The sequence below is a fragment of the Barbus barbus genome, assembly GCF_936440315.1.
Source record: "Barbus barbus genome assembly, chromosome: 40".
Lineage (NCBI taxonomy): Eukaryota > Metazoa > Chordata > Actinopteri > Cypriniformes > Cyprinidae > Barbus > Barbus barbus.
In genome coordinates, this window is record NC_136718.1 from 21,508,268 (window position 1) to 21,580,356 (window position 72,089).

Here is a 72,089-nt window from a genome sequence, read left to right on the forward strand (position 1 = left end):
GGGGAGTAACTGGAGCTGGTGCTGAGGAGGGGATGTGGGTGTAAAGGAATGCTGGTTTATTTGTCTAACCTCTGGATCTCGGTGCTTACCACAGTCACAGCTAGAGTCAGTGCGTGGGACATTCGGAATTCTTTAGATCCCATGTTCCACCATAATGCTGGAACAGCGTACCTCCTTCCTCTCGGAATATATTGTCAAAAGAGCCATCGGATAGGAAGGAATTTTCTCAGCTATTTACATTCACACTGTAGCAAGCCGCTCTGCTTTAAATTGTAGCATTTTACCCAGTGTTCTTCATGACAACCAACATGACCTGAGACGTTTCGGCAAAGAAAATGTACTAATTTAAAATTGACTATCTATTCAATTCATCTCGATTTATACACATCACACTATCTGCTTTGTCGAAAAATATTATAAAAAATATTTTCTTTTATTTTTCTTAATTTCATAAAATATTAGATTTGTTTATCTATATATATATTTATATATCTTGTATATTTTTTATTTTATTTTTCTTATTTTTTTTTTCTATTTTTATTTTCATTACAGTTTTTATTCAGCAAGGATGCACTAAATTGTAACCAATAGCTTATATTTTAAATAAATGCTGTTCTTTTGAACCTTATATTCATTACAAAATCTTGAGATAAAAGTTTCCACAAAAATATTAAGTTATTTTAAGTTATGTATTAATATTGTTTCCACAAACAATACTAATATAGTTTTTAACATTGATAATAATAAAACATATTTCTTGAGTATCAAATCATAATATTTAAAGGATCATGACACTGAAGACTGGAGTAATGATGCTGAAAATTCAGCTTTGCACCACAGGAATAAATTACATTTTAAAATATATTAAAACAGAAAACAGTTTTTTTAAATTGAAAAAAAAAAACTACTTTCCTTAGATGCTACTGGCATAGAAATTTTCATTTCATCTTTAGAGCCAAGACAAAGAGGCATTATTTTGAGCATTAACTCAAAGAAACAAAAGGAAACAACTATGAAAAAATGCTTATGCATGATTCAAACTTTTTTTTTCTTCTTCCACCTTATTTCCCGCTCACACTTTTCTCATCCTAATTTTACAAACTGCAAGTTACACACATGCATGCTGACTGACGCTGATCTCTGGCGGGTGCTGTGTTCTAAAGACACGGGACCCGAAGTAATAGATTGGGACCCGACCCGGACCCGGCTGTCCATTGAAAATATAGACGCGTACCCGTACGGGTCCCGGGTCCTTTGTGAAGACCTCTACTCTGAGCCCTAGAGAGGAACATCAGGACATTAGTGCATGGGATATGAGCCATGCTGAGTGAATCATGGAAAATCAATGGCTGCTGGGCATTGGATAGCTGGCCAAACATCTCTCTCACACTCAGCTGACATGGTGGAAACTACAATCAACATCACATCAATAGAAGGTCCTTCGATGAACAGATTTGGTGTTATACAAGCGTAAATCCTGACCATTAAGTCGGTCATTAAGCCAGTAAAGTGTTCAGCACCACTAGAGTAATGCAGCGTCTGATCTGCAGTTCTCACAGGTAATTAGGGTACAATCCATGACTCAAGCAACACATTGCAGACTAACTACTCGTTTAGTAAAGGTTTAATCCCAAATTACTTAAGAGATCCCACTTTAAAAATTTAAAATCTGTCATAATCTACTCACCCTCATGTTGATCAAGTATTATGTAAACAAGATTTGCACACAATAGCAATTAATTAAGTGAACAATCACTTAATTTCACTCACACAAGCATACTTAACAAGTGTACGAGTCAAATGGTCTATTTTGTTGGTGCTTTTTCCATTTTGCAGCTTCAACACTGTGGCACCATTCACTTTCATAGCATGGAAAATTTGTGTTTACAGGGGACAAAAAAACACATCATTCCTCTTTTAAGCACCCAAAATTTTGATAAAGAGCACAATGGTGATCATCAATGGAGAATCACTCCAGACTTTCAGATTTGAGCCTTACAAACAGCTTTTTAAAACGCACTGGTAAATAATATCAAATCAGCAACAATTTGTTCAAATTACATACATTTTTCAGCTTCACTAGGATTGGCACATAATGAATTCATAGTGTTTATTCTATAGCATTGACTCACTGAATCATTCAGGAAAATTAAATGGAGTAAACAAAAGAATAGCAGATAACTGAAGACTTGCGACTGGAAATATATGAAAGCTATGTAATATTTCATTCGCAACAAGACATTATTTAATTTCAGCGCCTATTGTCACCCAACTAACTCAATGTAAACCTCTCATCACAAACGTATCGTGGAAAACAGATATTTCGTCTTACCGAAAGCGGGGTGAATCTTTGATACAGTCTTCAAAATCCACCGTCATCCTGGACGATTTATTTCCAACAATTAAAACTGAAATTTCATCGCCGTCAGTAAAGAAGAGAGTAAATGTAAGAGATCCCGCGTACTGCAGCCTCTTCACTCCACGGGCAGAGAGCGAGTGAATCCACGGAGCTCCAGACTCGCTCCTAACGCTACAGTAAGGGACTGTCAGCAGCTTCTCTACTCGGACTAAAACGAGGAAAAGCGTGAACGGCTACCGTCAGGCTTTAGACCGTGAGTGTTATCTTTTTTATGCTTAGTAATTTTTCAAAATCAAATCACATCAAATGAAATAAACAAACAGATAAAACATACAAACAAATGAAATAAACTAAAACAAAATAAAAGAAAATTATCAAATAAAAGAAAAAATGAGATATAAAAAATAATAAAATAATGAAATGAAAGCTAAATAAAATGAGATAATGATTAGAAAAAAAAAATAAAAAATTAGATATAAAATAAAAAGTCTTTTTTTTTTTTTTTTTAGTTCAAGAAATTTTTGAGTTATCCCATATAAATAGTGTAACATTTCAACATTCATTATTAAATTGAGAATACATCTTTTATCACTTTTTTTGCAGTTTGCATATATTTAGAATGTGTGTTTTTAATAAAAATCTGATCAAAGCCTAATGAAAACTCAAACAAGATGTCAAATATCAACACTGCTTCTGGAAGCAGGATGAGCTGGCTATCCAGGTAAGTTTCAGTTTAGTTTGCACCAATCCTGGGTTTTAGGTACCATGAAAGTGGCTTGGCTTTTAGCTGCGTTCATTGCCATAGTAACTTACACTCCACAGCTAACCTGCTCCGGTGCATATGTTCTCAAAGTTAGAGATCTCAAACTGAAATTGGACCAATCAGATGTGAGCAAAGTGATGTCTGACACAAAAAAGTCACTCCCCCAGTTTCTCTTGTTCCAATTTAAAGGTCACTAGTACAAAAAAAAAATTGTCTGATTTATATAATTATATGATTTATATTATTATTAATCCAAAGTAATTTGAGTTTAACAGTTATTATAAATAATTTATTTTAAATGAATGTTAATATATACAGTTCGACTATAATATAAATAAGCAGTAGAATCAATAGATAAAGTTTTAAAAATGACTATGTGACCTTACATATTCAAGTCTCTATCGCTGTATATTTCCAACTATATAAACTAATTTAACAAGTTTCACTTGTGAATGCACTGATGAAGCAAGATAATTTCTTTTATTTGTCCTCTTTCATGAACAAGTACTTTTTCCATTGTAAATGCATTTAAATTCATCATATTCTTCAATCTCTTAACCTTTAGCAAAACCTTTAACCAAGGCTCGTGATTGGCTGTTCTCCAGTGATGTCACATTCATGTGCACGTGCCCCACAAACTCAGGATCAAAGCCTGAGTTGACAAAGAAAGTTGATGATCAGCATCATGGTACCAGTAAAGCTGGATTGGAGTGGTTTGGTTTTGTCAACTCGAAACTAATCCTGAAACTCTGAATTTGTTCATCTACCATCATGGTACAGGCCCCTAGTTAATAACACTAAGAAAATTCTAGAATTGCATATGTGCATGTGTGTATTTGTGACAGAAGTAAATGAAAGTAACAGAAAAAAATACATTTATAATACACAAATATACAGTACGGAAAGTGTTTGTGTGATTAGACTTTTGAGATGATCCCTAAATCTATTCAGATTCAACACACCCCCTTGTCAATCTTATATTTGCATGAAATAAAGGCTAGTCATTTATAAAAGGTCATGTGCTATTTTACATGTCATATAATGATTTTATTTTCATATATGTTATTCATGTATTTACTTACTGCAGCATGGAAGATATCTTTCAACATATGTTTTAACTTTGCTGACAGCTTCTCCCTTTCCTGTCTTGTTTAAAATGTTTCTAGTTCATATCCAGCTCTGGAAAACAGCACCAGTTCTCATAAAGTGCCTGGACAACAGCTGGGAATATTAGCATCTTGCCGACCACCAGCAACACACAAACTGAGGACATGAGTTCTGATCAGCTGACCTTGAAAAACTGGCAATGCTCATTGCCATCTTTAGCACAACCCACAGGTTTAATGTAACAGAACTGAGTTGCTAGATTGTTCCTCCTGGGTTAAAATTGCTGAATCAGTCACAAATACATTTCTAGAGGGCTTATAATATTCCCTAAGAGTGAATATAAAGCGAAAAAGAGTCTCAGTGGAAATATAAACATTAGCCAGCCAATCACAGAATGTTCCCTAACGTTCCTCTTTGCTTATATTTTAGGAACCAAATAAGAATGTCCTGGGTATGTTAGAGGAACGTTCAACCAAACCTTGCTTAAGCATTCTTTCCCTTTCAGGGTTGCATCTTGTGACATCACATCCTGTTTTTGATTTGTATTTCATACAGTAATTCAATTTAATTGTGCCGTAGTTTGTTTAGAAGCAGACTGAGACCCTCCTTTTTAGTGGTTCTGATCGCAACATTCACACTTATTTAATTGAATCGCACAAACAGAGCAATTGCGCAAGAGTCACGCCGAACCAAACCTGCCAAGTGTGAACACGTCCTTAATCTATTCTGAAAACAGATTCAGTGTGTTACTGTCAGAAGGTCTGAGTTCTCTACAGCATCAAAGCTCATCTGATTTCTGCTCTGAAGTTGGAAGAATAAACTAACACAACTACAGTTCTTGTACTGATTGAAATCTGGAAGTGTTTGTAGATCTCACAGAGAAACCTGATACTAAGAGGGATTTGCATTCTGGCAGGCTGTGATAAGTGCCACAGCACAGATGCAAACATCTGTGGAGGATTTTGTGCAAAACAATGCTGCTTATCAAGTTACAGTGGACAGAACGGAGTTGTCTAATTCAAAATCTTAACTCACAATAAAACACAACATGTTTATTATGATATTATGCTCTTATGAGGCCATACATATTGAATGTATTTCCTTTTTTTATGTTTTTGAAAGAAGTCTCACATGCTCATTAAGGCTGCTTTTGTTTGATAAAAAATACAACAAAAACTGTTGTGAAATATGATTAAAATAACTGTTTTCTATTTGAATATATATTAAAATATAATTTATTCTTGTGGTGGCAAAGCTGAATTTTCAGCAGCTGTATATATATATATATATATATATATATATATATATATATATATATATATATATATATATATATATATACACTAAATCTGAAATAATCCTCCATACCCATTTGAAAGAAAAAAAATCACAATTGAGCTCCTTAATTAACAGGCATATTTGGCATGGGCTCTTCATAATTATCTCTATTGTTCTTTGTAATCCACAAGGTCATTCATGAATAGATGGCCAGCATTTAGATAAATGGACGTCAATTGTTCTAATGGCATTTTTATGGCAAGAACCAAATTAGAGCATTTCAACAGCCGCATTTTCTATTTGAAGCCAAAAATAGAGGGCATTATTAATTCACAGGAAATGGGGCAGCCTGGGGGAGGGACAGGCACGCGGATTTTACTCCAGGCCTTTATAGAATGCTATTATTCGGTCTTGTCCCACACTGAGAAAGCCATGCCCATAAATCGGAGTCATTCCCTTTTTTCCACTCTTGAGATGTCAGAATAGCCCTGGACTGTCCGTGACAGTTTGTTTGGGGTGGGTTAGGAAGTTAAGTCACACTGTTATTGCTCATACTGAGATTTAGAACAAATACCTAGCTCAAAGTCTTAATCATCAGAGCATCACTGAGCATTTGTGCTACAGACAGAATGTTGCAGAGTGATGCACAGACAAACACCACACTGAAACACTTCACTTCTATTTAAACAAACAAGCAAATAAATCAACAAATATTTATGAATTTAATTAATTGTTTCTCATTTTATTTTTTTGGGCACACTTAAACTGCATGAATGTCCAGATAAGATATCTAAATATCCTTAAAATAAGTTCAAATAAACCTTAAAAGCTAAACTGCAAAAAGTTTATTATTATTTTTAATTTTTTTATTTTACAATTGTGTTTTCTTGTTCCAAGCATAAATTTAAATATTTTTGAGGTACATTTTGAGGTGTATACATACATACATAAATCTGTTAAAGGGTAAATTTGATTGCATAGTCAAATCCATAAGCAATCATCCCGAGATTCACTCAATGCAACAATAAAGAAGATTAGATCATTTACTAATTCTGATTAAAATGTATAGTCCTATATTTTCAAAAACATTTCCCATTATTAAAGCTTACATAAAGTCCCAGGCCTACACTCTTAAAAATAAAGGTGCTTAAAAGGTTCTTCACAGTGATGCCGTAGAAGAACATTTTTGGTTCCACAAAGAACCATTCATTTAAAGAACCACAAAGAACCCTTTGTGAAACAGAAAGGTTCTTCAGATGATAAAGGTTACCTATATTTTGACAGGATAGTTTGAGAAGAGATTAGAGACAGTACAGGAGAGAGGGGAACGGAATCATGAAGCATGCACCTCAGGCCAGGACTTGAACTTGGGTCGCCCGAAACGCTGCTGCTCCAACATAGTGTTGTCATTTGAGTGACTCAGGCCGGCTTCAGTCAAAACCTTCCTGTGACTACACAGCAAATCGTTTCTCTATTTCAACATGACTGAAATGCTGATTTTGGGCCTCGGGACACCAGCAGTGATGGAATCAGCCGTTGTGAGATCATGATGACACCAGAGCACATGTGTCTGTATCTGCTCTCAGCCTCCAGCTGCGTCTCTCATGCGAAACCTCCTCTGCTCTGTTACAGGTGTTAAAATTAGAGCGTTTTCAAATCCAGCGAGACTTCCCATTCTCCTGTCTCTCTTCCACAGAGCTTTCTCCCCGACTTTCACAGATCAAAGCTGGATTTTTTTTTCTTTTGGTGGCTGTTGAGTCAGCAGTCTAAATTAGAAATGAAGAAAGGGAGAGAAGAAAGAGAGAGAGAGACAGAGAGAGATTTACGAGAAGTATTCCATCTTTTCTATTGAAGTTCTTCCATTATTTTTGCTGGCATTCCATAAAGAATTCTATAAAGAACAAGATCTCAAAATCTCATTAATGGAGCAGATCATTCAGAATAAACTGTTTAGAATAAAAGAAATTCTAATTGCTCATGTCTTACACCTGCATGCACTAGATAGATAGATAGATAGATAGATAGATAGATAGATAGATAGATAGATAGATAGATAGATAGATAGATAGATAGATAGATAGATAGATAGATAGATAGATAGATACAACCCGAATTCCGGAAATGTTAGGACGTTTTTTAAATTTGAATAAAATGAAAACTAAAAGACTTTCAAATCACATGAGCCAATATTTTATTCACAATAAAACAGAGAACATAACAAATGTTTAAACTGAGAAATTTTACACTTTCATCCACTAAATGAGCTCATGTCAAATTTGATGCCTGCTACAGGTCTTTAAAAAGTTGGCATGGGGGCAACAAAGGGCTGAAAAAGCAAGAAATTTTGAAAAGATTCAGCTGGGAGAACATCTAGCAACTAATTAAGTTAACTGACATCAGTTCTGCAACATAAAAGGGATGTCTTAGAGAGGCAGAGTCTCTCAGAAGTAAAGATGGGCAGAGGCTTCCAATCTGTGAAAGAGTGTGTAAAAAGATTGTGGAATACTTTAAAAACAATGTTCCTCAACGTCAAATTGCAAAGGCTTTGCAGATCTCATCATCTACAGTGCATAACATCATCAAAAGATTCAGAGAAACTTGAGAAATCTCTGTGCGTAAGGGACAAGGCCGACGACCTTTGTGGGATGCCCGTGGTCTTCAGGTCCTCAGACGACACTGCATCACTCATCAGCATGATTCTGTCATTGACATTACTAAATGGGCCCAGGAATACTTCCAGAAACCACTGTCGGTAAACACAATCCGCTGTGCTAAAGCTCTAAAACTCTATCATGCAAAAAGGCAGCCCTATGTGAACGTGGTCCAGAAGCGTCATCGTGTCCTGTGGGCCAAGGCTCACTTAAAATGGACTGTTTTAAAGTGGAAAAGTGCTCTATGGTCAGACGAGTCCGAATTTGACATTCTTGTTGGAAATCACGGACACCGTGCCCTCCGGGCTAAAGAGGAAGGAGACCTTCAAGCCTGTTATCGGCGTTCAGTTCAAAAGACAGCATCTCTGATGGTATGGGGGTGCGTAAGTGCATATGGTATGGGCAGCTTGCATATTTTGGAAGGCACTATGAATGCTGAAAGGTATATAAAGGTTTTAGAGCAACATATGCTCCCCTCCAGACGACGTGTATTTCAGCAGGACAATGCAAAACCACATACTGCAGCTATTACAACAGCATGGCTTCGTAGTAGAAGAGACCAGGTGCTGAATTGGCCTGCCTGCAGTCCAGATCTTTCACCTATAGAGAACATTTGGCGCATCCTTAAACAAAAAAATAAATCAAAGAAGACCACAAACTCTTCAGCAAATGGAAACATATATCAGGCAAGAATGGGACAAAATGCCAACACCAAAACTCCAGAAACTCATAACCTCGATGCTCAGATGTCTTCAAACGGTTTTGAAAAGAAGAGGAGATGCTACACCATAACATGCCCCCGTCCCAACTATTTTGAGACCTATAGCAGGCATCAAATTTGAAATGAACTCATTTTGTGCATAACATTGTAAAATTTCACAGTTTAAGCATTTGTTATATTATCTATGTTCTATTGTGAATAATGAATGACAATGACAGAGAACAAAATAGCACAAGAGCAGCTGCATAGTCGCTGGGTCCTGTCAGCTCAGATTTTGGCTGTTCTTCTCTCATCTCAGGCACATGTGCTGCAGCAGTGTGGATTGGTGGATTTGCTGCGAGAGATGTGAGTCTCAGGGAGAATGACCTACTTTTGATCCCAGCATTTCCCAGTGCTCTCTCTTTCTCTCTTTCTCCAGATGGAAGACGCAAACCCTCCACTGATTACACACCGTATGTAACAGTATCATTTCTGACTGCAGGTGCTACAACTGAGAGCCACTGGAGTGATTCAGCCACTTTCTTGCCAACAGTATATTATGCATGTTCTCTTTCTCCCTCTCTCTCTCTCATTCGGTCTGTCTCTGATCATTATTCATCCTTACTGTGTTTTTTCAGTACATACTCTGGCCTTTTCTTGTGGGAAGTGTTTTAGTCTCTGCAGTCTGATTCTAGTTTTCTGTTCCATGAGATTCAAATTCTTCCCACCAGAAACACAAACTGCAAACAATTCATCATCTCAGTGAATCAACAGCTACACAGACAAACGTTCAAAACTGATTAGCAAGAAATAACTCAGTCTTGCAACACAGGCTACTAAATTCTACTAAATGTCCTTTAGATCCTTTAAAATAGATTCAGCAGCTCGGTCCAAGTCACCAGAACATATGAAACAATGACAGACCCATATGCCAACATCTTAAAATGAGTCTCAAGTGCACTTTTAAATGCCAAGTAATAAGAGTAAAAAAATAAAAATAAACCCATAAAGCTGGGTTTTAGACCATCTGGGAGCAAATAAACATTTAATGGGTCTGAAAAATGGAACTAGCAATGAGAAACATATTGCAAATATGATGTCAGTTGGATTATTTGACCAGGCTAGAGCTTGTTTTAGGATCAGCATGAAGGATCTGGACAATTGTACTAACAAGATTCAAAATGGAGCAGACATTGTGTTACATTTAGTTATTTTGCAGTAAGTGAATGTGTGCTAGGTGAAAGTAAGCACAATAATCATTCAGATTAATTTGTACATGCTGTAAAATCATTAATACATGCTAATATACACAGAACTGGGTAGTACCCGATTACATGTATGTAATCAGATTCCAAAAATTAAGTACTTGTAATTAGATTAAACTACATTTTAAAACACTCCTAATCAGACTACAGTTACTTTTTATACGTTACATGTTTTTTTACATAGCAATAATTTATTCATGATTTATTGAGTCTGATTATATTAGGGTAGAGTGGGGGAAAACGCCCCATGGGGTAAAATTCCCCCTACGGTTTTTCCCTAAATAACCACAAGATAAAGTCAAGATAAATTTTTACTATAACTATGGACTACGTTGACCAGAGTGATGCAAACGTTTTCACTATGAAGCTTAAACTGGTGATGTACCGGAGAGAAAACTTTTCAGCAGTAAGAAAAAAAGTGTTTAAAAGCTTGTTGTTTTGTAGAACATCACTGTTATATATGATATGAGAACAATAGGGCCTGTAGATCGCGAGTACGTGTTATTTAATAAAAATATAATTATATTTTCAGAATGACATAATTGTTTTCTCAGACATAGTGTGTGGGGTAAAACGCCCCCAGGGGGCAATGAGCAATTACTGTAGTTATTCTGTTCTGAACATCAAATCTTGTTTTTTCATCAAATGTATTCTAACTAGTTGGTTGAATAAAAATATTTGGACTTTATATTTAAAAATGACCTCAAGTTAGCATCAGATAACATATTTTTTCAAATAGGCTATTATAATTTTGTAATTCATAAATACTGATTACATTCTTTTTTAATTTTAAGCTAAAACTGCCTGTACTCTGATTTCGCTGTAAATGTTTAAAGCAAATTGCTTTGTCAGACTGGGGGGCATTGCACCCCACCCATGGGGGCATCTTGCCCCATAGGTGGGATAAAATGCCCCCTTGGCATTTACATTTATTCATTTAGCTGACGCTTTTATCCAAAGCGACTTACAATTGCTATATATGTCAGAGGTCGCACGCCTCTGGAGCAACTAGGGGTTAAGTGTCTTGCTCAGGGACACATTGGTGTCTCACAGTGGATTCGAACCCGGGTCTCTCACACCAAAGGCATGTGTCTTATCCACTGCGCCATCACCACCATAATTATTGTTAAAAATCTAATAACATGAAAACTCTGGACATTTTTCATACTTGGCTTATAATTTATGTCATTGTCACTAAAACTATGATAACTTTGCTAAACACATTTAACTTTTTTTTCCACAGAAAATAAATTACACAGTCCTGGGGGGGGGTGGGGGGTGGGGGGGGGGGGGGGTGGGGGGGGGGGTTGCCCCGGTTCCCCCACTATACCGGTTCCCCCACTATACCCTACCTTAAATATGTAATGTAATGGATTACGTTACTGATTACAATTTTTTTGTCATGTAATTTGGAATCCGTAATGGATTGAAATTTGTAAGTAATCTACTCTAGCACCATGGTACTAGAATGATGTTAGCGGTTGCCAAGGCATTGCTATGCAGTTCCTTGGGTGCTCTATTTTTTTTTGTTTTTTTTCATCTACAATTTAATTGAAAATTTTATGTAGTGGTGAAAACAAAAGCAACGAAAAAGAAGCTGAACCAACGCAAATGCCACCACACAGTCACAGTTTTGGCAACAATTAAACAATTTTAGCACCACCTATTTTATTTCATGAGACCCGCCTGGACAACTCTGTCATTTAAATCATTACTTGATGAAAATCTTAATTTGTTTTAAAGACTTTGGCTTGATGTGCTCATGCATTCAAGATTAAAACTGTTTTCTTTTGAGTCTGAACTTAATAAAAGTTCACAAATGCATTCTGAATGATGCGTCACTGAATTTGACTCATCTGGTTCTCCAGTTCCAGTCAACATATTTTTAAACCGTGGCATGAATCATAATGGCATATTTGGTCTATTTTTTTCTCCCTAAGAAGAATTCAACATACAAAGACTTTCTAATTTAGAGTTAACTAAATTGGTGCACAAGAAGTCAAAGAAAATTCTGAATACATGTGATTTGGTTTGGGATTTACCCTTTATATTTCTGTAAACTCAATAAGTCAAGCAATTTGTTGTTGCTACTAGTGTTTGAATGGATTCTTACAAGCATGTCAACTCTCTACATGCCAAACAAACAGCATCTGACCTCACATGGTTTCCAGAAAATCCTAAGCTTCTCTAGAACAGGTGGTGAGGGCGGGAAACACCATCTGCTCCTATTTATAGGTCAGATTCTTAACCTTAGATTCAATCAACTCTCCTATTAAACATACTACTCACATTCATCAGGCTGTTAGATTAGAGATCACATGCAAGGCAGGATGTTATGGAAGGTTACTGCTCACTTTCAGTTTCATTTGAATTTCCTGTGATTCAACAGTTTTTCCATCCTCACACTTTACATTTGGCCTTGAGATGCTTCAGCTGCTGAAGAAGGCCAGTGGATTTGCCAAAAGGACAAGCAGCAAGGTCAAAGCACACATCCTTACAGCACATTACAGATGAATGCATCAAAGATCATCTGTCATGCAGTTCAGTGCAAACATCCTGTCTCGACATTTTGTGCTTGTAGCATGACATTTTAAAGCAGTTTTTTCCCTAACCAACCTTAAGCAAGACTTAAAAATCTCAAGAATATTATGTTTGTTTTAAGATTTAAGGACTTTTTTTATTATTATTAGAAAACAAGTATATTTATCTATTCATAAATAATTGTAACCAAGTGCAATTGCATTATAATAGATTGCAGATTCCTTGTAATGTCTGAAATTGGTTGTTTGTCTTGTGTTTTATAGTTTCTAAATGTGTAACTATAAATAAATAGTATTATAATGTATAATGCGGTAACTATGGTTACAATTATACACCAGTGCATTATGAGGTGCATTATAAGGCATAATTAATGCATTAAAAATCATGTAAAGTGTAACCAAATTATCATGTACATGAATGCAATGCAACTTTGTGTAAAAGCATCCAAATATGAATTGTTACTGCTTTAAAAGCTATATAGACATGTTAAAAATTCAATATAATATTGTCATTTTAGACAATTCAATCAAACATTTACCAAAAATGAAGGGAAGAAAGACTACTGCAGATCTTTCCAATCCATGTTATCTTAATGGTGAAAGCATATTTTGCTTATCATCTTGATTTACATTCTTGTCTGCTCTTTATCCTATCGATTTTCAGCCACTGATCAAGTGCTGAAACGCAAACGTGTTTATAAATTCCACAATGGCAAAGCTGTGTTTCAGAGCCATTTTCCATCATGAATGAAGAATGCCAAGCTCATTCTCACAGGAAGTGTGGAATGTGATAGGGCTGTATTCACTGAATGCATCTGTCACTACATAAAGGCCATCAGACACAATGTGGCCCTTAAACCAAAACACAAATCTCATTCTTGTCCTCTCTGATTCAAGCGTAGCCATTTCCATTCAGTTAGATGGCATTTACAGAATCCTAAATAAAATTGATTGTCCTCACGGGTTTGTAGCAACTGAATTAATTATTTTATCAATTATTTTATGATAAGAAAATATTGGATTGAAATATGCCAATATGGAGGGCAAAGTATATTTCAAAAATATGCATACATATTTTGAAATATATTTGAAAAAATTAAAATTGAATTTTCAACACATTAAGGATTATTTAGGGGTTGAGCTTTGAAATAGAAATAGTAATAGTGATGACTGCCTTGGAAAGCGCCATTGATCATACAAAATAAAAGCAGAAAAAAATTTGTTATGATAAAATGTGACCCTGGACTACAAAAACAAGTTGCACAGGCATATTTGTAGAAATAGCCAAAAATACATTGTATGGGTCAAAATTATACATTTTTATCGATCTTTTATGCCAAAAATCATTAGGATATGAAGTAAAGATCATGTTCCATGAAGATATTTAGTAAATTTCTTATCGTAAAAATATAAAAACTTAATTTTTGGTTATTAATACGCATTGCTAAGAACTTCACTTGGACAACTTTAAAGGCAGATTTTATCTATATTTTGATTTTTTTGCACCCTCAGATTCCAGATTTTCAAATAGTTGTATCTCGGCCAAATATTGTCCGATCCTAACTAACCATACACCAATGGAAAGCTTATTTATTCAGATGTATAAATCTCAATTAAAAAAAAATTGACACTTATGACTGGTTTTGTGGTCCAGGGTCACAAATATAATTTGGCTGGAGAAATGTTACTTGTATTCCATAATATCTGTTATAACAGGGGTTATGCGCCACCTAGTGTCAAATAGACCATCAATGATGGAAGATGTTGACCACATACAGCCAACCGTTTTGTTTTTTTTGTGGAGGTTTTAGACACAAATTTAGATTCTGATTCTACACAAGAGGAAGAAAAACAGAAAAGCAACAATGCGATCAGCTAAACCGACTGATGTGTATTGATCACACAGTACGCTTTCACTCTCAATCAATGCACTGTACGACCACCCTTCAGCTCGAGGGTGACTCATTTCAACACAACCACCTTGAAAAGTTTCTAGACAATACAGTTCATTGAGTGGAACATGTAATGCATAATTTCCACATGCTAAAATGTCTGCATGTCCCCCTCAAAACACCGGGGGAGGTTGCACTTTCTGGATTTCCTGTTCTGTCTTTTCATACTACTGAGTAAAACCACAGTGCTCAGAATAAGTTTCCACCACTGACAGAACAACAGCTAGCTAGCTTTCATAAGACTTGATACGAAAATAATGTGCATTTTACATTAACTCAAGGTCGACAGGATTCAAGGACGCTTCTTCAAGTACTGTAAGTAACGTTACATCAAACCTATTTAAATTATTTTGTGTGTGTGTGTGTGTATGCTTCTATTTTACAATTCTGCATAAATTAATAAATTTCTGAAATTATAAATCATTCGATTCGATTTTTATTTTATTGTTATTTTATTGGTGGTAACTGAATTTGTATTGAACCTGGCTGCTGGAACAGTCATACACTAAACCTGTTTGCATTATAAACACCTTGTGCAAGATTCTTCACGTTCGCATGATTTACCTGATAAATGTCACTAATATTTTCTTTTCACAGCAGAAACTCGCTGACTTTCACCTCTATCCTGATGGGGAACTGAAAAGCACAGTACTAACCAAAACAATGAACAATGCATTTAGAACAATTCTAGTAAGTCATCTTGGCAGTTGATGTGAGCAAATCTCTAAAATCTTTAAAAACCTATTTTCCCAAGGACCACAACATCATGGAAAACAGATTCCAAATCGATTTCCAGCGCTATCTCTTCACACCCGTCTACAGTCTGGTCTTGTTTTTCGGATTGATTGGAAATCTCGGAGCTTTGTATTACTTCATCTTTAAAATCAAACAGAAATCTCCTTCAAACATATACATCATTAACCTGGCGGTGGCCGACACTCTTTTCTTATTCGCCTTGCCATTTCGTATCCATTACCACATCAATGACAGCAACTGGATATTTGGCGATGCCATGTGTCGCATCACCGGCACGATCTTCTTCGCCAACATCTACATCAGCATCAGCTTCATGACCTGCATCTGCGTGGACCGTTACATCGCCACCCTCCATCCTCACACCTACTTGAAGCTTCGCAACACGAATCTCACTGCGCTGGTGAGCACTGCCGTGTGGCTGGTTTCTGGGTCGGCTATGTTGGCGTTCATGTTAACATGTCCATTATCAAGCAAAGAGAACATGTGTTTTGAGCGCTTCAATAAAAAAGAATGGAGCGACTTGGCGCCCTACAGCATAAGTAGTCTAATTTTTGGATCCCTTCTGCCCTCTGCGGTCATCCTGGTTTGTTACCCCATCGTGGCCCGTCGCATCGCCCGGATCAGAAACTCCACCGCCCGTGGGGCACGGCGGATCATCTACGCCATCCTAACCATCACACTTCTGTGTTTCCTTCCTTATCATATCGTGCATCTTGTGTACCTCTTGACACGCTTGGAAGAGAACGACAACAAAGAGAATACCGGGATTTTCATCGTCCGTAGGCTGACCATGGCTCTGGTCAGTCTAAACAGCATCTTGGACCCTATTTTGTACTACTTTGCCACGGGTCACTACAAGTGGAGGCTCAGAAGGCTGAGGCTGAAGAAGAAAACGGGTGTTTATTCCATTTCGAATGGGTTGAAAGCTTAGCTCCAACTGAAGTATTTCAGTTAAAAAGCAAAAAAGAGAGGCAAGACAGCACATAAAACTAATCTGTAAAGCCAAAAAACTGCAATACAGAAATATGGACTCCAATGTGGCTTGAGGAGTCAGGATTTTTCTCATATAATTGTACTAATACAGTGCAAAATCAAATGAGACTAGACTGATATATTGGCCAATATTTGGCTCTTTTGAAATGATCTTGGCAGTTTGGCTGATTCCCAATTGAGTCGGTTCTGAATTTTATCATTTCAGTGGTTCATGCAATTTTTTTTTTTTTTTTTTATTGTGTCTCATTTCATATTGTTGAATTATTACATGTATTAGTAGATGTAAATGTCAGTATCATCACTGCATTTTGTTTCAAATTCTGAATTTTTGAACTTTGTTTAACTTTTATCTACAGCTAAGAAATAAATATATTTTCACAAATTACTCTCGGTCAATTTCACTAAAAAAGTCTTTATTGTAATTTTATTTTTTAACCAACGACAAACATTAAATGTCATAAAGTGATACCACAATCACGATGGCAGACCTTTCTTCAACAGCGTAGACAAGAAACTGCCCAATTCTTCATCCTGAGGGACACAATGAGAAACAAGTTAAAATAGTACATCTCAAAACCTAAAATGTAATATATACACACTTCAAAAGTCTCTTATGATCATCAAGGTTGCATTTATTTCAGCAAAAATTCAGTAAAACCAGTCATACTGAAAAATATTATTACACCTTAAAATAACAGATTTCTATTTTAATATAATTTATAATATTAATTAATAAAATGTCATTTATTTCTCTGATGCAAAGATGAATTTTCAGCAGCCACCACTATAGTCTTCAGTATCACATGATCGTCAGAAATCATACTAATATGTTGATTTGCTACTCAAGAAAAAGTTTTTATTCTTATTTTTTTCAGGATTCTTTGAAGAATAGAAAGTTTAAAGGAACGGCATTAATTTGAAATAGAAATCTTTTGTAACATTATAAATGTTTTTACTGTCATTTTTGATCAATCCATTGCATCGTTGCTGAATAAAATTAAACAAATTAAAAAAAGGGTCTAAATAAGTACAAGCTCTGAAACCACTGAGCATCTTGCGTTCAGAGGCGTTTCTATAAGATGGAATATTAAACCACACGAGAAGGTGACACCACAAATTCATTTTCTCTCATGTATTTTTTGCCGTTTCAACGGCAATCCATTTGTACCAGCCTGCAATAAACTGAAGAATGTGATTTTATGGTAATATGTTTGTTTTGCCAGGCAGTTGGCAATACCAGGGTTTGTTTGGAAACATAAGTGCAAAAATGTTCCCTTGTGGGCTGTGAGGTGCTGTAAATTCCACTAGACCTGATCATGAGCCAAAAACAAAAAAACAAGTGCAATTTTCCACATACACAAACCCAAAATAGAAATGAAAAGTAAAGTATTTCAGCTTTTTGAAAACAGTTGACACGATATAATCCTAATTAAATTATGAAGGTAGATCAGTGGAGATTTAGTTCATTACATGTTTGTTCACCTGATAGCTCCAGGAGAGCAGAATGACTTTGAGGTTGGGCTCCTCGGCGGAGGACGTCACTTTAAAAACGATGGATTCCACGATGACGGTGCCGTCTGGGACATGCTGGATGCTATAACTTTTCAATACACTGTAAGAGAGAACGAAAAACAGACTTGACCTATCATGAAACCTTTACGAAAGCATGAACCATATATAGAACCTCATACCCCATATCTGCCCATATGGACTGGCATTTACACTGTGGCTGGAGAGGTAAAAGTGTTGTTTACTGAGGGGCGAACATTTGGGTGAAATGACTCACCTGCATGTGAAGTAACAGAAAAAAAAACTGAAAAGCCAAATGCCTTTTTAGTTACTGAACAGTTTATTGAGTGGACAGCTTTTTTAGATTTGAACTAAATAAAATATTAGAATTTATTTCAATTTGTTACATAAAATAAGATTAAGAGATTAACGTCGTAATATTTTGAGAATGAAGTCAAAATGATGAGAATAAAGTCGAAATTACAAGAATAAAGTTGAAATATTTTGAGAATAATGTCGAAATTAAAGTCGAAATGTTTCGAGAATAAATTTATTTAAATTTGTTACATATGACGGCATTTTAGTGCCATGTTAAAAAATAAAAATATAAGATTAAGAGATCAGCGTCGTAATATTTTGAGAATAAAGTCGAAATTATGAGAATTAAACTGTAGCAATTAAGGTTATATTATTTTGAGACTATAGCCTATATTGCGTATGCAAATGGTCTGGATTGGGAGCACCGAGAAAAGTTGTCATTATTTCCAAAATATTTCAACTTTATTCTCGCATTGCTATGACTTTATTCTCGTAATTTCGACTTTATTCTCATAATATTTCAACTTTATCCTCGTAATCTTAGATTTTTTTAACATGGCACTAAAACACTGTCGTAGTTACACCAAAACTTTGTCGTGAATATTTAATTACACTTTGTCATATGAACAACCAGCCTGTAAATAGACTGATGCAAGTCTCCAAAAACCTAAAATGGTTGAAAGTTTGATTTGAATCTAATTTTCCTGAATAAATGACTCATGTTCGGAGGGAATCCAGTCGTTGTGAAACCAGTGATGGCTCTGAACGATTTACTGACCAAGTGATTTGGATTCAATCTACAAGTTTGACACTGCTTTGTGAATCTCTTTGACTTATTAAAAAAGGTTGTTCACATGTTCATAGTTTGCTTCATTCTCTGACAACAAAAAATCTGATGGATGGATGCTTGCAAAGTGGCATTTTTTACTTTTACTTTGATAGGAAGTGAAGTGGGAGAGAGAGAGTGGGGGTGGGATTGGGAAAGGTCTATGAGCCGGGACTCGAACTCGGGACGCCCGTGGCATAGCGGTTTTATATGCTGATAGCCTTGCTGCCCACAAGACTACCAGCAAGGACTCGACTAACTTAAAAAAAAAAAAGTCCACCCCCCCCAATTTAAATAAAGCTGTGCTTTGCTGTGGTATTTTGTGCCCCGTTTCCATTACTCTCTTCTTTCATTTTCACATCACACAAATGACTGATCAACAATATTTTCCAAAGTAAAATCTGCTGAAGATATCTCACCTAACCCCTAAGTGTTAAATCAGGGTGCAACACATCCCACGCCACTGCAGACTTGGAAAAACATGACCTTCAAGCTTGAATTAATCTGAAGATTAGAAAATTTCTCCTTAAGTAATATACATACCAGCGTTGTTTTTTGCATTATTTATATAATCTATTACAGTTTTTATAAATATTTAGAATGAGCTTTTATTTATGCATTTTTAGTTTAATTTTTAGTAACTGTGTTTTGCTTTTGTCATTTTTATTCTTTTAAAAATAATAATTATTACTATTTAGGTTTAATTTATTCTTATTTCATTTGCAGTTTTAGATTAAGTTATCATTTGATTTATTTCTAGTAAGTATTCTGGTGTTACAACCCTAAATATTTTAACATTTTTTCTAATATCATATCTGCTCTAATATTTCATTTTATTTCTGCTTTATTTCAATTAACAAAATGTTTTTAATAGTTTTAGTTAGCCCTGTTACATGCAGGTGAGAAGGGCATGCTTAACTGCATTAATTTAGCAATAGAAAAGTGTGTGTGGTATAGTTTGCTCTTGAGGTGTGTGTAGATGCGGCCGAGTGTGTCAGTGTCGCGGAGCTGCACACGGCATGTGAAGCACAGCTGATGTTCACTGAGACCCAGTTCTTTAAGGGCCTATTCTGGAGAAACCAGCCGCAGACTCTACACAGACACACATATTCATAAAACAACGTCTGAAACCTTATATTAGTCAAATAAATGATGACCCTAAAGAGCAGGGGCGTAGCCATCATTTCACAAGTGGGGGGGACGGAATGTCTAGTGTTATACCTGTTTTTTGTTGTTGTTTTTTTTCAGTTAACCCTTGTCTAATTGACAGGTTTTATTTTTAATCATACCTTTTTGCTTAATATGCTTTATGATTATATATGATTATAAAATAGAAGGAAAGAAAGATAGAAAAAAGAAAAAGAAAGAAAGAAATACAACAGCTTGTCACTGGGACAGTACCCTTAAAAGCACATCTTTGTACCTTATTTACCCCAAAAAGTTTCATAGTTGTACATTACGGTACATATTGGTACTCTAATGTACTAATATGCACCTTTTTGAGTATAAGTTACAAAGATGTCCTCATAAGGGTACTGTTGTTTACATATTTCAGATTGTATTTTGTGAGTGTTGTATGTAGAGTACATGGCACACAGTAATGGATACTTGCACATTCACATACTTCTTTATTCTGTTCTGTTATATTATACATTAGTCTGATTAGTCTATGTTAAAGGAAATATCTTATCATAGACAATGCTGTAAATAATCTTTACCTCTGAAGCCTCACTGAAACTTTCTGCCTCATTCACTCTCATCTCTGAATTCAGTTCTGCCTCTGTCTACAACAAATCATGATCATGGACTTTAGGAAGAGACAGCAGCAGCCCTACACAGCAGCACCCCACACAAGTACCTCGGTGTAAACATCTCTGAGAACCTGACTTGGACTACACACATCCAAACACAGGTTAAGAAAGCCAGGCAAAGACTGTACCATCTGCGACAGCTGAGGAAATTCAGGGTCTCACCAGCAATCCTGAAAACTTTCTATTCAGGGACCATAGAAAGTGTATTGACTCTTTTCTCAGTGCATCTCAGTGTGGTATGGAAACAGCTCCAATCAGGACTCAAAGCACTACAGAGAGTTGTGCGCTTAGCTGAGCGCATCTCAGGGTCTGCTCTCCCCTCTCTGCAGGACATCTACCTCAAACTCTGCAAAAATAGAGCTGTTAAAATTATCAAGGACTCAAATCACCCTGGTAACCGTCTATTCACTTTGCTTCCATCTGGTAAGTGCTTCCGTAGCCTGATGGCAAAAACTGAGAGACTTAGGAGGAGCTTCTTCCCCCAGGCCATCAGGCTCCTAAACTCTCTGTCATAACATCACTTGACTCCATGTAAATATCACTGTATCAATAGCTATTCATAATTTTTTCTACCTCATATGCTGCCATTTAAATACCCTGTACAACTTTTTTTGCACATTCCTGTTATATTACCATTTATGTCAACAACATACTGACCTGCACATTTATATTTATATTTTTTTATCTTTTATTTTTTTCTACTTTTCTCTTTCTTAATATTTGTCTATATAATTGCACTGTCCTTGGAGCGGACCTGACCTACATTTCACTGCTGGTTATACTCTGTATAATTGTGTATGTGACGAATAAAAATCGAAAAAAAATTGATCTTGAATCTTGAGAGGACATGTTGTAGGATGGCTGGAGAGGAGAAGTTTGGATACTTTTGCCTCGGTGAGGGGACAGAAGGAGAAGATGGGAGTTAGAGCAGTGGATGTGGTTGATTGGAGGTCCTGTGTGTGTGGAGTTGAGAACTGGTTACTGATTGTTATAGCTTTGTCTGTGAAGAAAGTGGCAAAGTCGTCAGCTGTTATTGAAGTGGTGGGAGGTGGAGGAGGGGGACAGAGGAGAGAATGAAATGTTCTGAAGAGATTACGCATGTCTGGAGCACTGTTGATCTTGTTGTGGAAATGTGAGGATTTGGCAGTGTGGACTTCAGTAGAGAGAGATGAAAGCAAAAACTGATACCTACTCAGGTCCGACGGATCGTTTGATTTGCGCCATTTTCTCTCTGCCATTCTGAGTTTGGTCCGATGCTCACGAAGAACATCGGATAACCAGGGTTTAGAAGGGGCGGCCCGTGCTGGCCTGGAGGAGAGAGGACAGATGTCGTCTATATTATATAAGGGGTCCAGAAAGCTGTGAATAAACAAACTAAAAGAGGAAAAGCAGAATCTACAAATCCCACATAACCAAATGACAAAAAGTCATGATGGCATTTCTATGGTTTTTTACCATAGGTCCAGGGTTATCAGCATATGAGCGATCAAAGGCTTTGATGTGCTTGAACTCGAACATGTTTCTTTGTACGAAGGTCTTGCGGATCTTCTGATTGGTCCAGGTGATGAAGAGCTTGTAGTAGTGATTGGCTTTCTCTGTGAGCCCGGTGGAGAAGTAAATGGGGGATTTCAGATTCATTCTTTCCCTGGTAAAATGAACAATTCACACAATTCTGTTCCAACACAGAGTTTATGAGAGTTGTAACAGAATTTGCTATAATTAACATATTCGAATAAATAAATAAAAAGCAGCAATCCTAGGCCAGCAAACAACTGTACAAGCTCACCAAAGTGTTTCCAACAGAATACAGAGTTCTTGTGCTCTTCCCAGAGCAAACACTGGAATCAAGACCTAAAACAGAGACACCAGGATGAACAAAACAAACACACATCTGAAAACATATTATTGAAATTACATTGAAAAAGGATAGTTATGGCTTTAAAATCTGTCTGGATGAGCTGACACATACCAAATGAATTCTACATATATTAATGCACCTTAATTACCTTCCCTCCTCTTTCCACAGTTTCATGAACCTTCTTGAGGAAATCTCTTTCCCTGCAGCGTTTGGAGTCTCGGATCGTGGTGGCGTATGTGGACTCTGATATCAGAATATCTGGCCGGCATTTGTCAATCCAAGCAGCTCTGAGTAAATACAGTCAGAGAATTTAAACCTGACTCAATTTAACCTGAATTAGTCTAACTGAAAGGTACAACCTGGAACGTACATAAAATAATGACAAAAGAAGAGATTTTACTCACTCTAAATGTCTGTCTGGTGTCATGTTGTAATCACCCTATACAAATAGATTCAAATAGAATTTGCAAATGATGCCAACAGCTGGAACATCATAAAATCGGAGTATGTAATAAGCAATGTGACACTCACTGTGTAGACGACTAACTCTAAGTCGACTTTGATTTGAAACATGGCGGTTCCCAGAACATGACCTGCATAGTACGCTTTGATCTGAAGCTCCTCATCTACGTAAAAAAAAAAAAAAAAAGTCAGACAAAAATAAAAAAATAAAAAATAAAAATGCTTAACGTTATAGTTTAAACATTTTCAGTAGGGAAAATTTACTACCACAACATCAATCAGAATATTTAAAAACATTCTACATTTAAAAAAAAAAAAAAAAAAGGATTATATTTCAAATATTATTATATTTAAAATGTAATTATTTTATTACAATAAGGATATAAAGAAATAAGATCTCAAAAAAGATTTCATGTTTAATACTAAAAGTTTTCTACATGCATAGCTGAATAATAATAATTATTATTATAAAACAATAAAAATAAAAATCCATTAATAGTAGATTTAAAGAAAGAAGAAATAAAATGTATTATTTATAACATTAATTAATAAATTAATTTGATGCTAACATAATGTTTTAGTTTAAAATTTTCAATGAGGAAAATTTACAATAACTAAATGTTTAATAAATTAATGATAACATTTCTTTTTTTAATGAATTTACTTTTTTTATTGACAACAATAAATTAAATGTTATCAATAAAATATTTAAACATTTAAATTATTGCAAATTAAAATAAAATTCACAGACAACTAACTTTACCTGAACTGTTTGGTGGAGGTTGAGTGGCACAACTTTCTTCATGCGGTCTTTGATCATCTGTGAAGTGAAGAAGTTGGTCTCTCCCTTTTTGTCTACTGTGATCTTTCTGAAGTCCTCCAGCAGGATGGGGCAGATGGCTTTGGTGGGGTGGGTCATGTAGATGGGCCCGTCGTAACCCACCATCTCGCTCATGTAGGGAAGAGCACCGCAGTGATCCAGGTGGAAATGACTGAGGAGGAAAGAAATCACAGTGGAGAACAGGAAAACACACAACAGTCACATAACATAAAAACTAACCTTATAATAACAGCATTTATAAGAAAATAAGAAAAAGTAACTAAAACTAAAAGTTACAACTCTATAAATACTATATACACTTGATGGGTGCATGTCAGTCAGCTTGCACACCAGCCAGGGATTTAAACGAAATGTAAAGACTTTAAAAGTGTTCAAATAGTAGATCATTCAGAAACAGGTTAGCACAACAAGCTAAACACAAGAGAGTAGAATATCAATACAGCTATCGATGTGGGCGTGACTTAGTGGCCCATTCGTTGTATATCGTTTCTAAAAAATAATTTTCTTATTTAAATTTTTTACTGTGTATGGGTAATAAATTATTTTATTATTATTATTATTCAGGAGTAAATTACTATCAGATACACTAGTGAAACTAAAACAGCCATGTCACGTGGTAACTGTTACTTTTCACAGCGCTGCTCAGCTTGGACCAATCACGCTCGTTTGTGATTTCTGACGAGTATTTTTAAAAATCGTTTTCATTCAGATTCAGAGCCGTATTTAAATTCCATTGTCAGACACAAGTATGTAGAGTATATATATATATATTTAAAAGATTATGCTTATCGTTGCATAATTTCTCTAATAAAGAAAGCGAAGTTGGACGTCCAATGTAACGTCGGTGCGTGACTGCGTCATCTTTAATCCCATTGGTTAAAATTTACTAAACAACTATAGAGGGCCAAGACTTCTTGTCACGTGACATAAAAACACTATTTGATTGGTCTAATGTTGCCTACGTTTCTTAAAGAACGCAGGAAAATCCCGGAACAGATGATTAAGAGCAAAGCATTTACAGCGATATGATCCCAAAGAGCACATAAGATACTTTTATTGAAAACTAATATATAGGATTTATTTTGTCGTAAGAATTTGTCCACAAATTTTATTTCCTGGTAGTTTAATTAGAAAGAACAGACATGGCAGATGCATTCAGTCTTCAAAGGGTTTTGGAAACATTCAGATCAAGTCTGAGTGAGAATAAGGAAGTTTACATTAAATATTATATAGCAGGATGGCAAGAACTGGTCTCGTGAGTACATGTTTTATATTATGGTCTTGGGATATTTAAAGAAGTGATGCCACAACTCGTGAAATATTAAAAATATTATATTTTAATTATTTAGACATGTAAATTTATATTGTTAATTTAAAAGCTGTATCTTGTAATTCCAAAAACCTGTAAAATCCATTTGAATATAAAGGCTACGAGCAATTACTTACTTACTTTACTTTTGTCATTTAGCAGACGCTTTTGTCCAAAGCGACTTACAAATAAGAAAAAGTAATAAAAAAAAAATAATAATAATCAAAATGCCTCTTTTTTCCTACCAGCTTCATGAATAGTTTAGGGAACGTGTTTTCCTTCATCTCCAAGGATGTGGTCAGCAAAATCCAGATCCTAGAGAACTGCCTTTCAGGAGAAAACGGGTCCTATTATATCACCATCCAGTCCATGGTGAAGTATGAGCTGGAAAATGACCTGGTGGACCTCACCAAAAGAGGACGCCACCCAGAATCCGGCTGCCGCACTCTTCTGAGGCTCCATCGGGCTCTGCGCTGGTTGGAGCTGTTCCTGGAGAGACTGCGAACCAGCACCGAGGACGGCAAGACCTCCGTCATGTGTTCTGACGCCTATAACGAGTCTCTGGCTCAGCACCACCCCTGGCTCATCCGGAAAGCTGTCGGCGTGGCCTTCTGTACCCTTCCGGGGCGTGACACATTCTTTGATGTGATGAATGCGGGTGATAACACTCAGGTGGTTGCTCTGTTGGGAGAGTCTTTGCCTCTCATTGCTGAAGTCTACCAAATCACAGAAGACTTGTACGTGAAGAACAACCTCCTGGAGTTACCGTAGTGGGGGACTGATATATATTTTACTCATTACACAAATTATTACATAGTCCTTGCGACACATACTCACTTATTTACTACAAACATCGACTTATTTGACTGTCTGTCTGTTTTAAATCTAAAGGGGCATGAAATATGCATATTTAATGCACATTTTAAGCAGGGTTTTGCTCATTTAAGCTATCAACTACACAATATATGCTGGGTTTACTTCAATGTATTTGAGCTTAGGGAACAATATAAAGCCATTTAAAGGCAAAGGATGTGTGTGGTATATATGTAAATTACAATTAAATTTGAAGTACTGTATATTTGAATATATAGGTCATTTTTTCCCTTGAGTGTTAACTATTTTATTGGAAATTCTTTTACTTGAATTCATGTCGAATGTGTGTCATACATATGCAGCTTTGCTGAAACTACAAAGGGGGAAATTTTGTTGTGAATGTATGAATATTATGTAATGCAATAATTCAATATAATGTTCTGAGAAATGTGTGTTCGTTACGGTTATTCTCATATCTGAAATGAAAAGAACACGAACAATAATTTTCAAGCTTTGCCTTAGGATGATGACGTACTACTTTTAATATTTACAATGTCATTTACAGTTTGACAAACAGCATACTTCTGAGCAAGCAATACAACACTATTTAGTTATAATCAGTGTATTTTTTTTGGTTATTATTTACTAGTACTACATGCTTCATCTAAAGTTACTTTTTGGCCTTAAATTGCTTTAAGGCAATTACTAATTTATATTAATTTTATTACTAATCTCATATTAGTAAATGGTCCACATAAATTCATGAGTAAAGATATAAAATAACATTAAATATGACCGTGATTTTATATATATATATATATATATATATATATATATATATATATATATATATATATATAAAAACTGAAAACAAATTAATAAAATTATATGGTTATATTGTACTTTTTACTACAAATAATAATAAAAAAATATGGTTATCATAACTAAACCATGGTAACCACAAACTGACCATGTTTACTACACTTTTACTGTAATAAAACCATGGTTAATTTTCGGAAGAAATTCTTCATTTCTGTATTTTTGTAAGCACTGCTTAGTAGTTTGACCCACATTTCATAGTCATTTACGTTTTTTAACATTTCATAATACTACATAAATATATATCAAAATATTTATGACAGACATTGGGGTGCGTTTATATGACGCTCATTACATCCACTTCCGCTTCAGAAGGGTTGCCACGGAGACGCCAGTGCGTCGGGCAGTGAAAATGCCTGCTTACTTTATCTCTTCAATAACGACTGAAAGAAGCAAAATAACTTAAAAGGTACGACACATTTGACATTTTTCTGTATGACGATTGTTTATTGAATATTTATCAACTTTAACCTATAAATAGAACCGTAAATTTGAAGTGATTTGTAATGCATAAGCTTATTTACTTAAGACTGACTGATGCGTGCAAGTCTAATGTAAGTTAACTAATAATGATACTAAAGACATCTATCTATCTATCTATCTATCTATCTATCTATCTATCTATCTATCTATCTATCTATCTATCTATCTATCTATCTATCTATCTATCTATCTATCTATCTATCTGCCTACCTACCTACCTACCTACCTACCTACCTACCTACCTAAACAAATTTCAATGTCTTCTGCTGGAAGGATGCATGTGAGCAGGCCCAAGTCGTCTAAGGGACGCAGCAGACCCATGATGGCTCCCACTTCCAGTGTGGATCCACCTTCCCAGTCCTCGTCTCTTTCACCCCAACCTCCAGCCACCAAAGCAAACGACAGGTTAAACCAGGGCCTTCGATCCCAAGCCATTCTGAGACGCTGCAGTCAACCTAATACAGATATACTGACTGAAATATTCGACAGACCCCCCGATGGACACGTCTCTCTCAACAAATACAGGGTTCTCCCTTCCATAGAGAAGAAAACGGGTACTGACCGGACATTTGGGCAAGGTGACAGCAGCCATAGGATATGTCAACACACTTCACGTGTCCACACAAAGGTCAGACCGGATGTGACGTCTGGAAGTCAGACGGGTCTAACTCCTCCAGAGGAACCAGGCCTGCTGCTCGCTATTAGAACTCCATGCGGTCAGAGGTTCAAGTGCCATTTCCGGCCAGCAGACCAGCTCCAGGCGGTGCTATCAGCTGCAGAGGCTGAATTCGGGGAGAGGTTTGACAATTGTATGATTGAGACTATGGATGTGCCAAGAAGGACTTTTACAAACCTTACAATGACCTTGGCTCAGTGTGGCATCCTGAACAAATCGGTTTTATGCATTTCCCAAGATGACAGCAACATGGATTTAACTTGAAACACTAATGTAGTTAAACTTTTGGGCACTCAATATTACACAAAGACAAAGGTTATTTAGATTGTGTCCGATTAACATTTCAAATTATGATTAAAATTCCTCATGATTAAATACATGATTGAACATTAGATTATGCTGATTGTAAAATGTTTATTTGTCCCATATATATATATATATATATATATATATATATATTCTGTTAAAAAGTTTTAAATATAAATTTGCTGAAAATGGACTCAACCTCAAGCCATCTGGGATGTTTTTCATCAGAACAGATTTGGAGATATGTAGCCTTCCATCACTTACATCCTCTGCAGTGAATGGGTGCCGTCAGAATGATATTCCAAACAGCTGAGAAAAAATATCCCAATAATTCAGCAATCAACACATTGCCTCTAAATATTGCTTGATATGTGCTTATTTCTCTCCTGATTGATATGAGACAACTTTTTTTTACTGAAGAATGGAATATTAGAGAGGACTCATATTTTAGCTGGAAGCAACAGTTTTAAGTTAAAATGTCTCGATGCATTTGCTTCTTACACAGTTTTTCATTTCACACAATGTTAATTGGTGGACTGGACTGGAGTGGTGTGGATTACTTGTGAATTATTATTGTTTTTATCAGCTGTTTGGACTCTCATTCTGACGGCACCCATTCACTGCAGAGGACCCATTCGTGAGAAAGTGATATAATGTTAAATTTTTCTACATCTATTCTGAGAAGGAGACTAATTCGTCTACATCTCGGATGGCCTGAGGGTGAGACAGTTTTCAGCAAAAAAAAAAAAAAAACTACTAAGGTAAACCTAATCTTGCTTGATAAAACAAATTAAGATCACTAAAAAAAGAAATGTGTCAAGAACCAGTTTGGGTCAAAAACAATGATAGATCAAATATATGATATATTACAGATAAAAAGGTTTTACAGTTTGCTTAAAGAAAGTGACCATTAAGTGTGTTTAGGACCATTAAGACGTTTTTGCTTTGACATTTTTTTTATAATTAGACGGTTTTCTTTCTAATTTTGATTTCCACAAATTAAAAGAATAAAAAAAGTTTTCTTTCCCCTTTATGCAACTTTTTTTTTTTTTTGTCTTTTGATTCAAGATTGCATGTCAGAAGCATATTAAAATGTCTACAACCTACTGTATAACAAAAGTGTTGTCTTTTGCACCAAAAAAAGCAACAGTGAAAAAAGTATAAATCCATGCTAAGAGTTGTTGCATTTAATTCTTGCAAAGAAGTAAAAATGATTGATATCACCACATAGAAATGAGCCAACTGGTAGTTTTATTATTATAAGAATATGTAGGAAATAACCATAAAACCCTAAATGCAGCAAATGTACAAAAAAAGAAAGTAATTCTCATTATAAAATGTCTTATTCTAAAGTGCTCATGTCTTGAGAAATGTTAGTGTTTTGAGTTGGTCTTAAGAGACTGTGTCATTTGTGCACCTTATTCTAATTTTGTACCAATCTGTAGGCAAGTATACCATATTTATCAGAGACTTTTATCTTCTCAGATACTGTGATGGAATAAATACTGAAGTCTGTTATGATTCTATTCACACGTAAAACCAAAAAGTAGTCTACTTACTTCACAGTGCAGCCCTATGCAAGATATGCTTCATTAGTCAAACAGATAACAGAGACTATGCCTATGTAAAACTGACTCCTGTAAACAAGATTAAATGTAGGAATTAGTACTGCAATTCACTTCAAAATCAAAACACACTCAATTCAAAACATCCTGTAACAGCTATAAGCTTAGAATCAAAACTATTTGGCATTAAGCTTGAGTTAAAGCATATTCTCCTAAATCGATCATTTATGTAAACATTTGCTTTGTAATGCAGATTATTCAAGCATCAAATCTAACAGGTAACAGCAGAACTGATTTTTATGAAAATAATATAGAGTGCATTTCGCTCTTCATCACTTCAGTTGGCGATTTTTTCAATTTCATCGAGATCATCTGTGTCCAGCCTCCCAATTTTCTTATCTGTTGGATAAAACAAATTAGTAAATTAATACATTTAAATTAACTTTATTTGAATTGTCTTTTTATTTAATTTCATAATTTTTGTCATTTATATACATGAATATTCCTTAAAATAATTATTAAAAATATTCTATAATTTATATATTTATATTAGTGCTGTCAATCGATTAAAAAATTGAATCGCGTTAATCACAGTCCTGGACTGTGATTAATCACCATTAATCGCAAATTTAAAATACTAGGATTTACCTGTAAATGTGTTGAAATAAAGGAATGCATAACAAATATAACCTTTCACATCTCCGCCAGGTATGAGACATAATCCTTATTATTCTTTTGTTTTAATTCAGCCATCATCAGCCTTTATACTGACAACAAAACGTTTACCAAGACACATCGCTTCAATCCCAGTACACATTTACCCAACTATTATCAAAAGTATTTCTAAATAAATACAACAAAACATTTTCTTGCGACCTTACATGAAGTATTTGGACAAAATGCATTATGAAGAAGAATTGGACCTGTTCTGCAGGTGCCTTAGAGCTAACATTAGCATCATGCTACATAAGACAAATTCTGAGATTAATAGTGCACTTTTACTCAGAACTCACTTTAAACCACCATCGAGTGTTTGTAATAACTTCCTTTTGCGATCACATGTGCACACATACACATTGGGCGGCCGCGGTACATTATAAAAGTAGGCCAAAAACTGCAACCCACGGCTCTGTCATTTTGCAGGCAACACTGGTTTGCTGTACCCTTATATCACATATGAGTATATATATCTCTTGTGCACTGTCGCTCTCTCTCTCTCTCTCTCTCTCTCTCTCTCTCTCTCTCTCCGAGTTCGCTTCACTTTTGTCGAGCCCGGTGCCTTATAACCACACAATCCCTGCGTCCCAATGTGCATACTATACACCCTACCTGCCCTAAATAGTATTAAAAATGACTAATATCACATAGAATTTAGGTTGGATAGTGTGCACATTGGGGTGCAGGCAATGATTTCCTTCCGCGCTGCGATGACGGCAAAAAGTTGGGGTCAAACGTTATCAAACGATTAATTTGCGTTAAAAAAATATTAACGCGTTTAATCACATGCGTTAATGCGTTATTTATACATATATATACATACATATATACATATACATATATATATATATATATATATATATACACACACAAATTTATAGGGAGAGAGTGATTAATTATTTTAGTAATTTATATACATTAATATTCAAGATTAAAAATTAATATTCTACAATAATTAATCTAATTCTAAAATTAAAAAAAAATAATATATTTTTTCATACAGACTACCAGTGGACTCAAATATAAGCATAATATAATGGACTGTAATTATCAAAAACTGAAAACAATAAACAAATGAATAATTGAAAAACTGAATAATTAATTCATTTGATATATTTTCTACATTTTTCATTGATAATTGATTATTTTTATAATTCATAAAAAACAAATCTAATAAATACTGGTTGAATTATTACTTTAAGAGATAAACTAATGGAAACACTTACTAAAATGCCTCTCATATGTCTTGAGAATCTCCGACTGTCCACCATGTTGACAGCAAGTCCTCTCTTACCAAAACGCCCAGTTCTGCCGATCCGGTGGAGGTACGTTTCATTGTCTGGATTGCCATCTTTGTCCAGAGGAAGGTCAAAGTTGATCACCACTGACACTTGTTCAACATCAACACCTGTGGGTGGATAGATTGATTATTGAAGATTGCAGAATTTACACACAGATGAGAAAGGAACAAATACTTCAACTTAAAATAGAAACTCTATATTCTCTCAAGGCTGAAAAAGACAGCTTTGCATCTTATTAGATGTACATTAGATGTAATCACGTACTTGCCTCTTGCACAGACATTAGTAGTGATGAGAACTTTCTCCTTGCCGTCTCTGAAACGTTCAATAACTGCAGCTCTCTGCTCGACTACCATTTCTCCACTGACCAGCGCCACCTGGTGGCCCTCTTTAGACAGCTGGCCGGCCAACCAGTTGACTGTTTTCCGAGTCTGAGAAAAGATGACAACATGAAGGAAACACAAACTTATAAATATCAACCAGAGGCAAACAGACTCACATGACAGAAGATCATAGCTTGTGCGATAGATGTTACAGAGTGCATTGAATTTGTCCTCCTTGCTGTTGCAGAGCACGTAGTACTGCTTGATAGTGTCCAAGGTCTCCTCTTCTAGCTTAAGCTTGATGATGTTGGGATCTGGCACGACCCGATCCGCAAACTTCCACACAGAGTCCTCAAAGGTGGCAGAGAAAAGTAACCTCTGACAGACTTTGGGCAGCATTCTGTCAGAGATGGGAAATAGAAACCATTTATATTTGATCTCATGCTAAACCAAGTTGCATTTTAAAATATAAAGTTACATCTAAAGTTACTTTTTGAAAATAAAGTACAATTTTAAAATAAATGTCAATCTCAAGGACAATGATATACATACACACACACACACACACACATACACACATATATATATATATATATATATATATATATATATATATATATATATATATATATTTATTTTATTTTTTAAATAATTACTTATATATCCACAAGGTAGGTCCACAAAATTAAATAGGTGTTTTCAAATCACAGTATGTATGAAATGTTTTTAATAATAATAAATTATGTATAAAATCCAGATACAAAAATGTTCATTATAGATCAAAATCATAATAGATCATATAATCAGCAGCCTGTCTTTGTGTATTTGCTTGCAGGCCAGGTTTACCTCTGAATGCGGATGCTCTGGTCCTGGTGTCCCTGTGTGGCGATCATCACATCGGCCTCTTCCAGAACAAACACTTTGATCTTTTTGGGGTCGATGAGCTTCTGCTTAATGCAGTTCAGAACCATCCCAGGTGTGCCGATGACGATCTGCTCCTTGATCTTAACCCCACGCTCCACTGGCAGAGGGCACAGCAGCCATCACAAATTTAAATCTGCTTTACACCTCGCAAGATTCTGAGGCTTCATTTAACCACTTACTTTTATGTCCTCCAACAGCATATGCCAGTTTGACTTCTGGATAAAACTTGCCCATCTGCTCGATGACTTTACCCGTCTGCAGAGCGAGCTCATATGTGGGAGAAATGCACAAACACTGCAGGACAGACACAGATTAGACACCAAAGTATTAACAACATTTACATTATAGTTCACACTGAAATGAAAACTCGCCCTTGTAACTTTAATGATTAAATTTAGAAAGACTAGAAAGGAGTAGAAAGAGTATATGGCAGAAAAAAAGTTTTTTGTTGTTTTTTTTACAAAAATTATGAACTATGGAAGCCACATAAAAAAAGAAGTAAATGAAACTAATTCCGCCTTTTTTTGCAGTTCAGAATTGTGATATATAAACTCAGAATTCTGACTTTTGTTTTTCTCTAAATTCTGAGTTTACATCTCATAATTCCGCCACAGAATAAAAAAGGTAACTGTTTTTCCTCACAATTCTGAGAAACAAAGATTCTGAGATATGAACTCAATTCTGAGAAAAAAAGCCAGAATTGTGAGATATTTGAATTGTGAAAAAACGAATAGATATTAAACTAACAGATATGGCTATACTTTCCCTAGTTGATTAATCACAGTACATTAAGGCAGTTCTTTACTGCTTCAATTCTGAAATGTTATGTTTAAATATGCAAAAGTTTCATAATCTAATGAACCTAAAATCTGACCAAAATTGACCAATGTCTGAAAAAACAAAGGTTTTACCTGCAGCGTCTTGCCTCAAGTCAGAATGAAAGGGAACATTAGAATGAATCTCAGTTTTCAAACTCACCTGATGCCATTTTAAGCCTGGGTCCACATGACTGAGCATGGCCAGCACGAAGGCAGCTGTTTTACCAGTGCCAGAATGAGATTGAACGATCAGGTTCTGAGGTCTGGGAGTGAAGGAAACACATACAGTCAGGGAAACATATGAGTGTATTAAAACTCAATTCATGCGTATACCCAGAGATTTCACATAAACTTTTTGATGGTCCAATATTGTTCATTAAATATTCAATCTGTGTGCAAAAAATAAATAAATAAAATAATAATAATTCCAGTTGCATATATCAAGGGGTTTGAGCCTCTATAGGGCTATAGTGCAATTCACTTTTTGCTCCAAACCCTCAATATGACCTCTTTATTCAATTAAAATAAAATTTACAAAATGTGGACTTACGGTTCGGCGAGCATCATGGGAAGGGCTTTTTCTTGGATTTTAGAAGGTCTGTTGAAGCCCATTTCATAGATGCCTTTGAGCAACTGCGGTTTCCTGAGTTACACAAATTAAAACGAATAAAATTGGCATATGTAAGCTGTTTGAGAGGTGTCGAAGCTTCCATATATAGTGCATGGTCTTTTTCGTATTTATTTTTCCCAAATATTGAACAGATAGTTAGCAGTCATTGTTCTGAATGCTAGCGATATAAAATACTGTTCAAAAGTTTTGGGTCAACACAAGATACAAGCAAAACTGTAATATTGCAAATTATTACTACAATTTAAAATAAAGGTTTTCTAATGTATTAATTAGTGCTGTCAAACCATTAATCATGATTAATCGCATTCAAAATAAGTTTTTGTTTACATAATGTGTGTGCTGTGTATATTTATTATGTGTATTTATGTGTAATATACTGTATATATATATATATATATATATATATATATATATATATATATATATATATATGCATGTTATATTTGTATATAAAATATATTTACATATAATATTAATTATATAAATATAAATGTGTGCATATACATAACATGTAAATATTTTCAAAATACTATGTGTGTGTGTATTTATATATACATACATAATTATACACAGTGCTCACACATACATTACATAAGCAAAAACTTTTATTTTGGATGCGTTTAATCATTTGATAGCACTAGTAGAGATGCACCGATTGCAATTTTCTTGGCCGATTCAGATTTCCGATTTTTTTTGGAAGTGTGACCTGCCGATACCGATTTTTGCCGATTCAGATTTTCTTTCTAAGAACTATAATTGACAGCATATACAAACAAAAATCTATGCAAATTTCAATTTACATAATAAAATAAATGATTAAACATTACAATCAAAAGTTACAGATCTTCTCTCACTTAAACAACTCTCAAAATAAAGTGTTCTTTGACTGGAAAGAGGAAGAAATGGCTAACATAAAATTAGTTGCTGTATGTAACAAAACAGATGTAATTCCCCACTACGGTAATTTTTCCCCCCCTAACCTTATTAAATGTCATCTTTCACATCAAATTCTTACTTTGTTTCAATTAATTCAGTTAGCATAATATGAAACTGTAGAGTTGTTACTAGTCAAATAAAAATTACTATTAACAAACTCCATCTTTCCACTGCTGAGGAAACTGAAGCTGCATCTGAAGCGGCATTAGATGCATTTACACTGCAAAATTTCAAAAGCATAAATAATTTTATAAGATTAATGTTTTTTTTTTTTTTTAAACAAATAAATGTTGAAATAAATGCAACGATACTTTTAAATGACTAAACCACCAATAGGTGGCGGCAAGTGTCTGTTTTAATGAGCGAGTCATTTATTAATTAATTCAACCGATTCATTCAGAAACGAGGCAAGTGACTGTCCTTATGAATGGGCCACTGAATCATTGACTCACTCGATTCATTCAAAAACGTGGATTCATTCAGTAACGAGACGCACAACAGTTCTGCTGTGGCTTTGATCGGAGCTATTTTCGTCAGCGAAATTGAGCAAAAACAGTCAATATTTTGTCTAAGTCACTTAATTTTAACTTCTTGTTTATTTAAATACTATTGTATAAAATCAGGGTCACGTTGCAATCGTGTTGATGATAATACAAATGATGCGTTAGGACTTGCGTTTACTGACCTAATAAACTCTTTTGGAGTCAAGCAAAACGTCACCGGGCCCACTCATCGTTTTAATCATACGCTAGATTTAGCGTTTAATCATACGCTTACGGATATAGATATCGTACCTCAAAGTGATGATGTTACTGATCATCTCCTTGTATCGTGCATGCTGCGTATGACTGATATTAATTATATGGCTCCGCGTTATAGTCCGGGCAGAACTATTGTTCCAGCCACCAAAGACAGATTCACAAATAACCTGCCTGATTTATCTCAACTGCTCTGTGTACCCATAAATACACATGAACTAGACGAAATGACTAGCAACATGGTCATGGTCTCTAATACATTAGAAGCTGTTGCCCCCCTCAAATTGAAAAAGGTTAGAACAGGTTAAAACAGTATGTCCAGCTATAGACAGGCTCTAAAAGCTGCCAGGGCAGAGCATATCCGCAAAATCATAGATAATAACCAAAACAATCCAAGGTTTTTATTTAGCACAGTGGCTAGATTAACAAATAAACACACGCCACCCGATCTAAATATTCCCTCACAGTTTAATAGTAATGACTTTATGAATTTATTTACTGATAAAATAGATAACATCAGAAATACAATATCAAATGTATATTCTATTGCGTCTAGTATTTCAGCTTCATTCATCGCACCCAAAGAAAAACTGCAGTGCTTTACAACTATAGGACAGGAAGAGCTAAATAAACTTATCAGTGCATCTAAACCAACAACATGTTTATTAGATCCTGTACCCACTAAACTACTGAAAGAGTTGTTACATGTAGCAGAAGAACCGCTTCTCAATATTATTAACTCATCGTTATCCTTAGGTCACGTCCCAAAACCATTCAAGCTGGCGGTTATTAAGCCTCTTATTAAGAAACCACAACTAGATCTGTCCTCTGCTATTTTCAATATACATGTTGCCCCTTGGTAATATTATTAGAAAATACGGGATTAGTTTTCATTGTTATGCTGATGATACTCAACTATATATCTCAACAAGACCAGATGAAACTTCTCAACTATCTAAGCTAATAGACTGTGTAAAAAATTTAAAAGATTGGATGACCAATAATTTCCTCCTATTAAATTCAGATAAGACAGAGATCTTACTTATTGGACCAAAAAACAGTACACAGAATCTCTTGGATTACAATTTGCAACTAGACGGATGTACTGTTACGTCCTCTAAAGTCAAAAATCTGGGTGTTACATTAGACAGCACCCTTTGAAAATCATATTTCCCATGTTACAAAAATGATATTCTTCCATCTTAGAAACATTGCCAAGCTTCGAAACATGCTACCTGTTTCTGATGCAGAAAAGCTAGTTCATGCATTCATGACCTCTAGACTGGACTATTGTAATGCACTGCTAGGTGGTTGTCCTGCATCTTCAATAAACAAGCTACAGATAGTCCAAAATGCAGCGGCTAGAGTTCTTACCAGGTCAAGAAAATATGATCATATTACCCCAATTTTACAGTCTCTGCACTGGCTACCTATTAAGTTCTGTATCATTTACAAAATATTATTACTTGCCTATAAGGCCCTAAATGGTTTAGCTCCTGCGTACCTAACTTGTCTTCTACCACGCTACAATCCAACCCGCTCCCTAAGGTCGCAAAACTCTGGACTTTTGGTAGTGCCTAGGATAGCAAAGTCCACTAAAGGAGGTAGAGCTTTTTCACATTTGGCTCCCAAACTCTGGAATAGCCTTCCTGATAACGTTCGGTGTTCAGATACACTTTCTCTGTTTAAATCTAGATTAAAGACACATCTCTTTAGCCAAGCATTCACATAATGCATTTTATAATCTTGTACTGCAGTTATACCTGATCAAATGTACATTATTATTATTCTTTAGCTTGGGTTGAACAAATAATTTTTGCTTAGATGGAACAGCAGCTACGCTAATTATGTCTCTATTTGTTTCTCTGTTTCTCTGTAACTATTACAGAAACTTCAGTCTGGATCCAACCCTTAAATGATCTGAGAAAAAATAATGCCAACCCCTCAGAGGATGCCAATGCTCAGACAACATACAGAATTACCAAATTTTGCCATAAGTTAAATATATTAAGGTTCTGCAATATATAAATATATTGTGGAAACTTACTTTCCTGTAGAGCTGCTTTGCAACGATTTGTATCGTAAAAAGCGCTATACAAATAAACTTGAACTTGTGTTGATATTAATATTCGGGGAAACATAATGTTGCTTATCTAAATCATATATTGAAAATATATTTTTTTTCTTCTACCACAGTATGCATCTATACATTTCTGTGAGTTATTTTGTGTGTGCTGTCTCTCTCACACGTTCACTCAGGCTGTGCAAGCCTCATCTGGCACGACATAAATACATTATCAGTCGCTGTTTACACTGAATGCCATTAAAATTAGAATCATTCCCATGCTAAACGACGTGTTTACACGCGACTGTGAGTGTGCATGTGGCTGTGACCTCAAGGATCGGTGCGGGGTCGGCGAGACGTGAGACTGACCGGCCGGTCACCGATCCCGGCCGGTCATGCGAAAAACCAGCAGATTCTGATCACTGGCCGGTCAATCGGTGCATCTCTAAGCACTAGTATTAATATATTCCTGTGATGCAAAGATGGATTTCCAGCATCATTACTCCAGTCATCAGTCACATGATCCTTCAAAAATCATTATAATATTTAAAAATTAAAAAAAGATTTACTAAATTTAAAAAAAACATTATATTTTGCTGAAATCTAATAATTTGCAGCTCAACAAACATTTATTATTATTATTATCAATGTTGAAAATAGTTTCATATTTTTTGTGAAAAAATTACCTCAAACCTCTGAATGGTTGTGTAAATTCACAGATTTTTTCCCTCAGATATCACTGTTTTAAAGCACTCACAGTCTCAGCTCTTCGAAGGTCTTGACTGAATAAAGTGGCGAGTTTGGGTCCCTCTGAAGAACCTCCACTTGGTTTGTGTTGTTGACCACATTGCTTCTGATCAGCTTGTTTAGGAGAGACTGTGTTATTCTGTCCTCTAAATAGTAGATTAGGAAAGAAACAGGCCACTATGATGGTCTTTTACAATTAATCTATTAAGCTTAGGTGTCATTTGAATAAGTAAGTACTTTAGAATCAGAATCACTCACAAAAATCTGTTACACTAAACACAAAAAAACTGCATTAAGCAAATAAGTTGACTATGTTTTGGTTCTATGTTGACTGTAAATTCAGACTGCAGTTTAAAAATGAACCTTTTTCCTCTTCGTCAGATTTGTTGCCATTATCTATGATACAGGAGAGAAAAAACAGATGATACATCAGAAAATGCTAAGAAATATTTTTTAAAAATTATTGTTAACTGGTATGTTTTGTAAAAACTATTATTTTAACTATTTGTACACACACACACAAACGGTCATCATTTATTCACTCTCATGTAATTTCAAACGTGTATGACTTTGTTCATTAGATTAACAAAAAAAGGGATATTATGAGAAAAGGACTGGTTGTTTCTTCCATCAAGAACCAGATAATGGCAAGGTTATTATCGTGACTTTGGCTATTATTAATTCATCACTGTCATTAGGATATGTCCCCAAAACCTTAAAATTGGCTGTTATTAAGCCTCTCATTAAAAAAACACAACTTGACCCCAAAGATTTAGCTAATTACAGACCGATCTCAAATCTCCCTTTTCTGTCAAAGATACTAGAAAATGTAGTATTCTCGCAATTATATTCCTTCTTAGAGAAAAATAGTATTTGTGAGGAATTCCAGTCAGGATTTAGACCTTATCATAGTACTGAGACTGCTCTAATTAGAGTTACAAATGACCTGCTTCTATCATCTGATTGTGGTTGTATCTCTTTATTAGTTCTACTGGATCTTAGCACTGCGTTTGACACTATCGAACACAACATTCGTTTAAATAGACTAGAACACTTTGTTGGCATTAGTGGAAGTGCATTAGCATGGTTCAAATCGTACTTATCTGAACGCCATCAGTTCGTAGCAGTGAATGAAGAGGTATCATATCGATCACAAGTGCAGTGCGGAGTACCTCAAGGCTCAGTACTAGGGCCGTTACTTTTCATGCTTTACATGTTAACCTTGGGAGACATTATCAGGAGACATGGTGTTAGTTTTCACTGTTATGCTGATGATACTCAGCTCTAGATTTCTTCGCGGCGCAGTGAAACACACCAAATTGAGAAACTAATGGAATGCATAGTCGATATAAAAACTGGACGACGAGTAACTTCTTACTGCTAAATTCTGAAAAAACGGAGGTGTTAATTATCAGACCTAAAAACTCCACATGTAATAACCTAGAACACTATCTAACACTTGACGGCTGCTCTGTCAATTCTTCTTCATCAGTTAGGATCCTAGGTGTGCTGTTTGATAGCAATCTTTAATTTGAAAGCCATGTTTCTAGCATTTGTAAAACTGCGTTTATCCATCTCAAAAACATATCAAAATTGCGACCTATGTTCTCAACGTCAAATGCAGAAATACTAATTCATGCGTTTATGACCTCAAGGTTAGACTATTGTAATGCTTTATTGGGTGGTTGTTCTGCACGCTTGATCAACAAATTACAGTTGGTCCAAAATGCAGCAGCTAGAGTTCTTACTAGAACCTGGAAGTACGACCATATTAGCCCGGTTCTGTCAACACTGCATTGGCTCCCCATCAAACATCGTATAGATTTTAAAATCTTGTTAATTACTTATAAAGCCCTGAATGGCTTAGCTCCTCAGTACTTGAGCGAGCTCTTATTACATTATAGTCCACCATGTCTGCTGCGTTCTCAAAACTCTGGCCATTTGATAATACCTAGAATATAAAAATCGACTGCGGGCGGCAGATCCTTTTCCTATTTAGCACCCAAACTCTGGAACAATCTACCTAATACTGTTCGGGAGGCAGACACACTCTGTCAGTTTAAATCTAGATTAAAGACACATTTCTTTAACCCGGCTTACACATAACACACTAATACACTTCTATTATTCAAATCCATTAAAGGATTGTTAGGCTGCATTAATTAGATCAACCAGAACTGGGAACACTCCCCATAACACATGTACTCGTTACATCATAAGAAGAATGGCATCTACACTAATATTTGTCTGTTTCTATTCTGTTTCTCAGTCCGTGTCCGGATCAGATGGTGGATCGGCACCGGGAGATGTATGTGGCCCTGATCGTCGGCGGAGGCCGGACACCTGGATGAGCCCCGGGGACATATCCCAGTCACTGCAGTCACCAGATCCAGTCCGTATCCAGATCAGATGGTGGATCAGCACCCAGAAATGACCTCTACAGCCCTGAACGTCAGCGGAGACCAGGACACCGAGATGAGCGCCAGAGACAGATCCCCAGTGAGGACCCCGCCACTTAGACAGCCATCGGGAAAGACCACTGGAACCAGTTGAGCCCTTACAATCTGACTTTGCTGCAGTTGGAATTGAACTGCTGGTTCGTTTGGCCAGAGGAGAACTGGCCCCCCGACTGAGCCTGGTTTCTCCCAAGGTTTTTTCCTCCATTCTGTCTCTGATGGAGTTTTGGTTCCTTGCCGCTGTCGCCTCTGGCTTGCTTAGTTGGGGACACTTCATTTCCAGCGATATCGTCGACCTGATTGCAAAGACACTATTTAAACTGAACTGAGCTGGATGATGACATCACTGAATTCAGTAATGAAATGCCTTTAACTGAAAATCTTTTTTTTTAATCTTTTAATTTGACATTATTGACACACTATTTTCCTTTTTTGATATTGTGCAGTGGCTTTGACACAATTTACATTGTTAAAAGCGCTATATAAATAAAGGTGACTTGACTTTGGTGACTTATGATTTTGGTTTGTACTTGAAAGGACTCGGAACATAGTGCACACTTATAATGACTAATGACACTTTATAGTACTTTTGCATTATTTTTGAAGATTGAAAGCTCCAGTTCCCATTTACTGTAACTATATGGACAAAAAAGTAATCTACAGGGCTCTCAAGTCTCACGCATTCACCGTGAGACTCACACATTTCAACCAGTTCACACGCTCTCACGCCACACCTTGTATTTCTCATGCTGAGAAGGGATAAATTGTCCCGCTATATGTACAATTAATAGATGAGGGAATACGGAGGTAAGTTCTCTGCCAAGTTCACAGCTGTCTCAAGTTATAGAGTTAAATGCCTGATAAAAGTCTGATAAAAGACAGACAAATTCATCCAAATAAAATAAATAGTTTTACATATTTAAAAAGTATAAAAAATACAAATAAATTTGGCCCCAAACATGCCAACTGAACAGCAGTGCTCAATGTTGTGGTGGGACAAGCAAACAACAGACACAGTGGGTGTGGCGTCAGGCCTCGGAGAGGTTTTTATTAAACAGAAATAATAAAATAAAGTGTCCAAAGGGGATAAAGTGTTCAAAATAAACAGGGGATCTGGTGTCCTCGTCGTGCTGCGGGGTTTGTGAAGGAGGGCAGTGTTCTGAAAGGAAGGGTCCAGGTAAGGGGCGGAGTCCGGCGGCTGCACGCGCTCCCCTCTGAGGTCCGATGGCTTCTCCAGTGGCTTCGTCTACCTCTAGGTCCACGGCGCTCGATGGGACTAGTCCCAGCATCCTGGCCCGACGGCCGTATTACGGGTGCGGTTTCATCCGGACTGCGGGTCCGGCAGCTCACGTCTCTGGCGGTGCAGGAGTCCCTCGATGCTCCCTTCCTGGACCCACGAGGACACCAGCGTGCATGCACAGGGAAGAGACCGGTCTCGCGAGGAGAGGCACGCTCGGCATTTAAACAGCGGCGGTGATGAGTCTCTATTCGGATCAGGTGCACCTCATCACATGCCGCCAGCCCTGGCTATTTCAGCACCCCTTCTCTCTCACACACCCATTCCCGTCGGGAGCCTGGTGAAGGGCGGCGAATAAGGGACGGGGTGGTGATGATAATAAGGGGGGAGGCAGCCAACTCGTCACAATGTACATAATGTACATTCAGTAGGATTACAGAACTTGTCCTGAACATGTATGTCAAGCTATGTTTGTGTGAGTGTGTGTGTGTGTGAGTGAGAGAGAGAGAAAGATCCCTCAAATTCTGGATGAATCTAAAAATCAAGTACCACAGAATCGCTACATTTTAAAGCACTACAAACCCAAGAACTGAACCCCGAAAAGAGTCCACTCAGTCAGCTGGTTCTGAGACTTACTAACCTGACTAACTCTACTAACACTAATCAGTCTCAGACCAGCACTGCTTCTTACCCAAGCATCAAAATAAATAAAATTATCAAAATCTAAAAATATATATCTGGAACATTGGGATCAAGAAACCAAAACACAAAGTAAATTATAACTATCGAACTATAAAATTAAATTATGAATTAGAAGAATATCTCCAGAATGTTAGAGACACAAAGCAGAGACAGATCCTGACCAAGTACAGGCTCAGTGAGCACATAGCCATCGAGACCGGCAGACACAGAAAGAGCTGGTTACCCAAAGAGCAAAGAGTGTGTGCTCACTCTGAGACAGGAGAGATTGAGACAGAGACACACTTCCTACTTCACTGTTACCAATTTAAATCAATCAGAGACATATACATCAACAAATTCACAAACATCATAAAGAACTTTACAGCCATGACTGAAGAGGAACCAATAAAGATAATACTAGGAGAGGGACAGACAGCAGCACTGGCTGCGAGATACGTGTGGACGTGCCACAGCCTGAGAGACAGCAGGTGAATGTACATAATGTGTGTAATATGTGTATTATGTCTGACCTCAGTGTGTTTCCGTACTGTCCACCACAGTGACCCTCAGCCTGTGTGTGTTTATATGTTAAACACTGTGGTATGAAATGTTCACACAAGTTCTTATTTGTTACACTGTTTATTTAAGTTTATATTGTTATAATGTTTTTTATTCTATTACGTTGATATTTTCATTGTTATTATATTTCTCCACATATATTTCAAGTCATCTACCCCTGTCATCAGGCATTAAAATGTGCAACAAACATTTACAACATAAACAAAGAAACACAAGCTGAAATGTATGCTCTCTCTGTCTCTCTCACACACACACAGCTTGAGATGCATGCTCAGGGTAAGTTCTGTAATCCTACTGTATGTGTACAGTATGTACATTGAGTACTGCTGTTCAGTTGGATCGTTTGGGGCAAAATTTATTTTTATATTTGATACATTTGTATTTTTAAATACATAAATATTTGTATTTTATCTCCACCGGGCTAGGACACCGGGGCAAAGGATATAAGTATTGCTTTTCATTTTATTTATTTATTTTTTCCCTTTTTATGTTTACTATTGAAATGTTGTTGTATGCATTTGTCATTTTTATTTAATTTCTGTATTTTCTTAAGTGGGTGTGTATATTTACAGAGTGTTAACTTTTAGTTTTAGTTACTTTTTCTTATTTGTAAGTCGCTTTGGATAAAAGCGTCTGCTAAATGACTAAAAGTAAAAGTAAAGTATTTTATTAGAATGAATTAGTCTTTCATCAGATTTACCAGATGTTATCATTTCTATTTGTGCAGGTCAATTATGAACAATAGGTAAAATTGAACTGCTAGCAAAAACTTGCAAATATTTGAGTTGATCCTCCCCTAATCTCACTCCAAATTGTTCTTAATAGTTACCTTTATACTTGAATACTTTCATTACCATCATATAGGAAACCATAGTTGATGTAACCATGTTAATAAAGAGCCATGCTTGTTTTTGCCTGTGGTTACTATGCTGTTGCTAGAAATACCAAAGTTAGATTATCGTTACTGTGTAAGAATAATGATAACAGAATCTTTTTCTGATCTTTTTAAAACCGAGTATACAGATTTTATTGATGCTTTAACCTTATGTTGCACCTTTTGTACATTTATGAATTTAGCAGATGGTTTTATCCAAAATGGCTGATTAATACAACAAATGGATTTATCCTGTTTGGACCATGCATGTTTTCTTAAACCTAAAAAAAGAGAAAATGTTTCAACCCGACACCTCAGTGTTAAGAATGATTTATTAAAATGTGCTCGGGGCCATTTTTCTGTCATGCAATCTTGCATTTGTCTCAAAAGTCATTATGCATTATGGGTTTATTTATTTTTGCCTCCTTTCTCAGATCTTCATAGTAAGTGTGAGTCAAATGTATACGTATAAAGAATCTATATTTAAAAAGATTCTGTAGCTGAAATTTATGATATCCATTCATAGCTTTTGGAAGTTGGATTTGATATATTTTCTTCTTTATTGCAGATGAAATAATCAGCAGCTGCTGCAGCCCTCAGTAAATCCCAGCAGATGAGATAAGAGACATTCACCGAGAGCGAGCGAGCAAGAGAGGGAAAGAGAGACAGTAAATAGCACATGTTAATTTAATTGAGAAACAGAAGCTGAGGTTTAAGCCAAGGCAGCACATCACTAAACACACACACTTTCTCCAACCAACCTGTTGTCTTTTAAAAAGCCCTGGAGGTTCCATATTGATTGTCATGGTTACGTCTTCTGCAAAAGCAGATTAATCACATGCACCACAGCCACAAAATGCATTCAGAAAAAAAAAATAAAACCGTCCCTGTCATACTGAAATCAAGATAGTGAGCTTAGCAGTCACTGGAGGGAAAAACATGAATGATGGGAAGACAAAAGTGGCGGATAACGGGACAGAAAAGGATGTGAGACCAAGATTCTCAATCTGAATCCTTTGCATGATCTGTGATCTCTTCCCTCCCCTCGTTTCCCCCATGCATGGTGTTGCATTTCAGCCAGTGGCACCCTTGGCTATCAAATAGGATACATGAATGGGCTCTCGTCACTGATTATGGAGAGACAGAGAGGTGGGGGAGCGGAGAGGTGGGTGGTACAGATGCTGAGGGGAGAATCGAGCGTTGGCGGGGGGCTGGTGGGGTTCGTGTTCATCTGTTGCACAGGACAAGCTCTCGTTTCCTGCTCTGAGCTTCATAACCACATGTTGCTGTGCTGATTGACTGCATTAACGTTCCTCCAGCTGCTTCTGTATCTGTCGGTGTCTCTCTCTCTCTTTACCTTCCTCCCGTCCTCCGTTCTGCTCAGTGGTTGTGTCCATCTCCAAGAGACCGAGAGCTGTTCGGAGTTGCAGCCTGATGTTATTTTGGACCTCACCAATTCAGACGTCGAGATGCAGATGTGAGGTAAGAGATTTCTGCTTTGAGAAAAGTGCATGAGGAACTGAAGTCAAAGTATTAGGATGAAGTATTTCAAGGTGAATTTGAGAAGTGTTTCCAAAGCACAAAAAGAGGGATTTCATTAGCAAGTGATGCATCTGTAGTCAGTTTGCTGGAGAAGCGGAATCAACAGGTGGTTGTTTCTGTGCCGTGGGTGATTTGGCTGTTTCTTTGGGAGTGATTCACACTCTGTTGCTCCGGGGAGAAGATAGGAGGCGGGGGTTGATTATTGTCTGTCACTTTGGGTTCTTCTGATTTGGTTCCCCTAGAACAGAACATGGAAGAAAGCTAGAATTATGTTTTATTTTAATGCTGAGGACAAACAAAATCATTAAGAATGAAATTGATTTTGACCTTTATCTGCTCTACCAGAGTCAAAAGCTTCATTTGATGTGGTTTTAATATTATTGCTTACCTGCATGACTTTGGTATCTGTTACAAATGTTTATTTAGCATCATATCAGCATATTACAAAAAAATACATTATAGAAAACAGTTATTTGAAATAATATTTCAAATTTTTAAATATTAATATCAAATAAATGCAGCCTTGGTGAGCATAAGAGGTTTTAATATAATCGATTATCTGCATGATTCAGTATCTGTTATAACTGTTTCTTTAGCAGCATATTAGAATGATTTCTGAAGAATCATGTGACACTGAAGACTGGAGTAATGATGCTGAAAATGCAGCTTTGCATGACAGGAATAAATTACATTTTAAAATGTATTGCAATAAAAAAACAGTTATTCTAAATGATAATAATATGTCACAATTTTGAACAAATGCATGCAGCCTAGGTATAAGCATAAGAGACTTTTAATAAGAGTTTATTATCATTAGTTACCTGCATGATTTCAGCATCTGTTATTACATGTTTAAAGATGATACTGACACCTTTGTTTTGTGCAGAACACATGATGGCAGTGTTTGACCGGTTTGCCGTGTATGACGATGGAGAAATCTATTGCACTCGTCTGTCCAGTCTCGTCCCGTCACGCGGCACCCCTCCAAACCCTAATCTATTAGAGAGGGGTGGTGTTCCTCTGTGTTAGAGAGTTATGACCATGTGGACACCTTGATGAAAGCGTCTGTTTCTGTTCTGTGATAACGGGGAGCTGTTTAATCTCAAACATTTATGTTCTCTGAGAATAGTTGCTCATAAATCTTGGGCGAACTGGCTGGGAATCTAGTCAAATTTCCAAAACACTGGCCCACTGTGGACGTTTACCAAGTTAGATGAAAATCAGAGGACTGATAAATGATAATGCAGTTTGTTTTTTCTTTTGTTAATATTCTTGGATATTTCACAGAGGTTGCTCATTCAGAGCTCAAGAGATTTAAGAGTTGTGTTTGCAAATAGGTGGGAAACCTATTTGGAAACTACCGTAATTTTTTCATGATTCTATTTGATGGCTTATGCTTTGAGTATGAGCTTTATCACAGATTTATCACAGACGGATCATGTGACACTGAAGACTGGAGTAATGATGCTGAAAATACAGCTTTGCATCACAGGAAAAAAAATAATAAAATATTTAAAAAAAATTTTTAAATGGTAATAATATTTCACAATATTTCTACTTTACTGTATTTTTGATTAAATAAATGCAGCCTTACTGAATATAAAAAATAATAATTTTAAAATCATTAAAAAAAAATTTGAATGATAATTTGAGTGTATAATTTCATAATATCATAATCTCAGAATGGCCAAATATTATCTACCACTTGACAGTATAACTCATGTAATTCATTAAAAGATTTAAGAAAATGTTTGAGCTCATATTAAAATCTCTAATATTTGTAAACCAAATATTTGAGGTGAAGTCGTGGCCTAATGGTTAGAGAGTCGGACTCATAATCCAAAGGTTGCAGGTTTGAGTCTCGGGCCGGCAGGGATTGTAGGTGGGGGGAGTGAATGTCCAGCGCTCTCTCCACCCTCAATACCACGACTGAGATACCCTTGAGCAAGGCACCGAACCCCCAACTGCTCCCCTGGCGCCGCAGCATAAATGGCTGCCCACTGCTCCGGGTGTGTGTTCACGGTGTGTGTGTGTGTGTGTGTGTGTGTGTGCACGTTGGATGGGTTAAATGCAGAGCACGAATTCCGAATATTGGTCACCATACTTGGCTGTATGTCACTTCTTCACCTGAGCACACTGTGAGGCATTTTTGAGATCTTTTCTGAAACATTTGTTGTGGTTTTTCAGACAAATCTGAGAAGCAGATTCAACAAAAGTCTTTGATTGCCGTTGTTGTTTAGGAGAAACAATTGCAATATTTATTAATGTCATAATATAAGAGATCTCATTTGTGACATTTTTATTGTTTGGAGATTGCTTGTTCAAACCTCAGGAAACTTAATGGAGTTTTCAGTTATGACTTATTTGTCAACATCTCGGAAAAACAGACACAAGACAATTCACATATAAGTACAGACTTATAAAACAATTCTTTTGGTGACAGACTTTGCATTTTGGCAAATCTGAGCAGAGTCTGAGACATTATTCAGAGAGATCGCCCCTGAAACTCTAGACTGAGATCTTTGGTGTCTTTTTCTAAGGAGACAAATCTCTGATGCATTAGCTTTCCATTTCAATTCCATTACTGTCCAAGAGAATCAATTGAAAAGTTAAAGAGATCTCATTTGTGCTCTGAAAACTAGTTAATTTGAGTATTACATCGTTAATCGCTTTTTCTGGAACAATAATGGAACTGAGAGACACAGACGCTTCTCTGTATCAGATAACAGCTCTGGTTTTGTATTCCTAGTTCTGTGTTGACCTCAGGTAAAAACTGACTCGCCATGGCATCAGCACTGCATCTGTTACAGTGCTCGTGGCTTGTTTGATGTGCCAGAGGTTTCTGTTCCCTTTGATGGCACTGAAGCAGACCTGCTATTTGTGTGCCAGAAATCCAGCCATGGGATGGGACGGGATGGGGGGTGGGGGGCTTGTGTGGGACCTGTCAGAGGTCTTCATTCGGACACCAGAGTGACATCCAGAGCGATACGGATAATGCTGTTGTCTTCTCCTCTATATTAATGCGACAGGCATGAGCGGAGTGATGAGTTATGGTGTGACAATATGAATGACTTGGTTTTTTTTTTTTACTTGGAGAGCAGATACTGGACACTTTAGTCACTTTATACCACTACATAGATATTAAATATTAAACCAGGTGGCATTATTTGAAGGACAGATTTATACATTTTAAACAAAACATGTTTGTATGGTAGTAAATGATAAAATAGTAAACACACTTTTCAAAATTAGTTTTTGATCATTTTCTGGTGGTCAAGTGTTAGTTGAACATGAGTTAATATTACATTTTTATTAAATATTATAATTTAATAAATAATATAATTTTCTATAAACATCCTTAAAATGAGATGTTTTTGGAGAATATATTTTGAAAGTTTATTTTTCTTTTTGGAGTTTATTTTAACTAACACCACACAACTCTGTTAGATTTATGCTTAAACAAGAAAAGCAGGAGAGCGATAGAGAGAGAGAGAATAATAATAATTCAGATGCTTTATGCACTTTTGCTTTTTAAGTGAATGTATCTTGTTTTAAGGATGTTTAGATATTCATATTTTAGAATCATATTTTAGTGTAAGTAAATAAATAAATTAAATATTGACCTCTTATTTATTTGCATTCTGTAAGTTGTGCATTTTTATTGATTATAACAAGGGAACAAATTATAATAATTATAATAACAATATTAGGTCATTCAGTAAATTTATTTTGTTTTAAAGTTTAGATATTTTTTTTTTCTGGACAATCTGGACATTATCTACAAAAGAAATGTATGTAAGTAAGTAAATAGTCTTGTTTTATTGTTTAAAACCAAAAAAGTCAATGCATAATAATAATTATTAATAATATTAATATTAATAATAATAGTGTTTATCTGGACTTTCATACACTGTCCACAAAAATAAACATGTGTCCATAAATGTGTGCCCAAAAAAATTTACTAAAAATGCATTGGCCCCAAAGAGGTATTTATTTATTTATTTATTGGCATTCTGCAAGATATATTGTAAAACATGGTTTCAATGTTATTTAGGCTTTTTAGGGAAACATCCCCTCTCAGTCCCTTCTCTGCATGTGAGAAGCTGTACTGGACAGAACCACCATCATGCCTGGCCTGATCAACAAGAGCAAAGGGAGCGCTCTGCCTCTCAGCGTCTCAGACATCACTTCCTGTGTCAGGGGTTATACCCTGGCAATGACAGCCTCCTTGACCTATGAAAACATCGAAGATCACCCTGTCGAGGGTAAGTATGCTGTCTAAAATAGGTGCATTACTTCTTCTGAAGTGATATCAATCATTAGTGGCTCTTGCTAAGTCTTCACTATTACACTCAAAAAAAAAAAAAAAGATTTTCCATTTGGATTACTAGTTTTACCTTAAACTGTTGAACATAGTGTGATGCAAATTTGAAAACAAGATTTATAAATCCAATGTTTTCACAATGAACAGATTTGTGCTGATTTGCACTTTGAAAATAAGATTCTGAAACCAAATCAATGCAAATAGTCCAAAAACTATGCCAGTGCAGAAATATTACTTGTTTAATTTATGAATGGCTTACAAATATGCATTATATTAAGTTTATGAGTTTATATTAAAACCGTGTAATGAAAATGGATGGAAATTTTGCAGTTCAAATAAATAAATGTTAAATTTAGGCCTATTTTTTTATAATTTTTTTGGAGTATAGTATTGATTGAACCTAAACTTTAGCATTTACCCTTGCCACGGTCCCATTGAATGCACCGATTAAATGTAATCCCAAAAAATGCAACATCATCAGGCCTAATATAATTTTTTTTTGTCCAAATGCACTTATCCTTTTCAGCATTTGACAAAAAACACAATTATGATTCTCATCCTCAAAAGAAATTTAAGAAATGCATTAAACTCTTTATAATCATAGTAATACTTTACCCTGAAGGAAAGAGAAACACTTGTCTTTCCCTCCCAACCTCCTCAGCTATTTGTGAGAAGTCTAGAAATGTCACCGGCAGATTGCTGCTCTGTGGTCTCCAGTGTCGTATTGACTCCAACAAATTGGATTTTGCATTGATCAATGCTGACAGCACTAAAACGAAGGATTTCATTTCTGTCAAGAGCAAAATTAGCTTTGTGGAAGGATCGCTTTTCGCTATTGTGTAATAAACAATGTGTTCTCCTGTAATCATGTGATTCATGCAGGAATCTTTATATACCCTCTGGATGAGTGCAGTGTGGTGGTCGGGTTCGAAGCGATGATTGGCAGCCAGATAATAACAGTGCAGATCAAAGATAAAATGAAAATCGATGACTGTTACTTTGATTGCTGCAATGCCAATGGAACCCCACAGAGTGGAGGTGGTAAGATCGTATATGCTCATTTATAATGCTCATAAAATATCTTACTTAGCTGATCTCTGATTCAGAGCTTAAACGCAAGGCCTGTCACAGTGACTATTGAATCCAGTTAAAGGAATAGTTCACCCAAAAAAGAAAATTTGCTGAATATTTACTCAGCCTCATGCAATGCAAGATGTAGATGAGATTGTTTCCTCATCAGAACAGATTGTAGAAATATAGCATTACATTACTTGCTCACCAATGAATCCTCTGCAGTGAATGGGTGCCCTCAGAATGAGAATCCAAACAGCTGAAAACATCACGTTTGTAAGAAACAAATTCATCAAGACAATTTTAAATAGTTGCTCCTTGCTAAAATACAAGTCCTCTATTCATAATATTGGTTTCTCTAGTGAAAAAGTCATCTTGTCTGAATCAGGAGAGAAATATGCACAGATCAACCACTGTTTAGAAGTGAAAATTGTCTGAAATGGTTCTAAACAGATATGTTGGTGGACAACAGGGGATGGACCTTTTCACTGGAGGAAGTGTTATTATGGATTATGGACTTGTCTTTTGGTCAGAAGTGACAGTTTAAAGTTTAAAAGCCTTAATTTTGTAATTGTTTCAACAAACACAGTTTTTCCCTTCCCCATATGGACTGTGGATTACTTGTGGATTATTGTGAAGTTTTTATCAGCTGTTTGGACTCTCATCCTGACGGCACCCATTCAATGCAGAGGATCCACAGGTGGAGTAAATTTCCCACAAATTTTCATTTTTGGGTGAACTATTTCTTTAACACATTTTTTTTTTCATTGAAGTTGACTGTACATTTCTGAGGCTTTACAGATGAACCATCTTGTTGCAGGACATATCGTTTTGGATGAGAATCAGGAGAGGACAGTGCTGGTGGTCAGTCTGGGGGTCATTCCCCCTCTGGAGACCATTAATATACTGGTCAGCACCTCCTCAGAGCTCAGAACACTCCCTAATGGGGGAATTCGGGTGAGCTCACCACCCGTCTGCTCTCCAAGAGTCCAACGTTCTGTCAAAGAGGAGCAGGCGTTTTCGCCCAGCACTGCTAGGAGGTGTGTGTTTCATTAATGTTTGCGTGGACACACTGTTTACTGTATGATCTTCAAACATACTGAAATCAAAATTTGCTAAGAATATTCTCACCTCAGGCCATCCAAGATGTAGATGAGTTTGTTAGCATTACATCACTTGCTCACCAAATAAATCTTAATAATTGACAAGTAATCCACATGACTCCAGTCCATCAGTTAATGTCTTGCGAAGTGAAAAGCTGCGTTTGTAAAAACAAAACAATCCATCCTTAAGCCATGGACTGCAGTTGTGTGGATTACTTGTGGGTTATTGTGATGTTTTTATCAGCTGTTTGGACTCTCATTCTGACGGCACCCATTCACTGCAGAGGATCCATTGGTGAGCAAGTGATATAATGCTAAATTTCTACAAATCTTTTTAGATGAAGGAACAAACTCATCTACATTCTAGATGGCTTGAGGGTAAGTACATTTTCAAAAATGTGACTGGTTGTTCATATGGCATGCAAGATTCAAAATCTCTGATTTTGCTCTGATATTTGCATACTGAATTGCGACTTGTCTTCCTTCTTGCATTTATTTGCATACAGAATTTTTACTGCCATCTGTTTAACCATCTCTCTAGGTATCATTCCAAAGATATTGTCGCATTATGTGTTGATTAAGCAAAAGACCCCACTGACTTCCATTGTATGGACAAAAAACATTGAGTTTATCAAAATATCTCCTGCTGATTTGTCTCAGGAGAGATCAGCATCACTGTGCAGTGGGAACCCACGAGCAGACAGCCTCAGGAGTGTGTTTGGCTGCTCTGTTGGAGGAAGAGACCATCAACTCCATTGACTATGAGTTTAATTTTTATCTTGAGATCAGAGGGCCGTATTTACTGGCAGGTCAGTTCCTCAATCCCTATGCGTGAGCCTAGAATTAAATATTATACCCCTGATTTCCAGAGAAATAAATACATGTCAAATGTAATGCTTTATTTGCATTTAAAATGTCTGACAAAAGCATAAATGCAAAATATATCCTAAATGATTTTGATGCATAAATAGTTTGATGTTGAGTTTTCATGCTGATAACATAGCTTAGCTGTACTACATTATTTGATGCCGGTTGTTTCGCAGTATGCTTCTTCCTGCTGGAGTTGCAGAGTGGTTTAGTCCTCGCATTTGCTCTAATGTCTGTTGCCCCTGCTTATTTTAGATGCTTTAGAAGTTTCTCTGTGCAGGTGTGGAAAGCCCCTCACACGCCATCCGGGCGGATGCTGACCCCTCGGCTCGCTCTGCCACCAGCATTGTGGTCACACTGGCAGACAAGTACACCTACGACTGCCCTGTGGAGATACTGATCTACCCCAGTGGTGTGTAGCACACATAATTACAATAATTATACTGTATATTGTGATCTGAATATGCAGCAGTTCTTTTTAAGTGAACCAAAATCATACAGCGTGACCTGTATAGTCCAACTCTTGAACGAAGGATTCTTGTAAACTGGTTCTTTTTAGTCCATCAAAAATAGCACATCCAATTCTTATAAACTGGTCAAGTGAATCAGATATTTTCAGTGCAGCCAGTGTAGTCAGATTCATGAACGAATGTTTCTTATAAACCTTTTTAAGTGAGTCACAAACATACATCGTAACTAGTGTATTCTGATTCTTGAGCGAATTACTCTTATGACCCTGTTCTTTTTTTAGTGAATCAAAACATACAGCACATCCAGTGTAGTCCAACTCCCAAAACAATGATTCTTATCAGCTGATTCTTTAAGTGAATGGTAAACATATAGCGTAACCACCAGTATAAGCCAGTGCAGTCCAGTTCCCAAGCAAATGACTCTTATAAACCGTTTCTTTGTAGTGAATCAAACATTTTCAGAGCAACCAGTGTGATCCAACTCCCACATGAATGGCTCTTGTAAGCCTGATTTTTTGTGAATCAGAAACATACATCAAAACCAGCATTATCTGGTTCCCCAACAAATGACTCATATGATCCAGTTTTTTAGTGAATCATAGTGCGCATACAGTACAGCCCAACTATTGTAGTCTGATTCATAAAAAATAGAATTTGAGTTGGTTGTTTTTAGTGAATCAGCGCAACCATTGTAGTGTGATTCCTAAATGAATGACTCTTGTGAGCTTGTTCTTTTAGTGAACCAAAAGTGTAAGTGAAACAAAAAGTGTGCAGCTAACTTTGAGACTTAAATCAGAGTAGTTACTGACTGGTTATGCATATGACAGTGAATATGCAATAAATAAATATGCATTTTATATATGTATACTTAATCTCTTTAGTTGTTGAAAATAAAGTGAACACCAATTAATGGGTTGCATTTATGCCACCTCTAAAAAGATTGTGAAAAAAGTCATTAAAAAGTTAAGAATTGTTTTAGATGTGTTTATTATTACTGAAATGATCTCATCATTTGGCAATGCAATTACATTTCTTATCTTCAAATATTTATATTTTACAAGTACTAAAAGGAATCAGAATTGCTCAAGGGAACCATAATTCTCATCCTTAGAAACCCTCTAGAAAGCTTAGCAACAATAATGCTAAAATCCACTCAGGGCAGCCACTAGCAAATAGCAATCTAGCAACCACTAGTGGCAATGAGCGAACATTTTAGTCCCTTTATGAATCCGTTTTCCTTGTGGACCTTCCCAGCAATGTTGCTTTTTTTGTCAGGCCATTTGGTCCCCACACGGACAGACAAACAAGATCACCGCCACCCTGACCAGTGCTAACTGGACAATAGAGTCGGCCTTTCAGAGCAAGCCATTGCTAATCTCTCCATGTGCCTGAAAGCTTGTCCAAACAAGGGGTGCTTTATTAAATCATAGGCTATTGAAACATCATTCCCAGGTCCACAGCCATAGAACATAATTTCTCGCTCTATACGCACTGTTTAGTTGAGCTCTATATTTCTTCAGCCACCCCATCATGCATCTCGACCTCCGTTGACGTCTGGGAGGCATAAATGAATCCCTTGATGCCTCATAAGCTGCGGCATAAGATTGCCTCACTCCGCAGGTGACCCGAGGCCAGTATTGTGCAATTGAATTGATAAGGCAGCCGAGTCAAAGGGGCAAACGTTTATCCGTATTGATGGCGCCAACGTACTCTGTGTCTATTTGTAAGAAATACCATCACCGTGGGAGTCCTTCATGTCTGGCAGTTATGCATCTCATCATCTGCTGTCATAATTCATTGTTGTGCCTCCTCCACACGGAGAGGTTTTAATGCTGTGCAGAGATAGTAATTCTTCCTTTCTTCACATAGAGCCCCATCTGCCACACGTTCTTATCGAAGACGGAGACATGACGCCAGAGGAATATGATGAGCATCTGAAAGGACGGAGCGACTACATAAAGGCCACCAAGAAGGACTGCAGTAATGAAAAGACCGTGAGTGAGACGGTGAATGAGGGATTACAGAACACAGACACAAAAACAGATGAAGTAGGCCGTACAAGGACGAAAATATCAAAACAAGTAGTGCAACACTAGGACGCTTTTGTGGTGCTTTTTCAATATAATTGGTCAAATCTAGCAGAGGTTACTATTTTGCAACTAGGATCATAAACTGCACAGGAAGTGGTGATTATTTGAAATAATGTTCTCTGTTTTTGTGACTGAGAAGTTCATAAGCAAACCAGCATGCAATATAACAGATTCAGATTAAGATTTTTTCATGGAATGATTTTGTTCACTGACAAGAAGTGAACAAAGAAACCACAGCACTTTTAGATATATAAACCTTGAGGAAATAATAAATATAAATAATAAATAAATACATAAATAAAACGGATGTTAATAGCTGTTAATAGAATGAAATAATTGTGATTGAATTATTTCCAACCAGTCAAATTCAGTAAATTGTAACTTATTTTAATAATATTAATATTGACAAATGCAATTATTAATCAATTATTATTTATATATTTTTAGGGAATATATTTAATCACTTTTTAATATTTTTTTTTTATATATTTTTGCACCATTCAAAAGTTTGGGGTTGGTAAGAAGTCTTTTTATGCTCATTCATTTGATTATAAATACAGTAAAGAAATAAAAACTAATGTTGTGAAATATTGCAATTTAAAATATTTGTTTTATATTTTAATACATTTGTTTTTGTGATGCAAAGCCAAATTATCAGTAGTAATTTTTTTTTTTTAGAAAAATCTAAAGTCTTTTGTAATATTATAAATATCTTTACTGTCACTTTTGATAAATTTAATGCACCCTTGTGGAATAAAAGTATTTATTTATTTAAAAATAAATTTTACCGACCCATAAGTTTCAAATGGTAGTTACAGTATATATTCTTTCTGAACTTTTCCACACACCTCTCACTGACTCTCACAGTCACTCTCTAAAATATTCAAGGTTTTTAATGCCAAGCTGTTAGATTAAGCCTAATGACACTCATACTGAAAATCGAGTGTGAAATCAAATTTAGTTAGGTTATCTATTTAATGCAAAATCTCTTGACAATTCTTGCTAATCGTCGCTTCAGGAAGTAGTTATATTAAGTGGGAATGTCAGCGCAGATCCATGTTTCTCAGCCACGCAAAGCTTCAGTTGCATCCTTAAGTGAGTGCTGTTCCTCAACAGGAGGGAGAGAACATTCAGCCCTAAAATCATCATCAATGAATAGACGTTTCTATGGAAACCGTCAAAGGTCTTCAGCTGAGTCCATAGTGTTTCTACCTACCGTGTAGCGAAATAAGGGTTAACTTCACCTCCTTCGAGATGTGTACTCCTGTAATTAAATCTTTAGAGCATGAGAGGGGAATCCGTGAACCATAAAAGATTTTCAAAATTATGATCTCGGCTCATATTTTCACATGCTTATGAGTGTCTGGCTCATCAATCATTTGCTGACGTGAGCCGAGTAACACTGAATATCAGAAATGACAATGATCATTTATTCACCCACGTTATTCTAAACTCGTATGATTTTCTTTCTCCCGTTGAACACAAAAGGAGAAATTCTGATGAATGTTTAGTCCTTTTTATTCCATATAATAATCGAGTAACTGATAGTGTCTGAATCTGAATTTGGAAAATCCTATTAAAATGATGACATTTGTGCTCAGTTTTGTACGAGACATTTAAAAGAAGAAACGTGTGTGTATGTAGAAGAAAGCTATTTCCTTCGAAGGTTAATTTAGTAAGCGAGTCATGGAAACAGCAGATTTCTGAGAAGTAATTTAATGTACAATGGACTTACTAATTGAGACGTGATGTAAAGTGGTTGAAATACATGGCTACTTTGAAATACTTTCTTCAGAGCAGTTCACAATAGGCTACTTGGCATACTTCAGAAGAGCTTGAACTCACAGGTTTAGAAGTTTTCCGCTGAAAGTTCACACTTAACCACCTTACAATGAACTCTCAACCTTTCATTCAGTTTGCAGCAGTTTGCGTACTCAACCTCCAGGTTATTATTACCCACATTAGGAGGGTTTTTTTCTTTCTATCATCTATCTATCTATCTATCTATCTATCTATCTATCTATCTATCTATCTATCTATCTATCTATCTATCTATCTATCTATCTATCTATCTATCTATCTATCTATCTATCTATCTATCTATCTATCTATCTATCTATCTATCTATCTATCTGTAAATACATTACATAGTCATTTTTGGATACTGTATAAAAAGCACAGAATACAAACACACACACAAACACACATGCATAAACTAAATTACATATATAGTATTTCTTTTGCATATTATATCTATATATACACAAATTATTTTATTGCGTGAATATAAATATAATTTTGCCTAAGCCTATTTTAGATTGTGAAATTAAGCATATTTTCCCATCAAATTGCCACTATATGTATTGCTATCTATAAAGTATACAGTTATAAAAAAAAGTTGATATATTTCCATTCTAAAAATTATCTTATTTGCTGTACTAGGATTCATTTGTGTTGATTTAAATAAAAAATGTATAAAATGTGCTTGAATACTTATAGAGTAGTATTGCATCCATCATATCTATACCCAACTTGTTTTTTGAGACTTTGGTCATGTTTTGCATGAGAATCCAAAGCAGTGTAAGTCAGAATGCATGAAATAGCATTAGACATCCCCTTTAATGTTCCTAAGAATGGGCGTTACTGTCTTTATGAAAAAGTGTAACTTCTTTTTTTTTTTCATTTTGTTGTTAATGTTTTTGTGAGATTTTTCCATTATAGCCTTCGGTAATGGCTCTTTCACTGGCTGATGTGTGGTGTGTAGGTGGACATCATTCGGAAGAGGCTCCATAAAGACATCCTCCACAACCCTGTGGTCATGCTGAACTTCTGCCCAGACCTCCGTTCGACCTCTGACCTGAGGAGCATTCAGGGCGAATTCATCTTTCTCATTGACCGCAGTGGAAGCATGAGTGGGGTCAACATCAATCGAGTTAAGGTAGGATGCTTGTGCTTCTGTATTAAACTAACTCTGGCCCTCACTCCCAATGCTTATTAACTTTTAATGACATCCTAATTTATTCAGCAGTTTAAAACCCCAAAGTGTGTCAGTTGTGTTAATAACCATTAATGCCAAAAATGTTTTATATACACACAGCTGTGTTATTTAACGAAGAGACAGATCGCCCATGTGTGTTCAACAGTATAAATCTGATTGGACAGTTTTATGCGAGTTGGAGAGCACAGATATTATTCAAGGAATGATTCACTCAAAAATTTGCTGAAAATGTACTCACCCTCAGGCCATCCAAGATGTAGATGAGTTTGTTTCTTTATCAAAATATATCTGGAGAAATTACATCACTTGCTCAGCAATGGATCCTCTGCAGTGAATGGGTGCCGTCAGAATGAGTCCAAACAGCTGATAAAAACATCACAATAAGCCACAAGTAATCCATACAACTCCAGTTAACATCTTGTGAAGTGAAAAGCGGTGTGTATGTAAGAAACAAATCCATGATGTTTTTATCAGGTTTTGAACTCCTATTCTGACGGCACCCATTCACTGCAGGTATTCATTAGCAAGTAGGGCTGTATATATTTAATATTCGCAATATTTTCATTATGGTTATTCTGAAGATCTTAAAATGAGCAACATTCAGTACTTTTAATAAACCTTTTTTAAAAATAATAGTTTCAGATACTTTCTTGTAAGGAAGACCTGTAAACTCCTCGTTCTCACAATGTGAGGGTTAAGATGCCCCTGATTTAAACATCCCTGACTAGCAAAAAGCTGTTAGGGTAATGTGAATCTGTGTGAGTATATTTTACTGAATAGGTTGAGAATTTCAGTCATTTGTTTGTATTATCATTCTAAAATGTTCAATTAAGCAAACAGCTTTTTGTATGGTATGTAAATATAATTCGGCATTTTGTTCATTTAGTGAAAAGTTTAAGAAACATGCCTTGAATTTTAACCTTTGCATAAGCAATTTGAATCTAAGCTGTTTTAGAGTAACCACTATACATACTGTATACTTCCAGTCAAAAGTCTCAGGTTAATTAATTTTTTTAAGAGGAAATGAATACTTTTTACAGAAAGATGCATTAAATTGATCAAAAGTGACAGTAAAGACATTTATAGTGTTAGAAAAGATGCCTATTTCAAATAAATGTTGTTCTTTTGAACATTATATTCATCACAGAATTCTGAAAAACAATATATCAGTTTTCTACAACAAATATTAGGCAGCACATCTTTTTTTCAACATTGATGATAATTAAAGCGCCTTGAGCAACAAATTGGCATATTAGAATGATTTCTGAAGGATTATGTGACACTGAAGACTGGATAATGATGCTGAAAATTCAGCTTTGCATCACAGAAATGAATTACATTTTAAAATATATTCAAATAAAAAACATTCATTTTAAACTGTAATAATTTTTCACAATGTTACACTTTTTACTGTATTTTTGCAACCTTGGTAAGCATAAGAGACTTTTTTAAAAAACAAAAACAAAATTCTTACTTTTGAATGATGAGATATTTATTTCCCTGAAATAAATACATAGTTATATTTAGTTTTATTTGTTTTTGCTACATTACTTCACTCATGGCTCTGTAGTTCTGAATGAAATCAGAGCTTTTGAGCAGCCTGTTGTAGGAGTTTTGTAATGAAATAACCAGTTTGTTTCACTGAATAGCTCAAGTAGCTACGATAATTGAACTTGGTAAGTCTGCATGCTGAGATTGGATATTTCGTGCGCTGTGAATGTGTGAATGAGCGTGTGTGCGCGTGCCCCCTGTTGACGGGGCTCTGCAGCGTGACGCACGAGCCAGCGATGACTCACTGCGGTTTTGATTGAGGATCTTCCCCTTCTGACCACAGACACCAAACTGCTCTAATATAAAGGCTCAGGTCACTCTAGCGGTAATATCCTTCCCTGAATATCCTTGACCCTCAAGAAGATTTGTTCCATGCTGAAATGTCATATATCCAGCATGATCTCTCCTGGGCTGGAGGAGGACAATAATAGATGTATCTAATAACACTGAAAGGAATCGTTCACCCAGAAATTAACATTTTACTCACTCATGTGACTTTATTTCTTCCGTCCAACACAAAAGAAGAATGTGCTGGTCATTTCTGCTATGTATTTAGCCAAAAATGAAAATTTGCTTAAAATGTATTTAACTTCAGGCCATCCAAGATGTAAATGAGTTTGCTTCTTCATCTGAACAGATTTGTAGAAATATAGCATCACTTGCTCTCTCCAATGGATCATCTGCAGTGAATGGGTGCCGTCAGAATGAGAGTCCAAACAGCTGATAAAAACATCACAATAATCCACAAGCAATCAACATGACTCCAGTCCATCAGTTAATGTCTCGTGAAGGGAAAACTGTGTGTTTGTAAAAAAAAAAACCAAATCTATTATTAAGACATTTTAACTTTAAACTGTCGCTTCTGGACAAAATATGTGTCCGTAATCCATAATGAGTACATTTTAAGATAATTTTTATTTTTGCGGGAACTATTCCTTTAAATCGTTAATTAGTGAGTTGACCTCACGAAATAAATAATAATTTAAATATATATATATAAATAAATAATGTCAAGTTCTTTTTGAATTTGTGAGGAAGTGTTTGCCGAAGGTAGTGTTGTTTTATTATTAGAACAAAACTGGTGATTAGTTTTTTAAATGAATTCAAAACGTTAACAGACCTTATCATTGTAAAAACAGAAAAAGCTAGAATTTGTCTTTAATAATCTCATTCATGTTTACAAACTTAATTATAACCTCATGCTAATTACTTGCCAGCCGCTGTACCTGCTGTCAGTCTGTCAAGAAGCAGCATTATAAATTATATCTCTACTTTAGATGAGACAATATGGATGTCAGACAGTTATAATTGTGGTGTTCAGTGAGCGCTGCTACACAGTTGCCTAATTGCTTCAGGTCTGCTAACAAAGATTGTTGGTTCAATCCAAGCAAGAGTGACAGCTGAAATACCATTTGCAATCGACCACAAGTCTAAACATTTGGGGAAACAGGTCACCCTCAGTGTCTATAATAGTTACAGCACTTAACCCTGTAATTAGAGTTGCTTTACAGAAGCAAAGGCAAATGACTATAATCTCTGTTAATGCAAGTAATATCTTATTAAATCACTATGAGCAAGTCAAATGCAATGAAAGATGTAAACTCGGTGTGAATTATATATAAGCACCTATAAAACCCCCTATAAGCACCCTATAAGTACATTACAAATTGCTTATACAATATTATTATACAACAAACGTTTTAATATATTAAAAAAAGTAAAAACATGTTTATTAAACAAAACAAATATTTAAACGATATAAAATCATATATCAAAATTTATAATAATAATTAAGAGTTGTTACTTGTTCTCAGCAAGGCTAAAAAACCTTTTTTAGCTGCTTAATATTTTTTGTGGAAAACAAATATATATATATATATATATATATATATATATACAACCCGAATTCCGGAAATGTTGGGACGTTTTTTAAATTTGAATAAAATGAAAACTAAAAGACTTTCAAATCACATGAGCCAATATTTTATTCACAATAGAACATAGAGAACATGTAACATAGATAAATATAACAAATGCTTAAACTGAGAAATTTTACATTCATCCACTAAATGAGCTCATTTCAAATTTGATGCCTGCTACAGGTTTCAAAAAAGTTGGCACGGGGGCAACAAAGGGCTGAAAAAGCAAAGTCAATTGACATCAGGTCTGTAACATGATTAGCTATAAAAGGGATGTCTTAGAGAGGCAGAGTCTCTCAGAAGTAAAGATGGGCAGTACTTCCAGAAACCACTGTCAGTAAACACAATCCGCTGTGCCATCTGCAGATGCCAACTAAAGCTCTATCATGCAAAAAGAAAGCCATATGTGAACATGGTCTAGAAGCGCCGTCGTGTCCTGAGGGCCAAGGCTCATTTAAAATGGACTGTTTCAAAGTGGAAAAGTGTGCTATGGTCAGACGAGTCCAAATGTAACATTCTTGTTGGAAATCAAGGACGCCGTGTCCTCCGGGCAAAAGAGGAGGGAGACCGTCCAGCATGTCACCAGTGTTCAGTTCAAAAGCCAGCATCTCTGATGGTATGGGGGTGCGTAAGTGCATACGGTATGGGCAGCTTGCATATTTTGGAAGGCACTATGAATGCTGCAAGGTACATAAAGGTTTTGGAGCAACATATGCTCCCCTCCAGACGACATGTATTTCAGCAGGACAATGCAAAACCACATACTGCAGCTATTACAACAGCATGGCTTCGTAGTAGAAGAGACCAGGTGCTGAATTGGCCTTCCTGCAGTCCAGATCTTTCACCTATAGAGAACATTTGGAGCATCATTAAACGAAAAATGTCAAAGACGACCACGAACTCTTCAGCAGCTGGAAACCTATATCAGGTAAGAATGGGAGCAAATTTCTACACCAAAACTCCAGAAACTCATAACCTCAATGCCCAGACGTCTTCAAACTGTTTTGAAAAGAAGAGGAGATGCTACACCATAGTAAACATGCCCCCGTCCCAACTATTTTGAGACCTGTAGCAGGCATCAAATTTGCTATGAGCTCATTTTGTGCATAAAATTGTCAAATTTCTCAGTTTAAACATTTATGTTATCTGTGTTCTGTTGTGAATAAAATATTGGCTCATGTGATTTGAAAGTCTTTTATTTTTCATTTTATTCAAATTTAAAAAACGTTTCCCAACGGTCCCAACATTTCCAGAATTTGGGTTGTAATATTAATACATATGTATTTGAAATAATATAGATATTTTTCATGAGTAATGCAGAATCATTCATGTTGACCTCTTTCTTTTGTGTGCGTTCACAGGACGCAATGGTTGTGATTCTGAAAAGTCTTTTCCCAGCATGCTTATTCAACATAGTGGGCTTCGGATCCAAGTTCAAAACGCTGTTTGCCACCAGTCAGAGCTACGATGAGGTTAGTCACCCACAGGGACCCACACTCACTGCCCTCATTAGATACGCAGTTACTGTCCAGAGGATCAATGCTTTTGTTTTTCTGCCTGGATCCAGTGGGAAAGGTCTGGGTTTATATAATGAATGTCTAGTAGAGTTTCATGCTGATTTTATAATTTATCAAAACACTGCTTAATCAGAACTATTTTCTTTCTCAGTATTTTTGTGTTATTTTCCAGGACAAATATCTAAATATTCCAAAATCAAAATATATTTACTTTGAAGACAATTTACTTTATGTATTAATTCTTGTTTTCTTAAAAATGTAGCAAAATTAAGTGACTTCATGCTTAAAACAAGAAAAAAAATCTGCCAGTGGGATAAGAAAAAAAAAACCCAACATGTTTATTTTTCTTAGTCTGTTGGCAGATGTTTTTTCTTGTTTTAAGCATGAAGTCACTTCATTTTGCTACATTTTTCAGAAAACAAGACTTAATACATAAAATAAATTGTAAATTGCATAAATTGTCTTAATTTTGTTATTTTGCTTTTGAAGTAAATATACCTTGATTTAAAAATGTTTAGATATTTGCACTAAAGGAGAAAAATATTGAGGAAAAAATATTTCACAGTTTTTTTTCTTTATCCCTGTGGCAAATATTTAGTTTTCTTTTAAGCAAAAATTGTAATGAAATTTAATTAGGTTTTTGAAAATGCTTCACAGTGGACTATAAAAAGTGTGTGTGTGTGTATGTATATATGTGTGTGTATATATATATATATATATATATATATAAATAAAATAAATAAAATATATATTGTCTGAAAATAATATATTGCCCAATATTAAAAATTTTATGCTTCTATGTTTGATATGTTGGATCTGTCAAACATGAGATAAAATTACTGATTAACTGTATTATTTTTTGCAGAAGTGTCACTATAGTTTGGTTTTTTATAGTTTGTTATAACAAACTTCATTTATTTCACAGGAGAACTTGGCGTTGGCTTGTGAGCATGTGAAGAAGATCCGGGCTGACATGGGCGGCACAAACATACTGGCTCCCCTCAACTGGATCCTACGGCAGCCCATGCAGAGAGGTCATCCTCGCCTGCTCTTCCTCCTGACCGACGGAGCCGTCAGCAACACTGGGAAAGTTATTGAGTTGCTCCGCAGCCACGCCAGGTTCACCAGGTCAGAGTTTGCACATTCCCATTCATGCAGTTGCAAGATACTTTTTTTCCAAACAAGTGTTTATTTTATCAGTTCATGCATTCCTTGGGAATCGAACCATGACCTTGGCATTGCTAGTGCCATGCTCTACTGCTACTGTATAATGTGCTGTTGCATTGTAATCTCAAATAATTGTTAGCGTTCTTCAAATATGATTGTAGTGTGTAATTAAACGGTTGTGCTAATGTATTGATCTGAACATTTGGTGGATTTTTAGGACATTTGGAAAGTGTTCATCAACTCAAGATCTTGTTTATTTGATTTGATTTTTTACTAAACAGCACACATTGACTTATTCAACAAGGTCATGAAGCATTCGCTAATGAGTTTGTGAGCCATCTTTGAGTCTGGCAGAATGTCTATTAAAAAGTAATAATAATATTGAAAACCAAGGAAACAGTTCAACCAAAAGGTAATATTCTCAAATGTGGCTCATCAAAACACATCATAGGTTTGACCGTATTTGTTCTTACTAGAAATGTAAATATTGATTCAATTATAATACTTTACCTAATTGTGAACAGTGTTTATTTATATACTATTGTTGTATTTAGTATATAGAATTTGATTTGTTTGAATTTTTTTTTTTTAATCAAAGTTTAAATAATTTTATGTGATTTTATTAGTTTTTATTTTTATTCTATTTAGCTGTAATTATTTATTTCAGTTTTGGTAATTGTTGTACTTAAACTTATTTTATTTCAGAATAAGTTCAAATTTTTGTTTAGTATAAGTTTAGCATTTAATATTTATTTTTTCAGCTTTATTTAAATTTATGAAAGCAATTTTTACTAGTTGTAGTTAGACAACAATAACAGCACTGATCGTGACTCAATTTCAATGGTTTTGGACAGATTTATAATTATTCTCAAAAATATACACTGAGAACATAAATGTAACTGGAAAGACAATTTACACTATATAAAGTTGAATATTGACAATAAAGACTTTTATTTTGGATAAAAAATGTAAATTGATTATTTATCCAACATAAAACACACCCTGAAAGTAAACTTTCTACCATTCTTTACTCAACCTCATGTTGATCTAAACCTGTATGAGTAAAAGATATTTTGAAAAAGTTTTCAGTGCTTTCTTTTAATGAAACTCAATGGAGTCCAATGCAGTTTGAATCCCAGAATATATTCTTATGTGTGCAGAAAAATAAAGTCACTCAGGTTCGAAACAACACCAATCTGAGTGAATGATGACAGAATAATCATTTTTTAGTGAACTAACAGTGTTGAATGCGCTAAATAGATTATCATGGATCATACTGAATCGCATTCATTATCATGACTTGGAATATATCGCTGGAATCAAACATCATATGTGGTGCCTTTTTAGTGCAAACCAGCTTCTGATCACAATATGTTTTCATTTATATGGAAAAGTGCATCTTGGACAGTCTTAAAAATATCCTATTTTATTTTCCACATATAAAAGCCATAAGGTTTTAGAACGATTTGCTGATTAAATGATTCATAATTCAAATCTTTAATTTTTAGGTGAACTAATCCTTTAATATCGTAGGTTCAAGGATACAGAGCTGCAGAACTATTCAGGTAATAAGATCATAATCAGATCAGCGCAGCCGCTAGCAACCGTAAATTGATGTCTCTCCGTCTAATCCTTTTAGATCCGCACTAGCCATAACACGGCTGGGATTCACAGGCTTTGTTTCCGCACTCTGCTGCTTCCGAGAGGCTTCCATCTCCCACCTCCAGTCCATTTATCACCTGCTGAGACGTTCACCTCAGAGAAGCACTTCTTTTCTTCCCCGTCCTCCTAGAACAGATGCTACAATAGCTTTCTTTCAAATGAATGGAGGAACCCGTGGGTTTTAACAGCCGTTCCTGCAGTACAATAGACACATGATGGCTGGGAAGTGAAGCTGTGGTGTAATTTACTGCCTTAAACAGTACTTGCCCTCCACAGACAATCTAGAATAATCACAAATGTGTCTTGCTGCACTTTGTTTCTCTGCCGTGAGGACACAACTCGGCTTTCCTTGCTTGTTAGGAAAGAATGATTCTCAGCAAACTGATCTGATTGCCCATCCACACTTTAGTAAATGGACAGATGTGTTCCCTGTTCTCTCATATCTCACACGCGGTGAGCCGCAGATGTTGCTGCCTACACTGAAGGTCACTCATCTTCAATTACTACTGTTTGCCTTCAGATACCATGTATTATAGCTCAAATCTAGAGATTGTAGAAATTTCAAATATAAATTCATTATATCAGCTTGGTTCCAAAACCTAGTGAGCTGCCTACCAACATCATTTTAACACAGTCACTGTAGCAAAACAGCGTATCTTCATGCCTGAAATTATCATTAGTGGTGACATTTTACTGATGTTGTGCACATCGCAGAATTCAACAACATGAAAAATTGAGTGTGCATAGCTAGAAGCATTTTTTTCAGGTTTAAGATAACTGTATATGCCAAATTGTAATTATTATTATTATTATTATTTTATTTATACATATATATCAGTTCTCTTGCTAACCAACTAAGTTGGTTTGTTGGTCTATTGCAGGTTTTAGTAGGGGTTTGGTCATTCAGGTTGGTCTACCGGCTTAAACCAGTAAGACCAGTTTAAGCTGGTTTAATCAGTTTTTCAGCTGTAAGGCTCTGTTGAAGACTGATATTTGTGTGCCGTATGCAGTTGCAGTCTATCTAGAACATTCCTAATCAGTCTGTTTCATTACAGATGCTTCCTTAGAAGGCAGCTGCCTATGTAGGCGGCAGACAGCAAGCCGGCTGACTAGGCTGTGAGACAGAGAGTTGCACAATCTATGTTAGTTGCTGAAGAAGATTTGATGCTTATTATTCAAATAAACAATATGAATACTGTATGTTCCTTACTGGCTTTCTGACAGCATGCTTGCCAATCCCAGAATTAATAAAGTTCAGAGAATTAAAGTGATATTGTCTGGCAGAGCGTCATCCAGTAGAGGTGCAGTTTCTTCATAATGTGATGCTCTTCTGATGTTTTCACAGACTGTCTGTGTCTCTGTGTGTGTGTGTGTGTGCATCATGGCAGGTGTTACACATTCGGGATAGGCCAGGGTGCGTGCAGGAGGCTGGTTTTAGGACTGGCCGCTGTTTCCAGAGGCACAGCTGAGTTCCTGGCAGAAGGAGAACGACTGCAGCCCAAGGTCCTTATTTCCTCTGACATGTTTATCTTCCAGCGCAACAGCCTGCTATTTTGAATGTCACTGCAAAGCAATTACAGCAGCCATGTAAATTGTGGAGTGTCCAAATGTATTAACAATGAACAATTTGTTTTGTTTAGTCAAACATCAGTTAGGATAATAATCATAGCTGACAGCACATTTTATCAGTGTTTGATATTAGCATCTATATAGTTTCCCTGTTTTATTTCTATAGACTGTGCTCTCTTGACCGAAGCACTAAATAGTGTTTGACCTGGCGGTTATTTGTGTTTTTGGCAGATGATTAAGTCGCTGAAGAAGTCCATGACATCAGTCCTGACTGACATCTCCATTGAGTGGCTGTATCCAGAGACAAAGGAGATCCTGCTCTCTCCGGTCGGAGCGACCTGTCTGTTCCCTGGTGACCAGCTGATTGGATACAGTGTGGTCTGTGATACCTCCAGATATCACTCCAACCCCAAATCAGTAAGTCATCCATCAAACTATCTGCAATTATTGTAGTATATTTTTATATTATTTATATACAATAATATTAATATTGATCATTATTATTACTAGTAGTGGTAGTAGTGTTATAATAGCATTAGTATTATTTACATAATATTGTTAATATTTGAAAATATATTGTATTTTGATGTATTACAATGTCAAATATTCAGTGCTCTCCATAAGTATTGGAACAGTAAAGACAAAATTGCTCTGTTGGCTGTGGAGTCAAGACATTTACAAATATGATTAAAAGATGAATATGAGACAAAACTACAGAATGTCACATTTTATTATTAGCCGTTTCAACACTTTTAGAGTTCATCCCACTCATTGATGTGAGCATAAGTATTGGGACAGTTGAACATAAGGCAGATATAAAAGATTAAAAGCTATTATTTAGTTGCAGATCCCTTGAGCACAATCACAGCAGTGAGTCTGTGACCCATAGACATCACCAGACTCTTGGGCTCATCCTTTGAAATACTTTTCCCAGCCTTTAATGCAGCCAATCCCAATTGTTTTCTTGTTTTTGGGAGTTTCTTCCTTTACTCTCCTCTTCAAATCTGGAGATTGACTTGGGCAATCTAAGACTTTCCATTTCTTTGCCCTTATAAATTCCTTGACTGAACTGGTAGGGTGTTTTGGGTCATTGTCCTGATGCAATATGAAGCACTTCCCAATGAATCTGGTGGCATTTTCTTGAATATTGGTTGGCAAGATAGTTTTGTACCCTTCCAAATTCATTCTGCTACTGTCATCATACATTAATTCATCAGTAAAGTTGAGAGGGCCTGTTCCAGAGGCAGCCATGCATGCCCATGCCATGACACCACCTCCACCATGCTTTACAGATGAGGCTGTATGCTTGGGATCATTTGCAGTTCCCTTTTTTCTCCACATTTTTGCTTTCCCATCACTTAGATAAAGGTTCATCTTTGTCTCATCGGTCCATAAACACAGATCCAAAACTCTTCTGGCTCTCCTTTGTGCTTTTTTGCAAACTCTAATCTTGCCTTTCTATTTTTGGTGCTGGTCAGAGGTTTGCATCTTGGTGTGTAGCATCTGTAATTCTGTGTCACCTGAGGACAGTAGATTGTCAGAGCATCACCCCAGCTTTCTGGAAGTTTTTGGTGATTTTACAGACAAGTCTTTTAGGGTTCGTTTTCATAGCTTTTTTGATTTGTCTGTCATCAACTATACTGTTGTTTTCTCAGCCGATCAGGTTGTTGCTGGTTGCTGGTGTCTCTGGTGGTTTCCAAACTCTTGATTTCTCCATGCCCTTTGTTTTTGCTAGAGCTCTAACTGACTTCCTCTTTTCTTTTAGCATCCAAATTGCTTGCTTTTCTCTCAGTCAGATCCCTTGTCTTCATCCTGGTTTGTGTGTGTCATCATCGAATGCAAGATTCAGAATACAGAAGTAATGGATATAACTGATACGTAACATTCCCTGCTTTTAATATCTGAAGAATTAATGCAACAGGACACAACTGATCATTTAGAAAGATCTGTGAGACAACTGTTCCAATACTTATGCTCTCATCAGATAGAGGGATGAATCTCTAAAAGTGCTGAACTTCTTAGCTGGTAAAACATTTATGATTATTATAATATCACATATATGAAAATATAGGCTTTTATATAACAAGCATTATATTTTTTGTATATTATTTTTGTTAATGCAAATATAGATTTTAGAGCAAAACAAAAAGCTCTCAGACGTCTATTCTCTGCTGTAACAGGACAAACGGAGGCGGTACAGCATGATGCGTTCCAACGAGTCGGCCAGTTCGGTGTTCTATCACTCTCAAGAGGAGGATGCTGGGAAGGTTTCCTCAGACGGTCAGGGGCCGCACAGGGACAATCAAGTCGGCTTGCTGTTTGACGGTTGCCAGGAAACCATGTCTGAGAGCAGTCCTATTGCCACGGAGCAAGACATTATAGGTAAAGCACAGCTCTATACAGGGTAACGTGTATAAAAATGTAGTTCATTACATCATTTTTATTTTTGGATGAACTATTCTTGATGTCTCCTGATAAAAGAGAGGTTTCTTCATGAAGTCAGCAAACATTACGATAAATTGAGATTAAAGAGAAAATGAGACAAATTCTTTTCTTTTTTTTACACAGGAACTGATATAGCCACCTCTCCGCGAAGACGTGCATACAGCACCAATCAGATTGTAGATTACAACCCCATGAAGAAGGTCTACACCCCCAGTGACCCAAGCTCAGTGGTGGGCAAAAACCCTCTTAGAAGAGCAAAAGTCCAGGAACTCATAGGACAGACACATCCTGACCACGGAGCTCAGTGGAAAATGGACTACCAGGTTGGTAAATGCTAAACCACAAGGCTCGAAACGTGCTACACAAGTATGCAAATACAGAAGCTTCTTGCTATGCAGCATTTTGTGCATCATTGCATTGCAAATTGTGTCTGAAAATTGTCTATAGCCATATGTGACCCTGGACCACAAAGCCAGTCTTAAGTCACTGGGGTATATTTGTAGCAATAGCTAAAAATACATTGTATGCGTCAAAATTATATATTTTTCTTTTATGCCAAAAAGATCATGTTCCATGAATATATTTTGTAAATTTCCTACTGTAAATATATCAAAACCTAATTTTTGATTAGTAATATGCATTTCTAAGAACTTAATTTGGACAACTTGAAAGGAGATTTTCTCAATATTTAGATTTTTTTGCACCCTCAGATTCCAGATTTTCAAAT

At 36.0% G+C, this 72,089-nt stretch overlaps 6 protein-coding genes and 1 pseudogene across 8 annotated transcripts in view; 4 read left to right on the top strand and 3 right to left on the bottom strand.

Moving 5' to 3' along the window:
* The window catches only part of LOC306859484 (arf-GAP with coiled-coil, ANK repeat and PH domain-containing protein 3-like), a gene marked incomplete at its 3' end in the record, with an annotated part of 72,873 nt that extends 70,428 nt beyond the window's left edge, over window positions 1–2,445 (bottom strand). Inside the window, exon 1 of the mRNA XM_079400524.1 lies at window positions 2,333–2,445. Coding sequence (XP_079256650.1) covers window positions 2,333–2,379 — 47 coding nt within the window. The 5' untranslated portion in view covers window positions 2,380–2,445. The remainder of the gene's footprint in view (window positions 1–2,332) is intronic.
* A 12,361-nt stretch (window positions 2,446–14,806) lies between these two features.
* Window positions 14,807–16,738, top strand: LOC306859886 (P2Y purinoceptor 4-like). 2 transcript variants are annotated; one of them, XM_079401281.1, is made up of 2 exons: window positions 14,807–14,930; window positions 15,213–16,738. In XM_079401281.1, exon 2 carries the CDS (start codon window positions 15,382–15,384, stop codon window positions 16,300–16,302), a length of 921 nt encoding a protein of 306 aa, XP_079257407.1. In that variant the 5' UTR covers window positions 14,807–14,930; window positions 15,213–15,381; the 3' UTR covers window positions 16,303–16,738. The 2 variants fall into 2 exon arrangements, with proteins under 2 accessions (XP_079257407.1, XP_079257408.1); XM_079401282.1 differs by having other exon boundaries at window positions 15,216–16,738.
* A 100-nt stretch (window positions 16,739–16,838) lies between these two features.
* Window positions 16,839–24,184, bottom strand: LOC306860022 (integrator complex subunit 11-like; the record flags this gene model as incomplete). Its single annotated transcript, XM_079401541.1, has 9 exons — window positions 16,839–16,895; window positions 17,847–17,976; window positions 22,017–22,136; window positions 22,237–22,473; window positions 22,615–22,679; window positions 22,835–22,973; window positions 23,091–23,125; window positions 23,218–23,316; window positions 23,912–24,184. Coding segments are annotated over 9 exons (1,155 nt in total), but the record flags the coding sequence as incomplete, so codon positions are not given.
* Window positions 24,185–24,967: 783 nt separating this feature from the next.
* LOC306859887 (ceramide-1-phosphate transfer protein) lies at window positions 24,968–26,726 on the top strand. The gene is made up of 2 exons (XM_079401283.1): window positions 24,968–25,244; window positions 25,547–26,726. Exons 1-2 carry the CDS (start codon window positions 25,132–25,134, stop codon window positions 26,067–26,069), a joined length of 636 nt encoding a protein of 211 aa, XP_079257409.1. The 5' UTR covers window positions 24,968–25,131; the 3' UTR covers window positions 26,070–26,726.
* Window positions 26,727–27,317: 591 nt separating this feature from the next.
* On the top strand, window positions 27,318–28,540 carry LOC306859503 (UBX domain-containing protein 10-like). The gene is made up of 2 exons (XM_079400547.1): window positions 27,318–27,399; window positions 27,747–28,540. Exon 2 carries the CDS (start codon window positions 27,748–27,750, stop codon window positions 28,411–28,413), a length of 666 nt encoding a protein of 221 aa, XP_079256673.1. The 5' UTR covers window positions 27,318–27,399; window position 27,747; the 3' UTR covers window positions 28,414–28,540.
* A 1,817-nt stretch (window positions 28,541–30,357) lies between these two features.
* On the bottom strand, window positions 30,358–39,634 carry LOC306860092 (ATP-dependent RNA helicase DDX19A-like; annotated as a pseudogene). Its single transcript has 9 exons — window positions 39,604–39,634; window positions 39,251–39,386; window positions 34,654–34,746; window positions 34,264–34,366; window positions 33,465–33,579; window positions 33,208–33,382; window positions 32,307–32,761; window positions 31,964–32,145; window positions 30,358–30,419 (listed from the first exon to the last, which is right to left on the bottom strand). The product of its transcript is annotated as an ATP-dependent RNA helicase DDX19A-like (transcript).
* An 11,101-nt stretch (window positions 39,635–50,735) lies between these two features.
* LOC306860023 (von Willebrand factor A domain-containing protein 5B1-like) overlaps window positions 50,736–72,089 on the top strand; it is a gene marked incomplete at both ends in the record, with an annotated part of 36,424 nt that continues 15,070 nt past the window's right edge. The window contains 13 exons of the mRNA XM_079401542.1: window positions 50,736–50,874; window positions 51,816–51,974; window positions 52,825–53,044; window positions 53,768–53,916; window positions 54,255–54,386; window positions 56,314–56,438; window positions 59,299–59,472; window positions 64,364–64,474; window positions 65,445–65,647; window positions 68,737–68,851; window positions 69,149–69,334; window positions 71,098–71,299; window positions 71,486–71,685. Of these exons, the coding sequence (XP_079257668.1) occupies window positions 50,736–50,874; window positions 51,816–51,974; window positions 52,825–53,044; window positions 53,768–53,916; window positions 54,255–54,386; window positions 56,314–56,438; window positions 59,299–59,472; window positions 64,364–64,474; window positions 65,445–65,647; window positions 68,737–68,851; window positions 69,149–69,334; window positions 71,098–71,299; window positions 71,486–71,685 (2,115 nt within the window). The remainder of the gene's footprint in view (window positions 50,875–51,815; window positions 51,975–52,824; window positions 53,045–53,767; window positions 53,917–54,254; window positions 54,387–56,313; window positions 56,439–59,298; window positions 59,473–64,363; window positions 64,475–65,444; window positions 65,648–68,736; window positions 68,852–69,148; window positions 69,335–71,097; window positions 71,300–71,485; window positions 71,686–72,089) is intronic.

Coding starts and splice junctions, on each gene's coding strand:
- LOC306859503 (XM_079400547.1), top strand. CDS start 27,748: ATGCATGTGAGCAGGCCCAAGTCGTCTAAGGGACGCAGCAGACCCATG.
- LOC306859886 (XM_079401281.1), top strand. CDS start 15,382: ATGGAAAACAGATTCCAAATCGATTTCCAGCGCTATCTCTTCACACCC.
- LOC306859887 (XM_079401283.1), top strand. CDS start 25,132: ATGGCAGATGCATTCAGTCTTCAAAGGGTTTTGGAAACATTCAGATCA. Junction 25,245..25,546: donor GGATGGCAAGAACTGGTCTC/GTGAGTACATGT, acceptor TTTTCCTACCAG/CTTCATGAATAGTTTAGGGA.